The sequence below is a fragment of the Quercus lobata genome, chromosome 5 (genome assembly GCF_001633185.2).
Source record: "Quercus lobata isolate SW786 chromosome 5, ValleyOak3.0 Primary Assembly, whole genome shotgun sequence".
In the NCBI taxonomy this organism is placed as follows: domain Eukaryota; kingdom Viridiplantae; phylum Streptophyta; class Magnoliopsida; order Fagales; family Fagaceae; genus Quercus; species Quercus lobata.
In genome coordinates, this window is record NC_044908.1 from 89307931 (window position 1) to 89380019 (window position 72089).

Genomic DNA, 72089 nt, shown 5'->3' on the forward strand with positions numbered 1-72089 from the left:
CAAGGTGCAGTACTCATAATAATTGATGCTTATTACATTATAATAATTGATGCTTTTTTATTTATAAATGGTTATTGTGTAAAGTGACTGGTCCGGTATTCATAATAATTGATGCTTATTACATTATTGAAACGTTTTTGAACAGGCAAAGGGCTGTCTTCTTCGGTGGGACTTTGAGACACAGGAGGAATGGGCAACTTACAATGAGCACAAAGAAGCAATGCCAAAAGCTGCATTTCAGTTTGGTGTGAAGATGCAAGATGGTCAAAACACACAGAAACAAAACAGGGACCAGAAGCTCAATAATGAGCTGCACCAGATTAACAAGATACTTACCAGAAAGAGATGAATTTTGGTGAGGGTGCCAACCACTATGAAGATGACCTGCAACCTGGAAGGAAAGAAGCTTCGAATATGAAATTTGATAGTTGTTCTAGTGTTTAAGAGAAGTTTTCTTTTGTAATCTGAAATTGGTGATACTCTTAATTTAATTTAATTTTTTAATACAAATACAATGGGCTTTTATAGTTCTTTCTTGTAGAATCTTCATGTGTTTTGTTTTGTTTTGGTTCATAAGACAAAATACTGAAGTAATTGGAGTTTAGGAACATCGGTGTAAAGATGAAAATTTGAATTGATTATTGTCATGGGAATTTAGGAAGGAGCCATCGAGGAATCGACTAAACATTTTCGCTACCTTAATCTTGATGGGGTCAGCCATTGAGAAGTGGGGGACATAATGCATATAATGTAATAAGAAAAGAATGCATTTTTTATGTTTTTGGTAGAAAAGGGGAGTTTTATTTATTTATATATATAGGGAGTACAAAAACAAAAGGCATAGTTTTATTTATTTATTACCAGGATTGGCTAGGACACTACCATAAGTGTTAAGAGTAATCTAAGGGCTTGATGATGCGAGGAGGTTTGAGTCCAGTTTTGCTGACTAGTTTGAACATGGTAAACTAAAACTGGAGTTGGAGAAAAGGTCATGGAGCTAGGAAAATATAACTCGGTTAATAATTGCTTTTACTTGATCACTCAAATCTAAAATGCAGTTTTTTTTTTTTTTTGTTTGTTTTGTGGTTTTACGTGTCCTCCCTGCATTGTCTTGTATGTTTCCAATCAAGGCTCATCTTGCAGTTCATGCAAGAGATTTAATAGGGGCGATCCTTGTCTTAATGGTTCAATCTCATGAGCCATCATCCCGTGTCAAGAAACTTATATAATAAACATTGACTAGTCGTGTTGTGTTTGCAGATTATGTTAAAGGTTGTCAATCATCAATCATTCATGTACCATTATAAGGGTGCATGAACAAGACAAGATGTCATTGAGTTGCCTTTGGAGATCCCCTTATTTTTACGCAATCTAAATATATGAAAAATGAATAAAGAAACAGACAGCATAGGGACACAATAAAATCTAGTAACATTTTCACAACAATTTTGTTTTGAGTTGTAATGAGTTCTGATATAATCTTATTTTATTTCGACATATGTTGAGCTGATAACTCAAGTTCCTTGTAAAATTTTGATGTATCAATAGAAGTACTCACAAAGAAGGGAGACAAAGCATTAAAAAAAAAAATTTGAAAATAAGAATGGCAAGTGTTTGCGATGTGTTAGCATAAGACCCAAAATTTTCCTAATGAACCCCAAAAGACACCTACATCAGCTAATGTATCTATAGGGCAAATCGAATTTTAACTACCGTGCTTGTGTAAATTTACAAGTTATTGTATTTATGCAAAAATAATTTTTTATTATTTCTATGCTTATCCTTAGAAAAAGAAAAAGAGTGAATGATGATTGTTGTGGGTGAAGAGAGAGAAATATTAAAAAAAAAAAAATTAGTATTTTAATGAAATAAAGTATCCAAATAGATAATTTGATGTGAGTTTTTGACAAGTGGTCAAGTAAATTTTTTTTAAAAAACAGGATTTTTATACTAAGAGTCCGTTTGGAAACAGCTTATTAGCTGAAACTAAAAACTTTTTTGCTGAAAGTATTATAAATTGAATTAAAAGGTAGCTGAAATGGTACATTGAGATCCATGAATAGTACAAAAAGGTACAATAAAATCTATGAATAGTAGCAAAAAAAAATTAAATAGTAGCAAAATAAGCTAAATAGTGAAAAAATCTAAATTTTTAAGCCAATACCAAACGCAACCTAAAATAGAGTAATAGTCTAATATACTGAGATGTGAATGCTCAAAAAAATGTAAAAGTAACATAACTGAGAAAGATAAACAAACGACCCCTCCCTAGACTTATTTACCACATATGTACAAAAATATAAATATTTTAATCATCAACTAAGCCAGACTACCATTTAACACGTTAATTCCATCTAAAGAATTGTATGGCTATGATGAGGAATGTGGAATTGTGGATAGCAGAATATATGAGAGAATTAAGAGTTAAGGGTTTAAGTGCAACGTCAAAGACTACCCCCTCACCATATTTCACGTTTAAATAGAGATAACAACCATGTCTAGATAATTGAAGGTACAATAATTGAATTAGCAGTCTCCCAAACATGGAACGAAACTCTACACATTAGTAAAAACAAGGTGAACAAGTATATTTCATCCAAAATATTGCACCCTGCAAACATATTTAGTTTTACTAACCTCTAAATAAAAATAGCTTTCTACTTGTAACCTTACATCACTTGATAATTTACAAAGCTTTTAAATATAGGCAAAATACAATAGAAAAGTCAAAATAAACCCAAAAGCTTAGATAATGATGATCTATACAACCTATGCAGAAACAACTCTTCTCATCCCTGTTGTCGATAAAAAAAACATTATTAGAGAAACAAAAAAATTGAGCTTTCTGTTTTGCCATTTAATTTCTCTAATCTTACAACATAATGAACAAATATTTGTTTCAAATTCATTAAAACAAAAGATAAATCAACCAAGGAACCCACTCACAATAATGAAGATAAATAATATGTCACAAATTGTTACAGTATAAAAGCTCAAAATCAAGACCTACTTTCAATTAAAAATGAAATAATCCCAATTACAGGAAACAAATCTATGTGTGTCTCAACTCTTTGCAAGCAACAAATCCCAGCAAAGAAAAACCCATTAAACTCAATATAACTCACTTTTAATTTATTATTTCTTTAGCTTTTCATTTAAATATTATTTCTTTATTAATTTTTTATTATTTCTTACACAACTCACTTTATTTGTCTCTCCCTCTCTCATATGAAGATTTTGAAGAACAATTAGCAAACCCAAAACCCACAACCACCTTTACTGCCCACCAGCCCTCATTACCACAACCCAAATCCACCAAATTCGCAACAAAATCATCTCAAGAACCAACCAAAATCACACATAAAACAATCAAAATTTAACAAACCCACAAATGGATTTGGGAAAGAAAGATTGGTTACTTCGAGGGTAACCACCTCCTTAGCAAAGGAAAGACTTAAAGAAAGGAAAAGAGAGACTTAGAGAGAAATAGGAAGAGCAAGTGGTTATTTCTTTATTAATTTTTTATTATTTCTTACACAACTCACTTTATCTGTCTCTCCCTCTCTCATATGAAGATTTTGAAGAACAACTAGCAAACCCACAACCCACAGTCACCTCTACTGCCCACCAACCCCCATTACCACAACTCAAATCCACCAAATTTGCAACAAAATCATCTCAAGAACCAACCAAAATCACACATAAAACAACCAAAACTTAACAAAACCCACAAATGGATTTAGGAAAGAAAGATTGGTTTCTTCGAGGGTAACCACCTCCTTAGCAAAGGAAAGACTTAAAGAAAGGAAAAGAGAGACTTAGAGAGAAATAGGAAGAGCAAGTGGTTATTTCTTTATTAATTTTTTATTATTTCTTACACAACTCACTTTATTTGTCTCTCCCTCTCTCATATGAAGATTTTGAAGAACAACTAGCAAACCCACAACCCACAGCCACCTCTACTGCCCACCGGCCCCCATTACCACAACTCAAATCCACCAAATTTGCAACAAAATCATCTCAAGAACCAACCAAAATCACACATAAAACAACCAAAACTTAACAAACCCACAAATGGATTTAGGAAAGAAAGATTGGTTACTTCGAGGGTAACCACCTCCTTAGCAAAGGAAAGACTTAAAGAAAGGAAAAGAGAGACTTAGAGAGAAATAGGAAGAGCAAGTGGTTATTTTTTTATTAATTTTTTATTATTTCTTACACAACTCACTTTATCTGTCTCTCCCTCTCTCATATGAAGATTTTGAAGAACAACTAGCAAACCCACAACCCACAGCCACCTCTATTGCCCACCGGCTCCCATTACCACAACTCAAATCCACCAAATTTGCAACAAAATCATCTCAAGAACCAACCAAAATCACACATAAAACAACCAAAACTTAACAAACCCACAAATGGATTTGGGAAAGAAAGATTGGTTACTTCGAGGGTAAACACCTCTTTAGCAATTTTCTGGATAATCCCCATTCAACATCTGAAATCTCCTCTTATACAATTCAATCCCATTTTCTCGCCTAAACTAATCGACCAATGCAACTAACTAACTGAGCACAGCAACTACTAACTAACTAACAGAATTCAACTAACTAATTGAATACAACTTAGCACAGCCACTACTCAATTAACAATGCTAATCATACAATGCTTATCAAATGGCTATTAGCAATGCTTATCAAATGGATAGCTCCCTAACACCTCATGAGGCATGGTTTTTGGTGTTTGATATGCCAAATGCCAAATATTTTGGCACACATGATGCCAATGCTCTAATGGCATCTAAATAACATTCAAATTAATCTAATGTGTCAATGGTAATAATTAGTTTGTAATTACAGTATGAACAGAACTATTAGAAGTTTCAATCTAGGTGAATAATATGGATAATGTTGTTATATTTTAAACAGTAAAAGGTCTATTTCACTTTGTTGTGGATTAATGTCAAAATGCCCAAGAGCATGTGCTCTATAAGTTGTATCAGAATATGTTATGGAAGTATGCCTTAATATGAGCCAAACCGAGAGCAACTTCAGCCTTCACCTCTACAATTGAACTCTGCATGGCAATTGGATCAAAGTGATAACTATAAACTGTACATGACTTCTAGGATATGGCTTCCAATAGACAGGTTTGGACCTGAAAATGCTCTAGCAGCTGATTAAGCAAGCAATAACAAATTGATTGATTTATACACCAATATAGCCCTTAGTATTTTCCACACTAGTGGAGAAATAAATAAGGAGAATGCATGTGAAAGTTATGATAACTCGATAAAGTCTGTTGATATCATATCAGATACATATCAAATTGTTATCATGATCAAGTTACACAAATTTAGCAAAGTTCTAAGTTACATGAAAATGAAATCTAAAATGTGATAGAACTGTCGTTGCTAAGACTAAACAGCGGGTTGTATTATATAGGCAATATACTTAGTCCAATAGGGAAAAATGATTTGTAACAATGGGGAATACACCTTAACACAAGGGAAATTATTTGACTGTTTCAATATCATACAGCTATAGAACTATGTTATTGAATTAATTTGTTTAAATTGACAACTACAATTCTATTTTGAGACTGCTCCTTCTGTAAGGTACAGAGGAACAATGGAAAAATTTAAGGGGCTTGTGTTGAGCATAAGCTATCTATAATTAAAAACAATGGGAATATAAAATGATAATTACATTCCTATACGGCTACACCCACCTTCCCTCAGATCATATTTGGGAGAGGCTTGGAGGGATTTTCTAGAGCAAAAAGAGCATGGGGAGGGCATGCAGGTTGTGGGCTAAGGCTCATCAATGTTCACTAGTAGTTTCCTGAGATGTCTTCCTGACATCTATTAATATCCATTAGTTATTTTCTGAGATTTTTTCTTGAAATTTGCGATGCTGCAGTGCGGACAAATGTACTCCAGCCCATCCGTTTTAGCATAGTCCTGCCAATCATCATAACAATGCCAAGACATCAAATATACATTTTCGAATCTACTCATGATGTCTGTATCTTCATGCAGATGGATCAAATAAGAAAAGCCAAATGGAAGGAAACCAAAAGCTAAGGTAAATTTGCAATTCATGACACCACTGAATTAAAAGAAATCTTACTAAGGGTTCATGTAAATTACCACAACATTCACCCACATTTCGTATAAGAACTCAAATAAGGCAACCATACCTTAAAAGCACCAAGCCCCTGCCACCTATCACAGCCAAAGTGAGCCCACTCGCCACATATTCCGCAGTTCACCCAATCATCAGTTGCACTACTGTTATATCATGCAAACTCAAATTATTTAGTAAGGCTTTCAGTTTTGTGTGCATGCAAACAGTAAACAACAACATGGAGAGAGAGAGAGAGAGAGAGAGAGAGAGACCTGTGACACAACAAGAAGCATTCTCTATCTACATCATCATGAGCCAGTTCATATTCTAGAAGATAAGTTTCGTAATGCCTTTTTAGTGTATTCCCTACACCCTAATTATCAGCAAAATTACAACTTGAGTCCTCCAAAAGTTTTCCAAAATCCTTGTAAGTTACAGCAGGTTATTGAAATTTGAAGTATGAAAAAATAACATCATATAAACCAATCCCAAGAGAAAATTACAATTTTAAAATTAAAAAAAATATATAAAAAAAAATGCCAGAGTTACTTTCAGCCTATCTAGCCCCCTTAAGCTAAGTCATAAAGCTCAACAGAAAATATTAAAAATAAATTTGTGTCAAGAATATTTTGAAAACAAATAGTAAAAAATCATCATTAGCAAACACCATCTCCTAGATACTTCAAATTTTCCAAACTAGATAAGCTTGCAATCACAAAAGGCATTTACTACGCAATGTGACATAATAGTAATTTTGTAATTAAGGTCATGCAACATAAAGCATCTCAAGAATAAAAGAGGAAAACAATGAAAGTTGAAAAACCATACAGTCATTCTATTGGTCAATTTTGTGATTATGCATCTTTGTGAAAACTTGTCCTTTCCAATTGATGCCATTCCCAACATGAAAGCCTCCTCGTGAAACCACCTAACCTGAGGGACCAACTTTTTAAAAGCTAGTTCTTGGCATATTTTCAATAACCTTTAATTAGGTAAAGAACTTACTTCTCTATACAAGTTGAAAAGGTCAAGGCGCTTAGCATTGAGAACGGCATCAGGGAACTCAGCTAACCCACCTTGAGGAATGAGACGAGTATGTCCACGGAGGAGGGTCAGAAATTGCATTACATCCCTAAAAAATTCCTCTTGCCAGGATAAGAAAGTTGACATATAAGTATTTCAACTCCTTGCACATAAATTGCATCAAGTATATCGAGAGATCCAACAAGGTAGAACATTCATTTGCATAAACAGTTAATTCATCTACAAGATCTTATTGCCAAAATCTATTCAAACTCAGCTAATTTATCTAACTTGGATAGACTTCTAATAGCGTTTGGTTGGCAATTATCTTCTCTAAAAGTAGAGGAAGAAAAAAAAAAAAAAAAAAAAAGGATTTGTGACAACAACGTGGTCAACATAATTGAAATCTTAAAATCCTTCTCCCTTTCCCCCAACTGCGAGAAAACCCCACAGGGTCTAGTCTAGGCAAAGGTGTAAGGCTCTAATCTAATATTAAATTTGCTGTAGCTGGCTGGCCTTAACCAAATCATTCAGGTACTTCCTCTTTATTTTCACAAAATATCTATTTGATTCCGATTTTGTTGTCTCTGTTCGCTCGTTCGTTCGTATTTTCTAATTTCTCATTCTTATTCGGCGGATCTTCTATTCTATATATGTTCATTCAGCATTAGATCTTAGATCTGAATTTATTGGATCCTTCTTGATTATATATATATATATATATATATATATTTCTATTTGTGTTTTTCTTTTGCAATGAGAATTAGAAAACGGATATTCATCGAAGAATTCGAATTCCAAGTCTAATAATAAGGTATTGTATTTTTAATTTTCTTGAAATTAAGGAAATTATGAAAAGGCAATACATATATATATATATATATATATACTAGCCTCAGCACGTGCCCAGAGGCTCTTCTATTTTTTCAGTAAAGATTAATAATTTGCATTTTTTGGGTAAAGAAATAAATACATCGTGATGAAGTAAAAAAAAAAAAAAAAAAAAATGAATACATGGAGTGAGTTTTGTAGATTGGAGAAGTTTTAAAACTAACAAAAGAGTAATCATATTTTGTGAGGAGTTAGTGAGTAGAAGTAGGAATTTAAATCAACGTAAAAGTAGGAGTTTTTAGAAGTAAAAAAGCATTTCAACGTAGAAGTAGAAATTTATTATTTTTGTCAATTTACTATTTTAACCCCATTTTTAAGTTTTAGGTAGGGATATTTTTGTCGGTAAAAAAAACAATAACTAATTTTCTGAATCCTCTTAATATAGACATATATATATATATATATATGACAAATATGTATATTTATCCAATAATTATGAGAGGAAATTATGATGTAGGAATCTGATGACATAGATCTGCCACAAGATATAAAGAAGCTCAAAGGAAGAAAAAATATATATCTTCCAAATACGTTTGAGTAGATATAATATCAAGGATGAGCTTGAAAAATTTGTGACAAAGATTTATTTAGTGCCCGTTTGGTTTGAGAGTTTTTCTGCATTCAGAGTTTGCGTTTTAGGCATAGGACCCATGCTACAGTAAACACGTTCTTCTCCTCTTTTTTTTTTTTTTTTTCACGCGTTTCAAAGTGATGCGGCTACTGTTCATGCACTGTTGCATGAACAGTAACCGCAAATGTTGACTTTCCATTGTGAATAGTGATCTGTGCACTATTCACAGACCCACAAATTCCACTTTTCAGCAACTTTTTCATTAAAAATGGGTCCCGCGATATTATTCACACATTTAAAAAATATTTTGTTACAGTATTTTCAGTTTCAGTTTTCAATTTTAACAATAATAAGCTCAATTCAAACGGACCCTTATTGTATGAGACAACATATTAAAACCTTTCATTAAAATATCTATTACCTCTAAAATGAAGAATAATTAACATATCAGCTAAATAATGCAGGGGTACAAACATGACTGTATGGACATGACTGTATGGTGTACAAACATGACTGTATGGGGCACAAAACCCTCAACGCACTGCACTTTCATAGACTGCTCAACCAGTAAGTCAGACACAACATAATACGACAGTGTAAATTGGTCACTAAAGAGAAGCTGGAAGCTGATGAGTTGTGGTGAAACAAATCAATGAAAGAAGAAAAAACAAAACATAGAAATGCCTCCTCACCTTCAGCCCCCAATTCCCAAACCCCAAAACCAAAAAAATAAGTTCTACTTCTTCTACGGCCACCGTAAACCCTCCCAACACCGCCCCAGTCCGCGGCGGCCTCTTCTCCAACCGCCAATCCATCTCCCTCCACAAACCCTCTCCTCCCCACAATCCTCAACCCTTCAATCTCCACCACTGGGACCCACAACATTCCCCCACCACCACTGAAACCCGCAACACCAACACACCTCTCTCATCCGCCTCTCCCCTATCGCCCGATACATCATCGACTCATTCTGCAAGAACCAAAACCACTGGGGCCCTCCCATCGTCTCTGACCTCAACAAACTCCGCCGTGTCACTCCGGACCTCGTTGCCCAAGTCCTCAAATCCCAACCCGACCCGAATCTCGCCTCCAAGTTCTTCCACTGGGCCTCCAAGCAAAAAGGCTTCCACCACACTTTTGCTTCCTACAATGCCTTCGCCTATGCCCTCAACCGCTCTAACCGTTTCCGCTCCGCCGATCAACTGCCCGAACTCATGATCTCCCAAAACAAACCCCCCACCGAAAAGCAGTTCGAAATCCTTATCCGATTCCACTCCGACGCCAATCGGCCCCTTCGGGTTTTCTACGTGTATCAAAAGATGAAGAAATTCAATTTCAAGCCTAGGGTTTTTTTGTATAATATGATTATTGATGCTTTGACGAAGAATGGGTATGTGGATTTGGCGGTTTCAGTTTATGATGATTTTAGGAATGATGGTTTGGTTGAAGAGAGTGTTACTTTTATGGTTTTGATTAAAGGGTTGTGTAAAGTTGGGAGAATTGATGAAATGTTGAAGGTTTTGAGTAAAATGAGGGAGAATTTGTGTACGCCAGACGTGTTTGCGTACACGGCGATGGTGAGGGTGTTGGTTGAAGCAGGAAATTTGGATGGGTGTTTGAGGGTTTGGGAGGAAATGAGGAGGGATAAGGTGGAGCCGGACGCAATGGCATATACAACTTTGGTTACCGCATTGTGTAAAGGTGGGAGGGTGGAGAAAGGGTATGAGTTGTTTAGGGAGATGAAGGAGAAAAGATGTTTGATTGATAGGGCAATATATGGATCATTGGTTGATGCGTTTGTGGTAGATGGGAAAGTGGGGTTTGCTTGTGGTTTGTTGAAGGATTTAGTGGATTCTGGGTATAGAGCTGATTTGGGGATTTATAATTTGATTATCGAAGGTTTGTGTGGTGTGAAGCGAGTCGATAAGGCTTATAAGGTTTTTCAGGTCACGGTTCAGGAGGGTCTTGAGCCGGAGTTTGTGACTGTGAATCCAATTTTGGTTTTGTATGCAGAGATGAGAAGGATGGATGAGTTTTGTAAATTGTTAACCCAAATGGAGAAATTGGGATTTTGTGTCATTGATGATCTTTCGAAGTTCTTTGCTTTTGTGGTTGGGAAGGAGGAGAGGACACTGATGGCTGTGGAAGTGTTTGAGGACTTGAAAAAAAGAGGTTATTGTAGTGTTTCCATATACAATATTCTTATGGGGGCACTTCACAAGAAGGGGGAGTTCAAAAAGGTGATATCACTCTTTGATGAAGTAAAGGAATCAGATTTTGAACCTTACTCATTGACTTATAGTATTGCAATTGAATGTTTTGTTGAGATTGGTGATATTGAAAAAGCATGTCTGTATTATAATAAAATCATGGAGATGTCTTTGGTTCCTTCTGTTGCTGCTTATTGTGCTCTTGCTAAAGGGCTCTGCAAGACTGGAGACATTGATGCAACTATGATGCTTGTTCGCGATTGCTTAGCCAATGTTACGAGTGGCCCTATGGAGTTTAAGTTTACACTTTCTGTTGTCCATGCCTGTAAATCTGGTGGTGCTGAGAAGGTGATTGAGGTACTGAATGAAATGATGCAACAGGGTTGTCCTCCTGATGAGGTTATATACGCTGCTATCATCTCTGGCATGTGTAACTATGGGACAATAGAGGAGGCAAGGAAGGTTTTTTCGAATTTGAGAGACCGCAAACTTTTAACAGAAGTCAATATGATTGTCTACAATGAAATGCTAATTGAGCATATGAAGAAGAAGACTGCGGACTTGGTGGTGTCTGGATTGAAGTTTTTTGGTCTAGAGTCCAAGTTGAAAGCAAAGGGTAGTACACTGCTGTCAAGTTGAGCATATGCTGTTAGGTTCAAGTTTCATTGATTTGATTTTTTTTTTTTTTTTTGGGGTGGGGGGGGGGGTGGGTGGTGTGTGGAGATGAGAGATGAGAAGGAAAGATAATGATACAGAGAAGAATTTATTGAGTTGCATTTTAGATTGGTCTAGATTATATTAAATGTTGAGCAGAGGAAAAAAAAATGTCAAAAAGGAATTGTACCAAATCGTTGAATTGAAAGCAAATAAGAACTCCATTCACAATCTTATGCGAACATATCTGAGGAGTATATTATAACTTTTAGTTCTCAAAAATAATGATTGGAGATTTTATTATTGTGGAAAAATGAAATGTACATTCTGCAGAAGCTTCTTTGAATAAAATTTCATCAAAATTCATATATGCCTATCCATTTGAGTCTACAAGAAAAGTAGTCTGTACTGTTTGATATGTAATTTTGGCATCATTTCTCCATGAATCTGTTTAGTTGTGGATTGAATTTTTTTAATACTGAATTATTCACTTTGGATAAGCAGACCTCTAGAAGTGCAAGTGAAGTGCTGGGGAGTATTATGACAGGCAAGTATGCCTATGCCATCCACCAAATTCTTTAGCATTATTAGATAAATTTCTTACTTATGTTCTGTATAAATGGGTGATATTAAGTGCTAGCAAACTCTTTTTTATTTTTAGGTTTTCTTCAATCAAGTCACAATAATTGGAAACCTCCAAGTAGAGGAAGAAGAGTCATTTTGTTTCAGGGCTCTATAAAGTCTGTTAAAACTTCATGCCGGATCTCATTTCCTGGGACATCATCAGGGAGAGGAGAAAGAGCACCTTCAAACTTTTTGAGGGACAAGAAGTTGGTTCCTGATTCAGATCCTCCTAGCACTAGTGATGTCAACCTTTTATATCAATTCTTTGATCAAAGGTCAATCTTAGATGTTCTCATATATAGTTATATTTTAAAATTCTAGGTTTCTTATGAAATTTATCTTATGAATCCTAGTGCTTAGTTGTTAGCTCTTTTTTTAACAGTTTTCTTGCCAGATTCTGTTTCATTGGTTATTTGCTATTATGCAGTACAAGCTTATGGTATTAATGGGGGCTGGAATCAGTACAGAATGTGGAATTCCTGATTATAGAAGGTTCTACCTCCTCTTTGGTTCTTGTAAGCTTATAAGATCCACAAATTTCTTGAAACTTTTCCCAAATTACTATTTCACATAAGCACACAGAACTAAAGGATGTTTCTACCTTTGTGTTTTATATGTTTCTCATAAAGACCTTTTAATATTGCTGATGCAGCACCTAATATTGATCACATGATTCACCTTAAGCATGTGCTCTTTGTTCCTTGGCATATATAGACTCTACCCAAAACATTTTCAATTATTTTGCATAATTGTTTGTAATAGTTGATACTTCTTCTCAATTGTCTCATTGATCCAGTCAATCCTCATTTTCTTTTGACCATTGCTGTACCTTTCAAATCATGTTAATTATCCATATGAATATCAAAGGTTTTATAGGCTTCCAATACTGTTTAATATGTGTACTCTTATATGATGTTTGTGGCCTATGCTGCATTTTGTTAGCTGGTTGTCATCAGCAAAGAAAATGAATAAATCTAGCTATCTCAGTTTTATAGAAATTTGTTCAGCAAGCTCCTGTTAGAGGTAGACTCACCTATTATCTCAATATTTTTTTTTTTTCTCATTTGTGATTTTATCACAGGACAAAAAAAATCACCCTTCTGTTAAATTGAATATACATAACTGCATTAGCCTCTGGTTCATCTAATTATGCGGTTTAGCATTAACCCAAGAAACACCTTATTGTTATTTTTTTTTTTGGAGTGGGCTTTGAGTTGATTAAAGTGTTCTTGCTCTCAATATGTCACACTAAATATATTTTTAAGGCTTTGTGGTGGAATTTATCATACCTGTAAAGTGATGCTTCCTTTTAAAGTTTATCAAATGCCAAATCTTTTTTTTTTCCTTATTTTCCCTAAATGGTAATATTTTTCTACTTTTTAAATAATATTGGCTTTATTTTTTTTTTTATCATGTTGCAGCCCCAATGGTGCTTATAGTTCTGGTTTCAAACCAATTACCCATCAGGTGATCTGAAGGCATGTGCTGTGATATTTATCCCCTATAGCAGTATGTTTTTATATGTATTACGATTACCCCACACAAGTATTTAGATATATTAGGAAAATGTTTTAGTGATTTTTGTAATATTTATATTTTTAAATATTCTTCAATGCTTGAAGTAGGAGATGTAGGTCTGATGTATCTTTGTATGAGGACAATTTATAGATCTAGAGTATATTTCCCTGTTCCCCAAGTACTGCAAAGCTTTAGAAGGCATCTTTCTGATTCAGTAAAGGAGTAAAATAGATGAGTACTTTTTTTTTTTTTTTTTTTTTTTTTTTTTTTTTTTTTTATGTTTAGTTTTTTTTTTGGTCTCCCCTCTTGCCTTGCTATGTCATTTCTTCTTTTCTGGTGCACTGCTCCCTTATTCATCTTGCTCTCTTTTTCTTGGTATGATATTTCTCTATATCTCATCGCTTTCTATACCCCTAATCCTCTCGGATATACTCTCCTCTCTACTTTCTTGCTTTTCTTATATTCTGATCCGTTCCATCCCTCCAACCTGTTTCATCTTCTCTCTTAAATCTTCCCTTTTTATTTATTTTTGATAAATCAATAGTTGGGAGGAGAAGGGATTTGAGCCTTGGATGTTTGCATTGGAAACACCAAAAAGTGCCAGTTGAGCTACAATGTTCTTGGCATTAAATCTTCTTCTCCTTAATTTCTTTCCCTCTATATATTCAGCCACAAGTTGTCACACCCTAAATCAATTTTTAATAAGGAGGGGTCACACATCTAATTTTGAAGGCTTATTGAAAAGAGCAAGACTAAATAGGGAGGTTTAGTAGCATATAAGTTATATTTGGATAAATTTAATATTATTCCAAACTCAACGAACATGCTAAGAACTTGAACATAATCATCTATTCAAACCAATGGCTCCAATAATTTGGCATATTTTCATTAGTTACCACTTCCTCCATTCCATAATGAGTGCTCAATTTGCATTTTTTTCTTGTCCCATAATGTATTTCCATTCCAACTATCAAGGAATTTCTTTCCCTCAATACATCTAATGCATGTTTGGAAAGTTATACAAAAGGATTGTTTTTTTTTTCTTCTGTTTTTTATTAAATTTGTACATGTTCCAACTGGGTCACTCATTATGTGACAAAGGGAGTATTAATTTGGATTATGATACTGGTATCTTATGTTTTATAGTGACTATTTCCAATTCCTTTCTAAAGACATGTCGTTGTCTTTAAGATTGACTGGAGGAGAAGAAGAGTTAAAATTAATTCACAAAACATTGACGCAGTTGATCAAATCTCTGAATGATCATCTTGTAAATTACTGATGTTTGTGTTTCTAAATATCAAGTTTTCTTAAGTTAGTATTGTGGGTTTTTCAACAGGAGTTTCTCCAATCAAGTCGGGCCCACAGGCGGTATTGGGCAAGGAGTTATGCTGGAGGGAGACGGTTTACTGCAGCACAGCCTGGTGCGACTCATATTGCTTTAGCATCTCTAGAGAAAGCTGGCCGGATAAATTTTATGATTACACAAAACATTGACAGGTAAGTAGCAGTTGTATGTCCTTTTCTTTCAAATGTGTAACTCTACTTGTGTCAGGAGCAAAGCCAATGGGATTAATTTTATCATTTATTCTGTTTCAGGCTGCACCATCATGCTGGTAGCAACCCACTTGAACTACATGGGACTGTGTATACTGTAGTTTGTCTAGATTGTGGATTTTCTTTTTGTCGGAATTCATTTCAAGATCAAGTGAAGGAGCTCAATCCAAAGGTTAATTTTGAGTAATTTATTCTTCCTGGAGTCGCAACAATCTAGGCTTCTCATATCACATCATTGGTTACTTTCACATTATCACCTTTTTTGGCTCAGAACATTGTCATCTTCTCTTTATGCTTAAGAAGGGAGATTTATGAGTGAGCCTTAATCTATGTCCAATGGAAGGCTGTGTTCTTCTAAGAAGAATTCAATGCTATATTCACGATCTAAAAATATAATTGTAGGCAAGATCTATCCTTTTGCATTGTAAATTTAGATTTTCTGGCCTTCTAATTTATGTATCCTTTAACTGTCTGTCTATGCGTGGAAAATAAAATCTAATGTTTCATCTGGCCTCAAACCCTTGTTTTCTTTCTCTTCTATTATTTGGGATGCATGACTGATTAGCAAGATTGCAATTTTTACTGCAGTGGGCAGCAGCAATTGAAAGTTTTGATTATGGAAACCCTGGTTCGGACAAGAGTTTTGGCATGAAGCAAAGACCTGATGGTGATATTGAAATTGACGAAAAGTTTTGGGAAGAGGATTTTCATATCCATACTCGCCAAAAATGCAATGGTGTTCTCAAACCTGATGTAAGAATTTTTTTTTTTGCTTTTATATAATTAAAAGTTTTCAATCTACATTTTCTGAAAGCACTCATAATTTAACAGAAGTAGGATCATGAATGTGGCCCTCAGGTGCATATCCATGTGACAAGCTGGCAAAGGCACCATCACACAACTAAAATGGAATTGACTGGGTCTGGTCATTATAGTTATTGTTAGTTAAAAAAAAATGAATTAAGAAGTATAGAAAGATCCGAAAGCAGTTTTCCAACTTCAGAAAAATGGCCTAGATCTTCATGCTAGAAAATAAGTATTTGATACTGTTTATACCCTTCAAATGAACACATTGTCCCCTTTAAGCTATGGAAAAGTTCTTGTATATTTTGATGTACAAATAAAGGGGAGATTGCATCTTGAGTATGCAGTGTAGGTCTATAAATTTATTTAAATTGTTTGAAAGCTGGGTGATTACATTACATGCAATAAAATGAGGGCCATTTTTTCCATTTTTCTTTTTTGTGTTGTTCAATTTTTTTTTTTTTTTTTTTTTTTTTGGCCCTTTTGGGTACTGCTCATTTGCACCCAGCAGTTTTACACGCATTTCATAACTTTTCTTAAGTACATTGGAAACACAATTAAGGTGGTCTTTTTGATACTTTCGTTTTACATGGTAACTTTGAAGGTTATTCTCTTTGGTGATAATGTTCCCAAGGATAGAGCTGATAAGGCAATGGAAGCTGCAAAAGGATGTGACGCATTTCTTGTGTTAGGATCATCTCTGATGACCATGTCTGCTTTCCGGCTTCTCAGGTACATATTTATTTTGTACACATGTTTCACATTGAAGTGAGCGAAAAGTTTAATATTACATGGGCAATGCTTGCTGCATACCTCTACAGAAGGAAATATATTCTCTCTATTGTGCTTGGTCTATCCTAATTAGTATGCAAAACCTGCAGCATATAAAGAGAGTGAGCTACGATATATGAATTAACAGCACATAATCATAGTTCAGCAGTTTCAAATGTATTTTTGCAAGAATTAAATACGCTAAATTTATGATTATTTTCTATTCGAATTCAATGTTTATTTGGGCTAGAGTAAATATACAGTTTGATGTCCGAATAAGTCATTTCCATCTACGTATATGTTATAATCACTTCTTGATATCCTGTGAAGCTCAGATTAATTAAGTACTAGAAGACTGTTTGATTTTAGTATCAAGATTCTGATTTAGAAAGCAATAAAGCTGATAGAGAAGGAGCCACCCACACATTTTTCTCTTAGTATTTTATTCTTTAGCTGAAAGGCTTTTAACATTGAATTCCACAGAGCTGCTCATGAGGCAGGTGTAGCTACTGCGATTGTGAACGTGGGTGTAACCCGGGCTGATGATATTGTGCCCTTGAAGATCAATGCCCGATTAGGATAGGTATAGTTTCTTGAGATCATCTTGGCCACTAGTTCTACACACCATTATTGGCTTTATCAGTGCTTACTTTCCTTGTATTGTTACAGATCTTGCCAAGAGTGCTTGACAAGCAATCAACAAACAAAAAACCACAATTTTCTTCAGTAAGAACACTACCCCAAGTGTTAAGGAGGAAATTCAGAATTTGTTCGGTGCACAAGTCATGACAAATTGTGAAAAATACCTTGGCCACCTCCTTATGGTTGGGGGAAAATCTAAGGTGGATACATTTAAGGATCTGCAGGAGCGGATAACAAAAAGGGTGATGGGGTGGAAGGAAAAAACAATTTCTAAGGCAGGAAGGGAGGTGTTGATAAAGACGGTGGCCCAAGCAATACCCACTTATTCTATGAGTATTTTTAAGCTCCCTAAGAAGGTGTGTGATGATATTAATTCGGTGTTGGCTTAAGTATTGGTGGGGCCAAACTCGTAATGAGAAAAAGATACATTGTATAAACTGGAGTAAATTGTGTAATCCAAAGAATAAGGGAGGTATGGGTTTCCGAAATATCCACGCCTTCAATCTAGCTATGTTAGCCAAGCAGGCATGGTGTTTGGTCACAGGTGCACAATCTCTATTTTATGGAGTATATAAAGCTAGATATTTTCCCCGGTATTTATAAACTGGAGTATATAAAGCTAGATGCAAGATGGTTGAAACACACAGAAACAAAACAGGGACCAGAAGCTCAATAATGAGTTGCACCAGATTAACAAGATACTTACCAGAAAGAGATGAATTTTGGTGAGGGTGCCAACCACTATGAAGATGACCTGCAACCTGGAAGGAAAGAAGCTTCGAATCTGAAATTTGATAGTTGTTCTAGTGTTTAAGAGAAGTTTTCGTTTGTAATCTGAAATTGGTGATACTCTAAATTTAATTTAATTTTTTAATACAAATACAATGGGCTTTTATAGTTCTTTCTTGCAGAATTTTCATGTGTTTTGTTTTGTTTTGGTTCATAAGACAAAATACTGAAGTAATTGGAGTTTAGGAACGTCAATGTAAAGATGAAAATTTGAATTGATTATCGTCATGGGAATTTAGGAAGGAGCCATCGAGGAATCGACTAAACATTTTCGCTACCTTAATCTTGATGGGGTCAGCCATTGAGAAGTGGGGGACATATTGCATATAATGTAATAAGAAAAGAATGCATTTTTATGTTTTTGGTAGAAAAGGGGAGTTTTATTTATTTATATAGGGAGTACAAAAATGAAAGGCATAGTTTTATTTATTTATTACCAGGATTGGCTAGGACACTACCATCAGTGTTAAGAGTAATCTAAGGGCTTGATGATGCGAGGAGGTTTGAGTCCAGTTTTGCTGACTAGTTTGAACATGGTAAACTAAAACTGGAGTTGGAGAAAAGGTCATGGAGCAAGGAAAATATGACTCGGGTAATAATTGCTTTTACTTGATCATTCAGATCTAACATGCAGTTTTTTTTGTTTGTTTTGTGGTTTTACGTGTCCTCCCTGCATTGTCTTGTATGTTTCCAATCAGGGCTCATCTTGCAGTTCATGCAAGAGATTTAATAGGGGCGATCCTTGTCTTAATGGTTCAATCTCATGAGCCATCATCCTGTGTCAAGAAACTTATATAATAAACATTGACTAGTCGTGTTGTGTTTGCAGATTATGTTAAAGGTTGTCAATCATCAATCATTCATGTACCATTATAAGGGTGCATGAACAAGACAAGATGCCATTGAGTTGCCTTTGGAGATCCCCTTATTTTTACGCAATCCAAATATGTGAAAAATGAATAAAGAAACAGACAGCATAGGGACACAATAAAATCTAGTAACATTTTCACAACAATCTTGTTTTGAGTTGTAATGAGTTCTGATATAATCTTATTTTATTTTGACATATGATGAGCTGATAACTCAAGTTTCTTGTAAAATTTTGATGTATCAGTAAAAGTACTCACAAAGAAGAGAGACAAAGCATTAAAAAAAATGAAAATAAGAATGGCGAGTAATGAACCCCAAAAGACACCTATATCAACTTATGTATCTATAGGGCAAATCAGATTTTAACTACCGTGCTTGTGTAAATTTACAAGTTATTTTATTTATGCAAAAATAATTTTTTATTATTTCTTTGCTTATCCTTGGAAAAAGAAAAAGAGTGAATGATGATTGTTGTGGGTGAAGAGAGAGAAATAATTAAAATAAATAAAGAAAATTAGTATTTTAAAGAAATAAAGTATCCAAATAGATAATTTGATGTGAGTCTTTGACAAGTGGTCAGGTAGATTTTTTTTAAAAAACAGGATTTTTATACTAAGAGTCCATTTGGGAACAGCTTATTTAGTTGAAATTGATTTTTTTTTTTTTTTTTTGCTAAAAGTATTATAAGGTAGCTGAAATAGTACATTAAGATCCATGAATAGTACTAAAAAGTGCAATGGAATCTATGAATAGTAACAAAAAAAATTAAATAGTAACAAAATAAGCTAAATAGATCCCAATCAAATATCACCATGAATAAATCATTAGCGGGTGAGATAGAAAATTGATCATCCTGGGTCTTGGGACAAGATGGTACTGGATGGCTATTTGATATATAATAGCATTTTGGTGCTAAGATTTGGGAGTGAGTTTTTTGGGCTTTTTTCACTTTTCACTTGGGAGTATTGGCAGAGTATGTGCTTCCCATGATTTTGTTGTCGTACCATATGCTTTAGCTAATTTAATTGGACAAGAAAGCGTATATTCTTTTATAGGAAGGCAAATGTCAAAACACATGTAGTTGTTGATGAACCAAATGATAATATTTGTAAAGTTGTTGGGAATCAGCTTTAGCAAGTGGATTTACTTGTGATGGGGTTAATAGTCTATTGTTGGAGACTAATGCATAAGGTTGTTACTTATATTGGCAATCTATTTACACTTTAGAAAGTATTAGAATTGGAAGTTACTAGGTGTTTCTTCTATAATTTCAATCAAATTGGTGGCACCTAATAGGTTCTATTTTATAATTGAATTTAGTTCATAGTGTTTATCAAAGTGCTATTATTTATGAATTAGCTATATTTATCTTGATCTTGCTGTTTATGCCCTTTTAAGATATGTTTATCTCACTGAGAAATAGTAGGTGCTTTGAAGATAAAGAGAGATCAAGATCAGATTTGAAGTTATTTTTCTTTAGAACTTTAATGGATTGGTTGGCTGCATTGCAGAACCAATCATTTTTATCTTTTCTTGATTTCCTACATTCTTGTAATTTTTGTTCTTGATTGTTTGCCCCCTTGTACACTCCCTGTGTACTAGGGTGCTCCCCTTTTTGATATCAATAAACTTATTACTTATATATATAAAAAAAAAAAAAAAAAAAGATATGTTTATCTCACTTAGATTTAGCTTCTTCATAATGGGTTCATCTTTTCTTTTTTCTTTTTGGACAGAAAGATAAGAAAATGTGGATTATTACTTTCTTTCTGTCTGATATGTTTTAATTCCTTACATAGTCATGTTATATATATATATATATATATCTATATATATGGTTTTTTTTTTTTTTTCATCCTGATAGAATTTGTTGGTGACTCATTAATCAAGCTTATATGTCATTTGTTTCTTCTCCTTCTTTATTTCCTTCTTTTTTTCATTAAAAAAATGTTGTCTTATTCTTTCGTCTAGGGGGACTTCTCAAATATCTAAGCAGAAATAAATCAAGGTCTCTAAAACCCTAAGAACATCAATGAACAAGATGCATGGTTGAAAGAAAATTAGGGCAATTACAAATCTAAATTTTTTTACATCCAAAATTTAAAAGACTTTATAGAGTAGGTTAACAACACCTTCCACTTATACGACATACATACATACATACATACATACATACATACATACATACATACATATATATATATATATTTTTCAATTTTCTTTTAGATGATGAGGTTTAAACTTTGGACGACTCTTTCATTCGGTTATAGATTAATGGCTCTTCATAGGAAGAACACTTTGATTGTTTGTACATGTGAACTTTTTAGTAATTATCCCAAGCAACAAAATTCATTATAATGTATTTGTATCAAATAATGTCTTGCATGTTCTAATTAGGATGTTGAAATTATTAATGTGCTCTGTATAATATACCTTCTTCTGACAAAAATGTGGACTTTACATGTGAATCTCACATATAGCATCCATCTTTATGTGTAGAAAGGTTAGTAAATCATATATATAGAATAATTTCTTTTTTTTTTTTTTGAGGAACTATAGAATAATTTCTTGATTGGGTGTTAGATTAAATTAGAGTTGGTTGAAAAATTAAAATCTGATTTGGACTTGGTACTCAGCTAACACCCCTTAATTAATAATTTTTGTCTAATTTTTTAGCAGGTAGTTGTGATAGCAGGGAAAAAATAAATAAAAGTGCAAAAAAAAAAAAAAAAACCTATAAAACGCGGCTATAGGTTGTTCAAATGTAGCTGAAAACGAATCTATAGCCGCGTTTTTGGTACAAACGCAGCTATAGGTCTGACATATGGTGACGGTTAGAAAGGTGGCTCAAAGTCCTATAGCCGCGTTCCTGAAAAATCCGACGCCTTAGTTGTAACATTATAAGTTGATACTTATTATGAGCTCTCCTCCAATCTGGGAACACGTAATAAATACAATTATTAGCTGTAACATAAATTGAGGAAGTCTTGATAAACAATTAGAATTTCTCAAATAGTTAAAAGGAACTCTTGCCAAATTTGTGCATATCCTAGATTTTTTTCTTTTTTCTTTTTTTTCAGGCCTTCTATCTAAGATTGACACTTACAAACATTATAGTAGTAATAATAACAAAAAGAAATGAACACTAGAAGTAACATGACAATTTTGTTGCTACCTGAGCACCCCATCCTAAACCAACAGAGAATATAGCCGATGGGGCAGACCATGATCCATCTGACCTTCGAGAAATGACCAAGCCTGTGCCAAGTTTGAAAGCAAGAAGAACACCAGCTTTAGCTACAGTTAAAATTGCCAGGCCTTTTGCCCCTTTCAAAATTGCTAAGGGTATTGACTTGTCAGGATTCAACCTAGCAACCTGTCAATTCCAATCAAAACTATAAAGTCAGGAAAAAAAAAAAAGAAAAAAGAAAAGAAAAGAAGGAAAACCACTTTACAAAGGACTGCATATTTAGAATGTTGATGCAAAGTACGAATTTCTAAAATACCATTATAGTCCAGTTGACAAGTAGGTGAAAAGAAGCAAAGAGTAAACATAGAAACAAAGCTCCAAAATAGAATCTATGACCTAGCAAGCACTACCCACTAGAATTTTACAATCCTATCTCTTTGACATTACAAAGCAGGAAAGAGATGTTAGTTTTACAAAGATAAAACAAGTTGACATGTAAAATTAAGCTGAGATGCAAATGAAAATCAAACCTGGCAATAGCTTCTCAAAGTATTGGAGGCCTTGTATATCTCATGTTCCAGAGACAAACCAAGTAGATTCAACCATCCTCTTGTGCAAGTCCAATCTATCACATCATGCTTTGCTACTTGCACGGCATTGCTGATGCTGTTAATAAGAACACCCTGTAATGGATCAAGCCTATCATAGCAGGCATCACAGACCCTCTGGGGATCCCTCTCCCTGAACTTAACAGGTAACAAACACCTCCCCTTGGTACATACTCTGCAGAAAACTCCTCCACAAAACCGACAATGATGTCTGCCACGAGTAAGTGCAGTGAAAGGAGCAGTGCACTGCATGCAAACTGTAGTAGAACTATCCGGCAGCCAGTCAGGAGGCTCAGCCTCCAATACATCCTTGTAAACACTATAATTAACCCCACTTGATCCACTGGGCTCAAGGAGTGGTGGGGCTCTAGGTATGTAAACGGAGGAGTTCAAGAAGGTATCACCATCCTTTGCAGACCCAAGAAATGAAACATTTGAAGTAGGGAGTAGCGACTGCTGATTTGAAATGAAACTCGGAAGTTTGCTCCGGCCAGTCACAATGGCAAATATACCATTGAGCACATTCTTCAAGTTAACCTCAGGATGATGCATGCTATTATTATTATAAGGTTGCACCAAATTACGAGTGTCATCGCTTGAATCATATCCTTCTTCTCCATCAACAGCAAAATCATCCTTGTAAAACGCGTGATCCGGTGGAGAGGACTTTGAGTTTGAGTCCCATGGAGAGTCAGTGTAGTCATCAACATAGTGGAACTGGGCATTATTATTATTATTATTATCCTTTTCAACAACCTTAGAAAGTGAAGAATAAGAAACCCTGGTTGAATCAAAGTTTGCCATGGCCCATACACACGCTTTTCTTTCTTTTTCTACAATAAAAAGAAAAGCCAACCCCACCAGACAGAGATCAGCAAAGGCCTAAGCAAAGCACTGAAATTTGAACATAGATGCCCCTTTCAGCTCAGCAACAAAAATTATACAACAATTAACAATAAAACAAAGCAAACCCATTAAATTCATAAACCCAATTATCCACTTCAGATGGGGTCCTAGCCTAGGATTGGAATTATAAATTAAAATAAATTTCCACAACATTGGTGCCCATCTCATCTACAAATACAAGACAGATTCAATAATAAACAAACCCCCCCCCCCATTTTTAGATAGAATCAAGCAAGCAAGCATGCCTGTCAATACAATTCATAATAAAGCTTAGTATTGTATTCAATTCAAATGAGCTTGGCAATCATGTTAAGGTCCTAGAACAAGAAGAACATAGAAAGAATTAGAGTTTTGAAAACGGTAGAGACATCACATCATGTTCTATAGACTGACTGGGGTTACCTTAATTTCAAGGAAATTAAAAAAACGATACCTTATTATTAGACTTGGAATTCGAATTCGAATGCGATGAATATCCGTTTTCTAATTCTCACTGCAAAAGCAAAACACAAATAGAAATATATATATATATATATATATAATCAAGAAGGATCAAATAAAATAAATTCAGATCTAAGATCCGAATAAGAATGAGAAATTAGAAAATACGAACGAAGGGAGAGGAGACAGCAAAGCAAAATCGGAATCAAACAGATAGTTTGTTTATTTCATGTTAATTGGCTTTGCTTCTTTTTGTTGATTCTAGGACTGAATTACTGTTGTTGCACAAGTAATATTTTTCTTTTTTCTTTTCGGTTCTTTTGCTAATACTATTGTTGGGTATTGTTAGTGCTACTTTTTGATATATATATATATATATATATTTTTGGATTGAATTTTGTGAATTCTTTTTTGAGTTCTTGTGAATTTATGTTTGGACATAGACAAAGAGTGTGTGTTATCCCTATTGTGACTTGTAAAACTAATTGGCAAACATGTCTGAGTTCTTGGGACTACCATCATAGTATCAGCAATTAAATATATATATATATACAAAACAAGCATGCTATATGACCAAATTGTGCTTGTAATTGCAAAAACAAAGCCATATGATTCTTAGCTGATGATTTAATCAATAGTTTCACTGTCAATTTCTTGTGTAGTTCCAATCAGCTTCGATTTTATATTTTTGCACAATGTTTTTGAGAGCCAAAACCTACTAGTTTTAATAGATTTTGGCAGTAAGATCTTGTAGATGAATTAGTTGTTTATGCAAATGAATGTTCTACCTTGGATCAAAATGTTGGATCTCTCGATATACTTGATGCAATTTATGTGCAAGGAGTTGTAATACTTATATGTCAACTTTCTTATCCTGGCAGGCAGGAGGAATTTTTGAGGAATGTGATGCAGTTTCTGACCCTCTGTGGACATACTCGTCTCATTCCTCAAGGTGGGTTAGCTGAGTTCCCTGATGCTATTCTCAATGCTAAGCGCGCCTTGACCTTTTCAACTTGTATAGAGAAGTAAGTTCTTTACCTTATTAAAGGTTATTGAAAATATGCCAAGAATTAGCTTTAAAAAAGTTGGTCCCTCAGGTGGTTTCACAAGGAGGCTTTCATGTCGGGAATGGCATCAATTGGAAAGGACAAGTTTTCTCAAAAGTGCTTTATCACACATTGACCAATAGAATGACTGTACGGTTTTTCAACTTTCATTCTTGAGATGCTTTATGTTGCATGATATGCAATTGAAGGTTAGACCTTAATTACAAAATTAATATTATGTCACATTCCGTAGTAAATGCCTTTTGTGATTGCAAGCTTATCTAATTGGGAAAATTTGAAGTATCTGGGAGATGGTGTTTGCTAATGATGATTTTTTACTATTTGTTTTCAAAATATTCTTGACACAAATTTATTTTCAATATTTTCTGTTGAGCTTTATGACTTAACTTGAGGGGGCTAGATAGGCTAAAAGTAACTCTGGCATTTTTTTTTTTTTTAAATTGCGATTTTCTCTTGGGATTGGTTTCATATGATGTTATTCTTTCATACTTCAAATTTCATTAACCTGTTGTAACTTACAAGGATTTTGGAAAACTTTTAGAGGACTCAAGTTGTATTTCTAATAATTAGGGTGTGGGGAATACAATAAAAAGGCATTACAAAACTTATCTTCTAGAATATGAACTGGCTCATGATGATGTAGATGGAAAATGCTGCTTGTTGTGTCACAGGTCTCTCTCTCTCTCTCTCTCTCCATGTTGCTATTTACTATATGCATGCACACAAAACTAAATGCCTTACTAAATAATTTGAGTCTGCATGATATAACAGTAGTGCAGCTAGTGATTGGGTGAACTGCGGAATATGTGGCGAGTGGGCTCACTTTGGCAGTGATAGGCGGCAGGGGCTTGGTGCTTTTAAGGTATGGTTGCCTTATTTGAGTTCTTATACAAAATGTAGGTGAATGTTGTGGCAATTTACATGAACCCTTAGTAAGATTTCTTTTAATTCAGTGGTGTCATGAATTGCAAATTTACCTTAGCTTTTGGTTTCCTTCCATTTGGCTTTCACTATTTGATCCATCTGCAAAAAGATACAGACAGCATAAGTAGATTCGAAAATGTATATTTGATGTCTTAACGTCTTTATGATGATTGGCAGGACTATGCTAAAACGGATGGGCTGGAGTACATTTGTCCGCACTGCAGCATCGCAAATTTCAAGAAAAAATCTCAGAAAATAACTAATGGATATTAATAGATGTCAAGAAGACATCTCAGGAAACTGCTAGTGAATATTGATGAGCCTTAGCCCACAACCTGCATGCCCTCCCCGTGCTCTTTTTGCTCTAGAAAATCCCCCCAACCCTCTCCCAAATATAATCGGAGGGAAGGTGGGTGTAGTTGTGTAGGAATGTAATTATCATTTTATATTCCCATTGTTTTTAATTATAGATAGATTATGCTCAACACAAGCCCCTTAAATTTTCCCATTGTTCCTCTGTACCCTGCAGAAGGAGAAGTCTCAAAATAGAATTGTAGATGTTAGTTTATGCAAATTAATTCAATAACATAGTTCTGTAGCTGTATGATATTGAAATAGTCAAATAATTTCCCTTGTGTTAAGGTGTATTCCCCATTGTTACAAATCATTTTTCCCCATTGGACTAAGTATGCTGTCTATATAATACAGCCCGCTGTTGAGTCTTAGCAACGACAGTTCTATCACATTTTAGATTTCATTTTCATGTAACTTATAACTTTGCTAAATTCATGTAACTTGATCGTGATAACAATTTGATATGTATCTGATATGACATCAAGAGACTTTATTGAGTTATCATAACTTTCACATGCATTCTCCTTATTTATTTCTCCACTAGTGTGGAAAATACTGAAGGCTATATTGGTGTATAAATTAATCAAGTTGTTATTGCTTGCTTAATCAGCTGCTAGAGGATTTCAAGTCCAAACCTGTCTATTGGAAGCCATATCCTTGAAGTCACATACAAAGTTTATAGTTATCACTTTGATCCAATTGCCATGCAGAGTTCAATTGTAGAGGTGATGGCTGAAGTTGCTCTCGGTTTGGTTCATATTAAGGCATACTTCCATAACATATTCTAATACAACTTATAGAGCACATGCTCTTGGGCATTTTGACATTAATCCACAGCAAAGTGAAATAGACCTTTTACTGTTTAAAATATAACAACATTATCCATATTACAAACTAATTATTACCATTGACACATTAGATTAATTAGAATGTTATTTAGATGCCATTAGAGCATTGGCATCATGTGTGCCAAAATATTTGGCATTTGGCACACTAAACACCAAAAACTATGCCTCAGAGGTGTTAGGGAGCTACCCATTTGATAAGTATTGCTAATAGCCATTTGATAAGGATTGTATGATTAGCATTGTTAATTGAGTAGTGGTTGTGCTGAGTTGTATTCAGTTAGTTAGTTGAATTCTGTTAGTCAGTTAGTAGTTGCTGTGCTCAGTTAGTTAGTTGCATTGGTTGGGTAGTTTAGGCTAGAAAATGGGATTGAATTGTATAAAAGGAGATTTCAGATGTTGAATGGGGATTATCCAGAAAATTAACCACTTGCTCTTCCTATTTCTCTCTAAGTCTCTCTTTTCCTTTCTTTAAGTCTTTCCTTTGCTAAGAAGGTGGTTACCCTCGAAGTAACCAATCTTTCTTTCCCAAATCTATTTTTGGGTTTGTTAAATTTTGGTTGTTTTATGTGTGATTTTGGTTGGTTATTGAGATGATTTTGTTGCAAATTTGGTGGATTTGGGTTGTGGTAATGGGGGCCAGTGGGCAGTGGAGGTGGCTGTGGGTTGTGGGTTTGCTAGTTGTTCTTCAAAAACTTCATATGAGAGAGGGAGAGATAGGTAAAGTGAGTTGTGTAAGAAATAATAAAAAATTAATAAAGAAATAATATTTAAATGAAAAGCGAAAGAAATAATAAATTAAAAGTGAGATGTATTGATTTTAATGGGTTTTTCTTTGTTGGGATTTGTTGCTTGCAAAAAGTTGAAACACACACAGATTTGTTTCCTGTAATTGGGTTTATTTCATTTTTAATTGAAATTGGGTCTTGATTTTGAGCTTTTATACTGTAAAAATTTGTGAGTGGGTTCCTTAATTAACTGGGTTGATTTATCTTTTTTTTTTTATGAATTCCAAACAAATATTTGTTCATTATGTTGTAAGAGTAGAGAAATTAAATGGCAAAACAGAAAGCTCAATTTTTTTGTTTCTCTAATAATGTTTTTTTTTTCGACAACATGGATGAGACGAGTTGTTTTTGCAGAGGTTGCATAGATCATCATTATCTGAGCTTTGGGGGTTTTTTTTTACTTTTCTATTGTATTTTGCCTATATTTAAAAGCTTTGTAAATTATCAAGTGATGTAAGGTTACAAGTAGAAAGCTATTTTTATTTAGAGGTTAGTAAAACTAAATATGTTTGAACGGTGTAGTATTTTGGATGAAATATACTTGTTCACCTTGTTTTTACTAATGTATAGATTTTCGTTCCACGTTTGGGAGACTGCTGATTCAATTATTGTACTTTCAATTATCTAGACAGGGTTGTTATCTCTATTTAAACGTGAAATATGGTGAGGGGTAGTCTTTGATGTTGCACTTAGACCCTTTACTCTTAATTCACAATGGCCGACTACAAGATAATACAAGATAGAAGTATATCCCTTTCCTCCATCTCCACGCCAAGAGGAGGACCACCAAAACAATATTTGTGGACACGACAAAACATTGCTCTACTGATATGTAAAGAAAACCTTAAGTGGACGATATTTCATAGCTCTTTTCTCGGTGTAATACATTTCTATTCTACAAAAGCCTACCTTGACTAAATGATTAATTAAGAAAAATCTCACACACAGTCCCACACAGGGGCCTCTATATATCCACTCCCCTATCAAACCCCATCAACCATATTTCAAAACTATTCTCTTATAGACTATAGTCTCTTACTGCTGTCTCTCTTTCTCTCTGTAAACATGGGTTCAGAAGGAGGAGGAGGAGAGTTGAATGTGAAAGTGAGCAAGAGGGAGGTTGTGGCAGCAGTGCTGCCACTGCAAGAGCATTGGCTACCACTATCCAACCTAGACTTGCTTCTACCCCAGTTGATGTGGGTGTGTTTTTCTGTTACAAGAAGAACACCAGCTTATTGGGAAAGGACCTCTCTAATAATTTTGGCTCCATGGTTGGGGTTCTTAAGAAGGCCTTGGCCCAAGCTCTCGTGACATACTATGCTTTTGCTGGTGAGGAGGTGTCAAACCCTGTTGGTGAACCTGAGATTCTTTGCAATAACCGTGGTGTGGACTTTGTCGAAGCTTTTGCTGAGGCAGAGCTTAAAGACCTGACTTATATAACCCTGATGACACCATTGAAGGCAAACTTGTGCCCAAGAAGAAGCATGGTGTGCTCGCTGTCCAGGTTCGTCACGTGTTTCTTATTCCCAATGTATTCACGTACACCCCACACGCACACGCACATAGCGGTAATATTTTTGGCTCCTGCTAGAGCGAAAATTATCTTAGCGTATAAAACGTCCCTATCACGTTATAACGTCAAATTTTCTCCAACCCCTAATACATCTCAAATGAACCTTCTTCTTGACCTTTCAAGAGGTGCACGTACACAACCCAGTCACCGTTGCAACTTGGACTTGGCATTGGCATCACATACCCTAAGTCACCTCCCCATGGAAAATGGTATGACCCAAATATTGGCTTACCCCATCCAAAATCCACCTTTGACTCCGGGAACCTTTGCCCTGATGATACCACAAAAGCTGGTCCATCTTCACTCCCACTACAATATATCTTAGCCAACCCTGGCACTGGACGATGAGACTCCACCCAATCTATGAGCCCCAAGAAATGTTCCTTGGTCACTGCACCATCCAAGAAATCATGAACTTCTTTGGCCACATAACTCAATGGATTTTCATCAATCTCATTTACTTCCTTGCCTCCATAAGGTATGGATAGCACATTTCCAAAGTAAGACCCCATGAGTGAAGCTTTGTCTATATCTCCATCACTTAACCTTGTCCTACCATCCACAACAACGCCCATTTTAAGAATAGCATGTTTAGCAACCATCTTCCACAAGAAGGCACTAAAGGACTCTAGTTTAGTCCTACTGCAACCATTGGTTGTGGTAGCTAGTGATTGGAGCAGGTTGAGTTGGTCAGCCTTAATGCGGCTAATAAGATAATCATCACCAGGTTGTGGGTCTTTGGGTGGAGGCAATGAGGTCACTGGAACATACATGTCGTTCAAGGATGGATGAATTGAACCAGGGCGTCTAGGATTGAGCAAAGAACGACGAAAACATGGCACCGTAGAGATGGGTTTAGACTGAGCCATCTCAGCCCATGACACAAGAAATAGGTTGGCCGAGTAGGCGTCTGCAATTCTATGGTCAAACGTGCACGCCACAACCAACCCACCACACTTGAGCTCGGTTACCTGCATATTCCAAATACAAAACCAAAAATGTCAGTATTAGTATTTTTTTTTTTTTACTACGTGCCTTGTCAAACATTTAATATTTGACTAATTCGTCCTCACCAAATTTATTTACTTGTTGCGTTTATTTGGATTGGTTGCTGTTTTAATTTTAACAAGTTATTGGGTTAGTAGGTTATGACTTTTGGTATAAAATAATTAATATCAAAAGGAGCCCGTCTTTTTTAATTAATTTTATTCTTTTTTTTCTCTCCGAAATATGATTAATTTATGAAGTTTGTTAGTCCTACATATATAATAGATTCCATTTTTTTATTACAAAAAAAAATATCCATTTTTTACAGCTTGTTTTTCTAAATAGTTAATAATAATTAACTATAGCAATATCACGTGTGTGAAAATAATGTCTTACTTTTGACAAATTCAATTAAAGTGAGTAAAAAAAAAAATATATATATATATATATATTAATAATAATTTGAAATTTAATTCCTTTTACCCAAAAAAAAACAATATTAAATTCCATCTTTAGAGTGCGTTTGGATTGCGCTGAAAACCAGCGCGTTTACGTTTTCCTGCTTTTTTTTTTTTTTTTTTTTTTTTTTCACGCGTTTTCTAACTTTGTGAGGGCTGCGGTTACTGTTCATTGAACAGTACATGAACAGTAACCGCAAATTTTGACTTTTTCCATTTCTTTCAGCCAATCACAGCACATCGTGTACTGTTCATGGACCCACAAATTTCACTTTTCAGCAACTTTTTCATTAAAAATGGGTCCCACGATACTATTCACACATTTAAAAATTATTTTGCTACAGTGTTTTTCAGTTTTCAGTTTCAGTTTTCAGTTTTCAGCTGTATCCAAACGGACCCTTAGACTTGATTTTTCCTCGATTTCAAAATATTGAGTCTATGCTTGCCTATTTTGGCTTCTGACTTCTCTACACTTGTATATACCAGAAAGCTCCAGTAGATGTTTGTAAAAGTAGGAGGATTCGTTTTGGCCTGTTTACTTTACCTATATACAAAAAAAGAATATATATATATATATATATATATATATATATTTATAATTTATTAAACTTATCTAACAGTTTTTATTTTTACCTAAGGCTTTTGCTTTATTTTCCTATGGCTACTAAAATGTTTTGGTTGCTAGGCGAAGCGGTGGAGTGCTGCACCTTAGATGGCGAGAGTCCAATAGCTGAAAGCATCACTAGCTTACGCTAATACAATAAGCCAACAAATTATGACTTAATTATTCCATCTGTAAGTTCTATACAATCAAAGGAACTAAGAACTCGGAGTTAAAGTAATAATATTATTATTGAATCATTAGAACATCTTTGATATTTCTTTTAGTTTAATGTTTCTATTAAGTGGATATGGTTATTGGCAAGAACTTATTGAATCCATTGTTTGGGCTCATAATAAATTAAAGTTGCTCCTCTTTTTAATATAGATATAATTTTAATAATATCAAATTATTCTTATATTTATTTTCGTTCTCATTACTTAGAAAAAATAAGCAACCGGTTCAAATACAATGGTTTTCATTTTAGGAACTCCCAGTTCTGATGTGAGAATGCAGAAGTGTCAAGAAGCATAACACGTCTACTTTTAGAAAATAAGAAACAAAACATTTTTTTTTTCTTGAAAATATTCTCGAATTTACAAGGGTTCCTTAAATCCACAAGAGTCCTTGAATTCATAAGGAGAAATGGTCTGGAATCCAACAGAAAATAGAAAGAAAAAAAACTGAATTTTTATTAATATCAATAATACTGAAAAACGTTTACAGACTTAGGGATCTATTTAAGAGTTTCTTAAAACTTGACAAACAAGAAAATATATTCTAAAATTACTCTTAATTAATACCTAACCATAACATGAATCAAATTTGACCTGAAAAAGGATTAAAAACACCTAAAAACAAATAAATAATAACCCTAAACTTAAATAATGAAAATTACAAATTAAATACCAAAATTAAAAAATTACAATAATTAAATACTAAATTGTGTCCTACGGTCAAGTTTTCTGGCAAATATAGCCCTTTTTATCATTTCTTTGGTTGTACACTTGGGCATCCTTTTCCTTGTAGTTAAGGTAATGACTTCGGGTATGACCAGCTCCCATACAACCCTCTGAGCGAAATGTGGCAAAAGGAAGGAAAATCCATGGGCAATTGTTCACAGAGCAAGTTTAGCGGTTTCTTTACTGTTCCTAGGCTTCTTCGATCCAATTACTTTTCTTAGAGCACCAAGACCATTACCCAATTACCATCATAAGCAAATCCATGTGTAAGTTTGTCCCTGTACTATACAGAGTGCACAAAAAGAACCATAGCTCTGTACTATAGGATCGATGCACAAAAAGATCCAATGCATCAGACGCAAATCCATGTTGAAGACTTGAAGTGATTGGAGCATTTAAAAAAAAAAGGGGATGGTGTTATGCAATGTTAACATAAAATAAATAATACTGTATGTATTTACTGCTGCATCGTTAATCTGTAATGATGTACTCTTAAGCTTGTTAAAAAGGAAAAAGCTAAAATTTGAAACGGCAATTATTATTTTCTTTTTCTTTTGAGGCCCAAACCAACATCTCAAAATTTTTTTTTTTTAATATCATTTTTGGTAAATTAAACATGCATCCAATGAGTCTTAAACCCTATGTTGCACGGACACGGACACGGGGATACGGCAATTTTTGAAAAATAAAGACATGACATGGCGGGGACACGGCGGTTAAATAATTAATTAAATTTTATATTTAGACATATTTTTAAATATTTTTAGACATAAAAAGTGGCCCTTTCTCTGATGTAGCCGTAAAATTGATAAGTGGCCTTTTATGTACATCTATCCACCCATCACTTACAATGCTTAAACCCTTTTCTTTCCAAGTGTCTTTAATTCACCTCAACAACTTCTTAATATGTGCCCTCTCTTTTTGCAACAGAGTTGTTCTTAATTTATTGTAACTTGGAGGAATATAGCCTGCTAAATTATTATTAGCTTCAAATTTGATCATCTCAATCCAATACGGGTTCTTAACAAAGTGAAAGTGTAAACTAGCAGAATAAAATGTCCTAGTAATAAGAGAATCTAATTGCTCTCGACATTGATTGTTAAAAGCCCTCTCCAAAGGCGAATTCCCAACCCCTTTTTTTTTTTGAAAAAAATGGATGACTTGTAGCTGTACTACTCTCTCTACTGCCCAAATTAGGACTAGTAGGAGAATCAGTTGGTAAAGACACTAGCTTAAGCTTCTTCAATCTATGCGAAGATTCCTCATACGCATCTTCTAATTTCTGCATTTCATTTTGATACTCATCTCCAACCTTGGCACATGGTTGTATTCCAAACTTAGATAGTTTTAACAAGTGTGCCTTCACCCTTGAATAAGACCCCTTGAAAGTTTTTTCACAATAATTACATCTGAAAGCAACATTTTCACCACCAACACTTGCTTTTTCTAACTTAGGAACATATTTCCATAAAGGAGCAGCAGCTATCTCAGCTGATGATTTTTCACTTTCACTTTCAGTATTCATTTTAGTAAAATCACCTACAATATTTAACTTTAATAAATAAATAAAACTATAGTAGGAAACACAAAAACAAATTTATAAGTTATAACTTATATAAAAAAAAAAAAAAGGACAGAGGGCACCCACAGCAGCAGTGAAAAAAAAAAAAAACGCGTTATAACTTATATAAATAAGTGAGTAACAGTACACCCATCCATTCACCAAAATTAATATCTGAAAGAAAGAAAGAAAGAAAAAAAAAAAAACGGAGAGAGAAGAGAATCAAGAGATCGGAGCTGTTGTCCACGCCGAGAGAGAGAGAGAGAGAGATCAGAAGGGACAGAGGACAGAGGGCACAACGTCGATGTCGGAGCTCACCGATCGGCTCGATCTAAATCCGGCGAGGGACAGAGGGCAGCGGCAGTGACAGAGGGAGGGTGGGTTGAGAAGAACTTGAGATGTGGTTTCAACTTTTAGTCTAAGAGACTCTAAACTTGCTTTATTGTTTTAGGGTTATCACAAAATCAATGGTATTGGTAAGTCCACCTGTCAAAATCTGTGATTTTTTTTTTCATTGCTGGCGTGTTGGAGCCGCGTTAGCGCCGTGTCGGAGAAGCAAAAAAAAAAAAAGAGACACCATCGGACACCGGAATCCGGCACGTCGTACCCGTTCCGGTGTCCGACACGTGTTGGATACCGACACGACGCCAAAAATGACGTGTCTGTACAACCTAGCTTAAACCTATATCCTATATCGTACCTCTACAGTCAACTCTGACCACTCTTCAAATATGAAACTCATACTCAAAACTCACTAAAGTGGGTGAGGAGTGAGGACATCTTCAAATAATCTACATATATATAAGAATTTTGCATATATAGTTTGAAAAATTCAATGAACCTACATTCTTTTTTTAATATATTTTGAGCAGGGACAATGAACCATACTATAGTTACGTTGATAGCCACAATTCAAAAGGGTTTTGTTGAATTCCCATGATAGATCTCTCTCAGTTGCCCATCCTGCAAAGACTTCTATTAACATACACAGGTTTATTAAACAAATATGGAGCGCTGATTTCTGGCATTTATGGTTGTAATAAGATATATGAAAAATGGTTCTATACGTTGAGAAATTTAATGAACTATTTAGATTCTTCTCCATTATTCCCAACTCTTTTGGTACTTTTTGAGCTAGAAAGCTCAAAGCCCATTCTGCAAATTTATACAAGTAAACAAATTTTTGGTAGCATGGAGGAGCAGCCGTTATTTTGTGAAAAAAGTTAAAGCAGTACGGCATTTGAAACTGAAATGTGCACGCACACTCTTACGTACAACATCGTGGTCGGCTAGCTATTACGTTTGAGCTTCGTTATTCTTATCTTCTCCGAGTTCAACATTTGACATTTTCCTTCCCACACGCTTCTCTTTTTTGCCATATAGCTTGATAAGGATAGGAGGTCACACAACTAGGATTTCAAGAATGGGAAGGCCAAAAATAAAATTTTAACTAATGTACATAATAAAATTATTATATAAAGAAAGAGAAAAGTTAATGGATATCTTATAGACATTCATTTAGGAAATATTTTTAAAATTTTTTTAATGAGAAAAAGTAATTAATTATTTTTAATAAATTTTTATATTTTTCCAATAAAAGTGATGTTAATTTTTTATAGAATTTCAACTTATGGTGTCAGTTTATGATGATTGTCCTTTTTATCATTAAATCAACTACTAATTAGTTTTTGGTATATTCAAGGATTGAACTACAGATTTCTTATTCAATCATCAGAAATTTTATCAGTTGAGCTCTACGTAAAGTCTATCCTACAAAGTATTTTCGGATTCTCCAAAGTTGAATAAGATTGGACATCTTATTCAACCATCAGATGTTCAATCTTGTCCCATCAAAAAAAAAAAAAAAAAAAAAAAAAAAAGTTCAATATTTCTTTCTTGTATCCTTGGGTCAATTCTCATTCGGGCACAATTATCGGTTATCAATTTCCATTCTAATCCCTCCAATAGTATTCCTAGGATTTTCACCTAATATCCTATTGTTATTCTAATTCTACAATATTTATGACTGTCGAAAATTAGGTAATAGTAAACTGATTAATTGAGTATTCATGAATTCTACAACCTATTTCCAAAAAGTGAGATTTTCTTGAACTTAAGCATAAGAGACACTTTAAGTCAACATCTAACCATCCTTTTGTCTATTGCAAATGTCCATGTTAGCCACCCAATTAGCTGCATAATAAGTTTTCGCTGTTTATGGATTAGTTTTTTCTCTTGTGACAAAGATTGTATGGATAACTAGTTGATTTATTTATTTACTTTTTATTTTATAACATCTTATAAAATCATATGAAGATCAAAATATGTATGTTACAAAATTTGAATATAATAATAAGAAATACTCAACATATATGGTCTTTTTTTAAGGAAAAGCCTAGGAATATAAATTTTTTCACAACTTCTTACCACAACTATGATGAAGAAAAAATGGTGGATCCATGTGTAAATGATGGTAAATTACTCACAATTTGCAACGTTAGAGTTGTGACAAAAAAAGTTGTGGAATAATTTGTAGTCTTAGAGCTACTCTTCTTTTAATCTCCAAGTTATCTTTCATGGTTGACACTTGACACAAAAGCTTTCAAAGTTCTTCTTGACTTCTTCTAATATTAACTCAAAAGTTTTTAAAGCCCACATTTTTCACATCGTTACTCTTGATGGTGTTATAAGATATGCCAAATCCTAAACTCGTCCATATGACTCGTCCTAAGGAAATGTTGGATGGCATACAGCATATTCGTCCAAGGTAAGCCCGTTCGACCGTAAAGTCGGTTGGATGAGCGCCTTGCGTCCTGAACATGTTGAAACTACTTTTGTTTTCCTGTCAGGCTACAAACCGTTCCCCTAATAAACGGTTGTGGAAAAAAGACCCCAAATAATGTAACTTCCATGGTGGTTATGGAAGTTACCTCTGAATCCTCCGAACTCCACAACGGTAGGAGAAGTAACTACCTCAAACAAGCACTATATAAGGGCTCTTCTACGGGAAGGTAAGGCATTCAGACACTTCCACACAAATTGGAATTCCAAAAATACTGACTTTACCATCAGAGGATTCTTGACTGGTCCTCCCCGGTCTCCTCTGATTTTGTGTTTATCTTTTCAGGACATTCCAAGTAACATTGAGATCATCAACGCTCGAGACATTCAGTCTACTAATTTCCTTGTGTTCATCAGTTGGCGCTGTCTGTGGGGAAGAGTTTTGTTAGATTTTATCTGAGTTCTACAATTCCTTTCTCTGACAAAAAGGCTGCAATGGTTAGGATTAGATCAAAGGCTACCAGCCTAGGCCATTAAGAAAGTAGGGATGCTTCTAGCAATCCCTATCGCGATCGTCAATCTGCACCTGCCATGCAACCATCCTCTGTTCAACATGTGCAATCCATGGCAGCCGCTATGGCAAAGTTAACTCGCCAGAACCAAGAACTGACAAGGGAGATTAATCTCAGGAGGCAATGAGGCATATGGAGAAGAACAAGGCCAGAGCCAGGGAGATGGAAGAAATGCTGTGCCTAAAAGTCAATCAAGGGGCACCACATCAAGAAGGGTGCCACACTTGGAGAGAGAGATCGACTTGATGAGGAAGGTTATGGATGAGATGAGGGAGAACATGAGAAGAACAAATCCTGTAAAGGATCTAGTTCACTGAACAGATTCCCCTTTCACGGCTTCCATCAATGGTCACTCCTTGCCTCCAAAATTCAAGATGCCTTCCTTGGATTCGTATGATGGAGTGTGTGACCCTTTTGATCACATTGCTACTTTTAAGACTACAATGCACCTTCAGGGGGTCCTGGATGAAATTATGTGTAGAGCCTTCCCTACCACCCTCAAAGGTCTGGCACGAGTGTGGTTCAGTAAAATTCCCCCAAATTCGGTAACTTCTTTCAAGAGTTGAGCACGTTGTTCGTTAATAACTTCATTGGGGGACAGAGACACAAGCGTTCTTCGTCCAGCCTGTTGACCATAGAACAGGGGGAGAATGAAAGCCTGCGATCCTTTATCACTTGTTTCAACAAGGAAGCCCTGATGGTGGATGAGGTGGAAGATAAGCTACTATTGGCGGCCTTTCACAATGGGGATAATTCTGATTTGTTCATCCACAAACTTTATGAGAAGGAGCCTCAGTCTATGGCTAAACTAGTCCATTCAGCCTAAAACTTTATGAATGCAGAAGATGCGATCATAGCCAAGAAGAGGGAGAGAGCTGAGAGAATGGAAGCAAACCCCATGTGCCACTCCGAGCAGACCTCTCGTCTAAAAAAGGGACGGACGGAAGATAAAAAAGACCGAGATGGCAAAAAGGCTGGTCCTTCAGCACGGAGTTAATAATACATGCCATTGAACACGCCGCTCGAGCAAGTCCTTATGCAAATCAAGGACAATCCTTCCTTAAAATGGTCGGAGAAAATGAAGGGAGACCCCAAAACACAATAGGAACAAGTATTGCCGCTTCCATAAAGACTATGGGCATGACACAAACGAATGTTACGATCTGAAACAGCAGATTGAAAATCTTATAAGACAAGAAAAGTTGAGAAATTTTCTTGGACGAGAACATAAGGATGAAAAGTTGAAAGGGAAGGTAGAAGAGTCGTCGCAACCCTTGCTTGGAGAGATAAGAGTTATTATAGGAGGAAGCTCAGTAGGTCAGTCATCCAAGTCCAGGAAGACGTATTTGAAAGTAGTGCAGAATGTTCAACTCTCTGGACGATCTCCAAGGATGAGGACCACGGACGAGCAAGCAATCACATTCATGGACGCAGATGCTGAAAGAGTTCACCACCCCCATGACGATGCCATTGTTATTACTTTGCTTATTGTCGATTATACAACTAGAAGGGTATTGGTGGACAATGGAAGTTCAACAGATATTTTATATTACCTTGCCTTTCAGCAAATAAGGCACGGATGAGACCAACTTCATCCAGTAAACTCACCCTTGGTAGGATTCGGTGGAATGAAGGTGCAGCCTGTAGGCACTGTCACATTATCTGTCGTGGTGGGGGCATACCCACAACAGGTAGCCAGGGACGTGAATTTCTTGGTAGTAGATTGTTCATCCTCCTACAATGCCATAATTGGAAGACCAACTTTAAATAGTTGGAAAGCAGTTTCGTCTACTTACCACCTATCAGTCAAATTTCCAACGGAGCATGGGATAGGACAAGTGCAGGGAGATCAACTGGCAGCAAGAGAATGCTACCTGGCCATGTTGGCCATGGACGAGCAAGTTCAGATGATAAATATTAAGGAAAGGAGAGTTGTGACAGAGCCCATCAAAGCATTAGAGAATATTTCCTTGGACTAGAATAACCCCGAGAGGTGTACCAGGGTTGGAGCAGATTTAAAAGAGAAGATTAAGAAGGACCTCGTCCGTTTCTTGAGGAAGAGTATTGATGTGTTTGCTTGGAGTCATGAAGATATGCTGGGTATAGACCCTAGTGTCATTACCCACCGTCTAAATGTCTATCCTTCCTTTAAGCCTGTATGACAGAAGAAAATGGTGTTGCTCCTGAGAGAGACAATGCTATTAAAGAAGAAGTGTAGAAGTTGACCGTAGCAAAGTTCATTCGAGAAGTTTATTATCTAGATTGGTTGGCCAATGTAGTAATGGTCAAGAAGGCAAACGGTAAGTGGAGAATGTGTATAGATCTCACCGATCTAAATAGGGCTTGCCTTAAGGATAGCTACTCGTTGCCACGCATTGACCAATTGATAGATTCCACTGCGGGTCACAAACTGCTTAGCTTTATGGATGCTTTCTTTGGATACAATTAGATAAGGATGGATGAGGCAGACAAAGAGAAGACATCCTTCGTCACAAGTCAATGATTATTTTGTTATAAGGTGATACCCTTCGATTTGAAGAGCGCTGGGGCAACATATCAGAGGTTGGTTAACCACATGTTTCATCCACAGATTGGGCGGAATGTAGAAGTCTATGTAGATGACATGCAGGTGAAAAGTCAGGACGAGGGAAAGCATCCGGATGATTTGTAGGAAACATTTGACACACTTAGGCAGTACAACATGAGGTTGAACTGCGGGTCACAAACTGCTTAGCTTTATGGATGCTTTCTTTGGATACAATTAGATAAGGATGGATGAGGCAGACAAAGAGAAGACATCCTTCGTCACAAGTCAATGATTATTTTGTTATAAGGTGATACCCTTCGATTTGAAGAGTGCTGGGGCAACATATCAGAGGTTGGTTAACCACATGTTTCATCCACAGATTAGGCGGAATGTAGAAGTCTATGTAGATGACATGCAGGTGAAAAGTCAGGACGAGGGAAATCATCCGGATGATTTGTAGGAAACATTTGACACACTTAGGCAGTACAACATGAGGTTGAAACCCAGTAAGTGTGCTTTCGGAGTGTCATCAGGGAAATTCCTGGGGTTTATGGTTTCACATAGGGGGATTGAAGCAAATCTAGACAAGATCCAAGCAATACTGAACATGGAAGCTCCACAAAATATCAAAGAAGTTCAGTCTCTTACCGGACAAGTTGCTGCCCTCAACAGGTTTGTCTCTAAAACTACTGATAAATGTTTACCATTTTTTAAGGTTCTTAGAAAGACATTTGAATGGATGGACGAGTGTCAGAAAACTTTTCAAGACCTGAAGATATATCTCACCATGGCCTGCTTGCTGAGTCCATCTATGTTGGGAGAGGAATTGTACTTGTACTTAGCAGTGACTCCACATGCTGTAAGTTCAGCGTTAATCAGAGAAGAAGGAAGGGTGCAGAAGCTAGTCTACTACACAAGCAGAGCGTTCAGAGGAGTGGAAGGACGGTATCCATTGATAGAGAAATTGGCCTTTGCACTAATAATAGCTTCCAGGAAGTTGAGACATTACTTCCAAGCTCATGTCATCAATGTCATGACGGCTCATCCACTCAAGAAGGCAATGAACAAGTTGGAAGCCACAGGATGACTGATCCAATGGGCTGTCGAGCTCAGTGAATTTGACATTAGGTACCAACCCAGAAATGCAATAAAAGCTCAAGCCCTAGCTGACTTCATTGCAGAGTTCACTCCGAGTTATGATGACTTAAGCAAGGTGGAGAATAGTAAGAAGTGGATCGTCTGTGTGGATGGATCATCTACACAGCATGCAGGAGGAATAGAAGTTATGATACATAGTAGTATCAAACAACCAACAATGAAGTTGAGTACAAATCCCTTCTTAAAGGGTTGGAGTTGGCTAAATCTGTGGAAGCAGAATCGATACTCGTACTGGGAGACTCTCAACTAGTCATAGGCCAAGTAAATGGGACATGTGAAGTCAAAGAAGAACGAATGAAGAAGTACCTTAATAAGGTGGTACGCCTTGTAAAGAAGTTTAAGGAAGCTGATTTCGTTCAAATCCTGAGAGAAGAAAACATGGAAGTAGATACTTTAGTAAAGGAAGCCTTAGTGAGCGAAGTAATGGATGAGTTAGATGAAATTCAATACCTGCCCAGCATAGACTTTCCAGAAGTACAGCAGATAGAAGGTGAAGAAAATTGGATGACTCCAATAGTATCATACTTGAAGGACGGAAAGCTTCTAGAAGGAAAAGACGAGGCCAGGAAGCTCAGAGTTAGATCAGCCAGATACGTCCTTATGGACGAGGTACTATACAAAAGGGGTTTTTTGCAACCTTATCTGAGGTGTTTAGCTCTGGATGAGGCCAATTATGTATTGAGGGAGATTCATAAAAGAGCATGTGGCAACCACTCAAGAGCCAGATCACTTGTCCACAAAGTCGTCCGCATAGGCTACTACTGGCCAAATATGCAAGCTGATGTCAAGGCATATGTCAAGGTCTGTGATCAATGCCAATGGTTTAGTAATGTCCCCAGACAACTATCAGAACATCTCACCCCGATAATGGCCCCATGGTCTTTTGCATAATGGGAGCTAGACATCTTGGGTCCCTTTCCACTTGGGACGAGGCAGATGAAGTTTCTGGTGGTGGGTATTGATTATTTCACAAAGTGGGTAGAAGCAGAACCCTTAGCAAGTATCACATAACAAAATGTCAAGAATTTCGTCTGGAAGAACATTGTGTGCAAGTTTGGAGTGCCCAGAGTATTAGTGTCTGACAATGGACGACAATTTGACAATGCACTTTTCAGGGACTTCTGTGAACATTTCAGAATTCAAAATCATTATTCCTCGCCCACCCACCCCCAAGCAAACGGTAAGGCCGAAGTTGCAAACTGATTCTTGTTGAAAATCATCAAGACTCGGCTTGAGGGGGCAAAGGGAGTATGGCTAGATGAGCTACCAGGTGTTCTATGGGTGTATAGGATGACGGTGAGAACCCCTACAGGGGAAACTCCTTTCAAGCTTGCCTATGGAAGTGAAGTAGTCATACTTGCAAAAGTGCACATAGCCAACCACAGGGTGACGATGTATCAGGATAAGGACAACGAGGAACAACTCCATTTAAACCTCGATCTAATAGACGAGGTAAGGACGGAAGCTAAACATAGGACGGTGAGGTACAAAAACCTTGTGGCTAGGCAGTATGATGCAATGGTGAAGCGAAGACAGTTCAACATAGGAGACCTCGTCCTGAAAAAAGATTTCTTTGGTAACTAAGAACCCAGCTCATGGGAAACTGAGACCTAATTGGGAGGGACCCTACAAAGTTATCAATTGCAAAAGACAAGGATCCTACTACTTGGAAACTTTGGACGGGAGGAAGTTGGAGCACCCTTGGCATGTTGAACACCTGAAAAGGTATTACCAGTAAAGTCCCAGCCTGGACGAGCATTTCCTAGGATGAGCAGCTAAAAGTTTGTTTCGAAGTCTATTTAAATATAAGCTTTGTGCATGTGTTAATTTCCTAAAACTATATTTAGTCTTTAAAGTTGTGTGTCGTGAGCTATGTATGAGATTATGGAGTTTGTATTTATTAAATTCCCTAATGGCATTAGCTTCGAAGCACATGCCTCACCTATGAACAATGTTTATGCTATATACATAATGTTGTGTGAATTTTTAGTATTTATATTGTTTTTATTCAAAATAATCAACAAGAAGGCTAAAAGCCCAAGACAACTAAAATCTCTGGACGCGGAGATGTAACGTCTATAAGCTTCCCCAAGGGTAAAGCAAGGAAAAACAAGGCATATTCGTCCGGATAATGGATGAAGTAAAGCCCTTAATACATTAGTCCTACCCATGGATGAGGAAATGCATACATGAATATTTCATGTCAAGCAGGACGCCAACTATAACAATCCAATTATTTGGACGAGGAAAAGTTAGGCTTATGGATGGAATGTAAAACCAGTTACCAAGTCTAAGGACGAATAAAGCTGAGGAAAAAAGTGTTGTCATCCCCAAAGACGAGCTATACTTAAAAAATAACTCGCAAAATTGAAAAGGATGAATGAATACAACTTCTATCATGGACGAGTCAAGAGTGAAACCAATTGTTAAAAAAAAAAAAAAAAATTTGTCCACACAATGATAGAAAGGAAACAAACATTCATAAAGTCCAAAAAACCCTTGTTAAAATAAAAAGCCCAAAAAGCAATTGTTTAGAAGCCCGTCCTAAAACCATGGACGAGATAAAATGTACTTGGGTTACAATAAAAAGATCCAAAACAATGGATCAAACCAAAAAAAAGAAAAAGAAATACTAAGGATAACCTAAATGTAAAGGTTTCATCTTTAAGAAGGCATTGGGGTCATCTTGAGGTGGCTGAGTGGTAGCCTCGTCTTCCACATTGACGTCTTCGGAGCTAGTTTGAAGAAGAGAGCTAGTAGCAGTAGCTAGGTTAAGCTTAATGGAGCTAAAGTCCACTTCAGGGAAATTTTCCATAGCATCCATTCTAAAATCCTCAAAGCCTGCTACATAATTGGCGTCCAGAAGATCAATGTATTGCTTGGATACCTTGAATTAAGTCACTGCATCTTCCTTTGCCTTGGAAAGAAGAGTACTCAGCTCGTTGTTCTTCTTCTGTAGATGATCAAGACGAGTATCTTTTTCCACCACATCAGTTTTCAGCTCCTCAATCAAGTTTTGTAGCTCAGTTGCCTTTTCCTTAGCCTTGGCAGCTACCTCAGCCCACTTCTTGGATTCTTCTTTTCACCTCTTGAATCCTTGTCTCTAACAAGACCCTCGTCTTGTCTAATCCTGTGGCTTGCCTAGATGCTGCAATAAATTTTGATATAGCCTAAAAAAAAAAAATGATGAAAATGAAAGTTAGATGAAAATATATATAAATATATATTTTTCAAAGAAAAAAAAAAAAAAAGGAAGAAACGATTACATACCTTAAAAAGATCATGAACACCGGAATGTTCAAAATTCTTTAAAGACATGTCATAGCAAGTGTTTATGTCCTCATCTGAAACAGCTTTCTAAAAATGTTCCCAAGCCAGGTCTTCATTTTCAGTAATTTTTGAAGGGAGCCATTGTGAAAGCTGGGATGTGGATGGCATAATCGTCTTGGGTGGAGGAGTCTTAGACGGAGTGGTCTCAATTGGAGTGGACAAGTCCACATCATATATTTTGACGGGCGGTTAAGACATAGGAAGGTTGGGCTTGACTGTTTGGGACAACCCGTGCTTAGCCTTTTTGCCTCGTCGGTTGGGGAGATTTCCCAAATCAAGGTTTTTAGATAAAGACCTCTTTTTGTCCCCAGCCAACGAACGAGCTTGAGACTGAGCCTCAGGACGACTCTCCTCACCTATAACTTCTTTCTCTTTATTTTCTTTCATTGTTGACATTCCTAAAGCAAAAAGCAATAACAATAAGTGACAAATTATAAATAGATCAGGAAATATGACAAGATGTTCAAACGACCATTAGATGGAAACTTACTTCTTCGCACTATAACCTCGTGAGCAATAGCCTCATCTAATGGTTCAGGACCAAGTCCCCACTTGGCAAGACGTCGTAGGGTAACTAAAGAATGAAAATCCCTATCGACGTAAAGACGAACCTTGTGGACATGGTCACGGTGAAATTTACTTAAGGAAGGTCGTTTAACACCTGTAAAACAAATAATAAACAAAGGTTAGAAGCAAATAAAAAATAAGATAAAAGAAAGAGAAAGGTGAAAAAGGGGAGGGACGTACCTTCAGGACGAAGGTTCCCTAAGTCCCTAGAGTAAGGGGCAAAAGGGTCCTTGCTAACGTCCACAGGGTTCCCTGCCCAAAAACCAGAGACAAAGATAAACTTTGTCTTCCAATTCCTGTCAGACGAGGCTAGGTACTTGATTAATTTACAATCTTTACCCCTAGCTATGAATTGGTAAAAGCCTAGGGATTGATTTATCTTTGAAGGTTTGTAACAAAAGAGGAACTCATTCACAGTAAGAGGACAGTCCCTTCCAAAGACTTCCCTCCACAAAATTTGCATAGAGATAACTAATCTCCGCGCGTTAAGGTTGAATTGACATATACCTAAACCTAACCTAACTAATAACTCTCTAGCAAATGCATTCAAAGGAAACCTAAAACCCCCTAAGAAATAAGCCTTATAGACGCCTACTCCAAAACAAGGATTGCAGCACCATTCTCCACAGACGGGCAACCTAGGGTTAAGCTTATCCGAGATTTGGTACCATGTCCTAAGATTGTTAAGCCTTTGCTCATTCGTTTTGGAATGAATACCTACTGCACAACTATAGACGGTCTCCTTTTCGTCCAAAGGACTAGATGGAGGGACATTGGACGGGGTACCAACTTGGGAACTAGAGGCTTTCCTAAGTTGTTCTTGAATTACTTCTAAAGGAAGCCCAGGGACACCAGAGGTATATCCCTCGTCTGTAGAACTCTCCTTACTACTATGGCTACTATTACTAGAACCACTATCACTTGTTGTATCATAATACTCGTCTATAACTTTCTCTGTACTGTTGCTAGACGAAGAAATAATAGTTTCAAACATTTTTTGGAAACCAAAAACCTAAAGACGAGAAGGAAGAGAATACCTGGCTCTAGACGAGAGAGGACTGTGGACGCAGAGAGACTTCTAGACGAGGCTCTAGATGAAGGAAAATTTCAGAAATGTAAAGGGTAGAGGAGGAATTCCACTATTTATAGGCAGTTGGCTTGGGTATTTAAAACGACACAACCAACCAGGATATGACACGTGGCTTACCCCTCGAAAAAATAAACCGACGAGATTGATCACCGATAAAATTATAACACGTGGCACATCTAATTGTAGACATTAAATACACACGTCCAGGGAAATGATGCCAAGCTACACATTCCTTTAGACGATCCATGTGGACAAGGGGGCAACTGATGGTGTTATAAAATATGCCAACTCCTAAACTTGTCCCTATGGCTCGTCCTAAGGAAATGTTGGATGGCATATGACATATTCGTCCAAGGTAAGCCCGTCCGTCCACAAAGTCAGTTGGACGAGTGCCTTGCGTCCTGAACATGTTGAAGCTACTTCTGTTTTCCTGTCAGGCTACAAACCGTTCCCCCAATAAATGGTTGTGGAAGACAGACCCCAAATAATGTAACTTCCATGGTGGTTATGGAAATTACCTCCGAATCCTCCGAACTCCATAACAGTAGGAGAAGTAACTGCCTCAGACAAGCACTATATAAGGGCTCTTCTACGGGAAGGTAAGGCATTTATATACTTCTACACAAATTGGAATTCCAAAAATACTGACTTTATCATCGGAGGATTCTTGACCGGTCCTCTTCGGTCTTCTCTGATTTTGTGTCTATCTTTTCAGGACATTCCAAGTAACATTGAGATTATCAACGCTCGAGACATTCAGCCTACTGATTTCCTTGTGTTCATCAACTCTAATATATAATTTTTTTTATTTGATTGAAAATTCTATAAGGATTGCTTATAAAACCTCATATATTTTACCATGCATAAAATATTGCCACATCATATTATTTTTAAATATTAGACTAAATATTCCATATACAAATTCTACATTTATAAAATATCTATAATATATATAAAACTGAAGTAGGTTGACTCCTTAATATTGTTCTAAATAAGTGTGTTGGGCCTTTTTGTAATGTTGGGCTAGGCTGCCTCCTGTTGTTCTGGGCCTAAGTATTCTGGATTAGGGAGTTGAGATTGGTCCAATTACAACTCACTTTGGTCTAGTTTGTGCACAAACTATGCCTCGTTTGCCAAGAACATGCCCATGGCAGGAAGAGCTACTTCGGATGGGTTATATAGCAAGCAGACATGATAATAATAATAAATGAAAATACTTTTGCCTTTAGATAAAGTGAACAAATAATCCCTAATTAAAATGATAATCACAATAATAAGGAACACCTTGTAAAGAAAATAGTGGGAATAAATGGGTGAGGCACGAGTTAGCAAAAAAAGGAAAAAGATTAATCTGATGTGCCGAGTTATGTCACAGGACCAAGACCAAAAAGGAAAACCGTTTTTCCTCAATGCAAATAATCTCTCAAGGGAAAATCCTGCCGTGGAAATTAATTACTTTGAGGGAAATGGGCCTGAATGGCTTGTGCCCAAAAGAATCCTTTACTTTTGGCAAAGAGTAGGACTGTTAGAGGGAGAGAGAGGATAACCTATTGGTGCATGCCTACCATTCTATACTCCCCGTTTTTCTATTCTTCCTAGTTTTTCCTTTCTCTCTTTTCTCTTTCTTTTCTTTCTCAGTGTTTACTTGTTTTGTTACGATTCTCTCCTAGAGGTCGCTATTACCGTATTCGTGATTGTGATTCTAATGCCCCCTTTTGCTATGCATGGTAAAGGTCCTTTATATAGTGTCTGCCATGACTGGATTTTACCATTTTAGCCTTTAATAATCTTTGTCTAGTCTGGGTGTCCTTGCCGACCACTCACTGGTTTGCTAGTCGCTCAGCCACCATCACTTACTTGTGTTGGCCGTGCCACCAGACAAAGAAGACTATTTTGTTTGTTTGTTTGCTGTGGCACTCTTATTTGCTACGGTGTGGGTGCTCTCTCTCTTCCTATCCCTCATGGCATGCACCTAGTGGTCCTAACTCATCCTTACTTCCTTTGGGTGGTATGTTATCCTAGTAAGACATTTCCCCCAAAAGAGCCTGAGTAGGAACCCTAGAATAGGTTTTCCCCTCTCCCTACTACTAGACCATGCCCTCTCACCTCTGACCCATGATCTCACCACCTCCTGTATTGGCTGGGTACATGCTGGTGATATCCGAATCTTGTGTGTGCTTCACTTCCATGTATGTCCAAAATCTACTTATTGCTTATGCGTTTGCCATGGTCTGGAGGCTTGTCTGCACATTCTGCCACCCATCCTTGGCTTCTTTTGGTGTGAGCCATTTTCTGGCTTCTCATTCTTTAGGGGCTGCTCCTTTCGGGGGCTGGGCTTTTGCTTGATTGTGGGCTTTTCCTCCTTAAGCCCATTCTCTTGCTCTTTTCTGTAGTCTTTGCATTTCCTGCCGTACCGTTCTGCTACTCCTGCTGTGGTGTTATTTGACCCAAGCCTGTTGGGCCTTTTTGGACTTGTGCTTGTTCTTTTCTTAATGACTCAATATTGTCATTGGGCTTCTTATTACATTACTTGTGGGCTCCTGTGTCCCATTTGTTTCTTCTTGGGCATCCTTGACCTATTTACTTTCCTTGGGCTTCTTTGGCCATTTTCCTAACTCTGCATTCTCATGGGCTTTTACTAACTCCTTTGGGCTTCTCCAGCCCAATTGATAGGCCAAAAACGAATTGACCCCTTGTGGTAATTAACCAATGAATTTAGCCAAGTGAATTAATTAAGTTAATTAACATGCAAACACGTGGTAGCACAAACAAATCACCAATAAACTAATTATGTAACAGAAAATAAATAACACGGTGATTTGTTTACGAATGGGGAAAACCTAACGGCAAAAACCCCATTGGGTAATTTTTAGGTCACCACTCCCGAAATTCCACTATTATCAAAACAAGAGGTTACAAGTAAAGGAATCCCAATACCTTATACCAACTTGCAGTTGAACCCTTACCCTAATACCCAATTGGACTTGTTCTGTAGTGACAATTTCCCCTTTCGATGCATAGCTCCCAAGTACATGACTAACTAATGCGCGGATCCCAGTACGCAACTTCAATCATCAATTAGAGAAGGTTGTTGGCTGCAAAGTTCTTCAGTTCATCCCAACGATGAAGATCAAGAAGATACTTGGTCACAAAACCCTACGGTGCACATATACAACAACTTCTTCACAAGAATGATGAACTAGGGCAAAACTTTGTCTCCGGTTACAAATTGTTTGAACAAACTTTGCTCAACATTTGTGCAACTTGTATACACTTTAACTGCCCTTAAAATAATCCTTTCATATGTTTAGGGTTAGAAGAAAAGAAAACCCAAACACATAATCACGAATTAGAGTCAAAACAGAACTGGAATTCTGGTTTTCATAAAGCTCGACAGATAGCTGTCTGTAGAGATGTTGTCGAGCAGCTGTTGAGCCACGGGGCTGGTACAGCTTCTTAAGCTCGATGTCGAGCTAGTTGTCGAGTTTTAATGAACAACACTTCTTCAGCTTGAATCTTGGACAGACTTGCATGTCTTCAACACTTGATCTTGAAACACAGTTTCTTGAAATATTAAACATATCCTAGATCTACCCAAATACAAGTAAAGTACGTTTTGTCAAAGGATAAGCCAATTACATAAAATAGTGACATATGTTCCTAACAAATGAATCACATATGTCCTAACACCAATTACCTTGTCCCTCATCCTTAGGGTTCATGGACTTGCCATCAACCCCTTGCTTTCTTTGCTTGTATTACTTTGAGTTTACTGTGACCCATTCTTACTTTTCTGCATCACATACTGTCCATGGGTTTGCCACTTCTCTCTCTTGGGCTCCTTTAGGTCCATTTGCTTCCTCAAGGCCCATTTGTTTATTTCATGAGCTTGCGATCTATTATTCTTGTTGCTTGGGCTTAATGATTTTTCTATCCACTTACTAACTCTTTTCTGCCCATGTTGCTGGGCTTCTTCTTTCATTGGGTTTCCCAAAATGATCATAAACAATAAGTTTAGAAAGTCTCACAATTTTACAAGTAATTATTATAATATATATATATATATTTATATATTTTAACTAATTATAAATTTTATAATATATTTAAACCCTATATTAAAATCTTACCATGTCATATATATATATATATTTATTTATTTATTTAAAGGGTAGAATAGATAGTTTCATATTCAAATAAAATTTAATAAATACATACTAATAAATAATTACTATAGTTGTCAAATTTCTTATTTAAAAAATTATGTAAAAAAATAAAAAATTACTAGTGCTTTACGTGGATTACTGACTAGCTATTATTATATCTATTTATTTATTTATATATCTATTCCAATATATTTTTTTAATACCTTATTTTTATAACACCATTTAAAATCTTGAAGGGGAGCTAGCTAGAAAAGGCACACACCAATCCTGGTGTCTAAAAGAAGATTATGAGGGGCACATGTATATATATGGACAATTATTGGTTATATTATAATGTCATTATAAAATTTACATTGTAGACTAAATAAATGTACATGTAAAACATTGTATACATTTATAAAAAGGATACAACAATATTATACACATTTGTTTTAGTCTACAAAAACAAACCTTGCATTAATAGTTCTAATTTTTCTATATTTATAATTGTAAGGACTTGATTTTGCGACGAACCTAAACAGTATTGGGTTCGTACGTACAAAGGCCCAAACAATATCATTTGTAGAGCGTGGGTTTGAAAGGTTAGGCCTTGGTCACCTGACGGTGGGTTTTTCGTGATGTTCCCACATGGTTAAGTTTTCTTCACCCCTGGAGTCTTTCTCCTGGAGGTGGGCTGGGAGGCTCCGGTTTCTGGCCATTTTTCCCAGCCCCTTCCCTAGGTCACTTATTTTCCCTTTTATACTGGCCTATGTTCGCTGTCCTTCGTCCACGTGTAGGGTCAAACTTTCCAAGACTGATACTTGTCCCATCAGCCCATACCCAAAGTCGTTGGGGGTGGTTGTAAAAGCCAAAGAATGCGGCTCTGTCAGGTGCAGAGCATTGAATGGCAGTGAGGGCAGCTTTCCCCGGATATTTTAGATTTTTCTTCCTAGTTTTAATCCTATACCATTTTTACCCCTCTTTTTGGTGGGACTTTGAGTCTGCCGAGGATTGAACTGTCCTCGGCTGAATCCCAAGGCTATCCTGCCGAGCTTGGGCCATAGCCTTCCTCGGCTTGGTCCTCTGGCCTCCTCACGGGTAAATGGGCCCAGCCCATAAATTATTTGGGCCCCACAATAGCCCCTCAAAACCCTGCTATCCAACTTTTTAGTTGGAAATGGGGGTTTTGGTAATACCGAGCTTTTATTATGGCTCATTTAATTCGGCCTTTCACTAATGCTGGCTATTCTCCATCTGCCCAGGAAACGCACCGGTCTGCGAGACAGTCTTTTGATTTTATTCCTGATGCGTTCTTGTCGTTTGGTTATCCAAAACGCGTTTTTAATGACCTCTATTTACGAGACTACTTTAATTCGACGGTTTTTTGATGAGGTGGAGAAGTGGAACCGGCATATTTGTGTTTGCAGATTCCTTTGGAGATCTGAACCTATTAAATGCCTCCCGCTCCACCCTCCGTATAAGAGGGAAGGTAGGAGGTTACTGTTTTTGTTAAGAGTCCCTTTCCATCCTTCTGAGATTTGAAATACTTGGCCTCCCCTAGAGTTTATTTTACCCACCAGTTTATACACTAAATCGTGATACGCTTTACCATAACAACGAGTAATGAAGGAACCATACCCCTCCCGTAAACGCCACGTTCCCATAAAGCTCGTAATGGCTCGGTCAGGACAGGGATGACGAAGACTCAAAATCAACCTCACCTTTCTTTCAGCCAAAATTCGAAGCAGGGACTCGTCACGTCAAACTTCCAGCGTGACTGAGTCGAGGACACCCATTATCAGTACCAACCGCTCTCTTATGAGAATACCTAACATGGCACCAGTGTGCTAGGAGTCAGGACTGAGGCAGGGACCAAGTGCCCCTGCTTCTTCCTCTCTTCGTTCACTAGTGTCTCCTTTTGCCTCTCTTTCTTCTTCTTTCCACCACTAGATCCATCCTGGTGCTTTTCTTTCTCCCTCTTTTGCTTCTTTTTCTTTCTTTTCATCTCTTTTCTCTTCTTCTCCTCCTTCTTTTCATTCATCTCCTCCATCTTCTTCATTCATCTCCTCCATCTTCTTCTGAAGAAGGTCCTTCTCTCAATATGGGCGCTACTGAGGCAGAGTTTGGAAGGACTTCGGAGACGAGTTTAAAAAGAGACCTGACCGTTTACTTAATGTATTGTTTTTTTTGTTTTTATTGTTTCAGCAATCTACCTTTTGTATAGGCTTGTTTAAGCCTTTCTTTGTACGTTGTAATACATCTTTGTATTAATGAAAATTGTTATCACTTTATTTCACATACTCTATCTCTATATTTCCGGAATGATAAAGCAATGAATAGACATAAAATCTTGTGAATGAATTTTTTTTTTTTTAAACTGTGGCCGATGTCTAGGAACAAAGTCCCAGTTAATAGAAAGATCTTGCTCTGCGCTTATAAAAACAATCCGGATTAATAATATTGAATCAAACAAAAGATACTTAGGGTTGAAACTCCCATTAGGCAGGAAAAGAAAGGACATTATGATGGGTCTACTGAGTCGGTCTGGCGCCATACCGCCGACCTTAGAGTAAAATACTTGGGGCCATAATCCCTTATCTAAGAGAAAGGCGCTATTATGTATTGATAAGTGCTGTTTGGCATAGTAATATAGCATTTGAATCAACGACACTTAGGGCCAATATGCTTGCTAAGAAAAAGATATCAACATAACCTTAATAGAGTTGTTTGGCACAACAATGCCGACCTGTAAAAAACGATACTTACCCCAAAACTGGCCGAGATGATAGCTCAATGCACGATGCAGTGTAGGAAGTAACCATCCGAGGACATATCACCCGCAAAATGAACAGCCCCCCTAGGCTACTAAATAGTGATGCGTTTCAACATTTTCTTAACACTCCTATTGGCATTAACCTTTTACAGTTTCTGAGCCGAGGACTGAACAACTTAGAATTGTTATTAAGTAGCCAACCTTACAAAAACTCAATCTTCTTCTCATCCAAGAAATTGGTTGCCCAAGTAGTTGGTTTCCCCATAGGCTTGAGTTCGAGGACCATGCAATGCCTTGGTTCTGTCCAAAAACCTAGTTTTCTCATCCAGGTAGTTGGTTTCCCCATAGGTTTGAGTCTGAGGACTATGCAATGCCTTGGTTCTGTCCAAAACCTAGTTTTCCTCATCCAGGTAGTTGGTTTCCCCATAGGATTGAGTCCGAGGACTATGCAATGCCTTGGTTCTGTCCAAAAACCTAGTTTTCTCATCCAGGTAGTTGGTTTCCCCATAGGCTTGAGTCCGAGGACTATGCAATGCCTTGGTTCTGTCCAAAACCTAGTTTTCCTCATCCAGGTAGTTGGTTTCCCCATAGGCTTGAGTCCGAGGACTATGCAATGCCTTGGTTCTGTCCAAAACCTAGTTTTCCTCATCCAAGTAGTTGGTTTCTCGATAGGCTTGAGTCCGAAGGACTATGCAATGCTTTTGGTTCTGTCCAAAACCTGTTTTCCTCATCCAAGTTAAGGCTTCTTTCCCAGTAGTTGGAGACCACTAATGCAATGCCTTGGTTCTGTCCAAACCTAGTTTTCTCATTCAGGTAGTTGGTTTCCCCATAGGCTTGAGTCCGAGGACTATGCAATGCCTTGGTTCTGTCCAAAACCTAGTTTTCCTCATCCAAGTAGTTGGTTTCCCCATAGGCTTGAGTCCGAGGACTATGCAATGCCTTGGTTCTGTCCAAAACCTAGTTTTCCTCATCTAGGTAGTTGGTTTCCCCATAGGCTTGAGTCCGAGGACTATGCAATGCCTTGGTTCTGTCCAAAACCTAGTTTTCCTCATCCAGGTAGTTGGTTTCCCCATAGGCTTGAGTCCGAGGACTATGCCATGCCTTGGTTCTGTCCAAAACCTAGTTTTCCTCATCCAGGTAGTTGGTTTCCCCATAGGCTTGAGTCCGAGGACTATGCAATACCTTGGTTCTGTCCAAAACCTAGTTTTCTCATCCAGGTAGTTGGTTTCCCCATAGGCTTGAGTCCGAGGACTATGCAATGCCTTGGTTCTGTCCAAAACCTAGTTTTTGGCGTGGGACCTTGGCTTTAGGGGAGTTAGCTCCTCAGCCAAGCCCCTAGAGTTATCTAAGCGATTGACGCTAGCAAACGTAGCCCCTAGTCAAGAATCATAGCCCCTAGCGGAACTTTACACTAGAACTCTATAACCAACGGTTAGAAACGGCAACGGAACTCTCTCAACCTACCGTCTATGCCAACACACAAGCCCCTCCCACAGACGGCGCCAATTGTAAGGACTCGATTTTGCGACGAACCTAAACAGTATTGAGTTCGTACGTACAAAGGCCCAAACAATATCATTTGTAGAGCGTGGGTTTGAAAGGCTAGGCCTTGGTCACCTGACGGTGGGTTTTTCATGATGTTCCCACATGGTTAAGTTTTCTTCACCCCTGGAGTCTTTCTCCTGGAGGTGGGCTGGGAGGCTCCGGTTTCTGGCCATTTTTCCCAACCCCTTCCCTAGGTCACTTATTTTCCCTTTTATATTGGCCTGTGTTCGCTGTCCTTCGTCCACGTGTAGGGTCAAACTTTCCAAGACTGATACTTGTCCCATCAGCCCATACCCAAAGTCGTTGGGGGTGGTTGTAAAAGCCAAAGAATGCGGCTCTGTCAGGTGCAGAGCATTGAATGGCAGTGAGGGCAGCTTTCCCCGGATATTTTAGATTTTTCTTCCTAGTTTTAATCCTATACCGTTTTTACCCCTCTTTCTGGTGGGACTTTGGGTCTGCCGAGGACTGAACTGTCCTCGGCTGAATCCCAAGGCTATCCTGCCGAGCTTGGGCCATAGCCTTCCTCGGCTTGAGCCTCTGTCCTCCTCACGGGTAAATGGGCCCGGCCCATAAATTATTTGGGCCCCACAATAATAATATACGGTTGGTATGTCATATGGACATACCAACCATCTACTGATATACTGAATTAATTAGATGGACATACCAACCATATACTGATATACTGACTTAATTAGATAGCAATATAAATAAATATAAAAGAAGGGATTCATTTCATAGTGTTGGGCGAATTGCTTGGAACGCGTTTCAGGGTGAATATGTTACTATCCAACGATAACCACTCCTTTAATGCTTTTAATTGCTTCATTTGCTTGCTTCCACGTAAAAGATTTGCTGGCAGTTTATGGATAAACAAGAACAGCTGACTATCTCAGTTTCTGGATAAACAAGAACATCACTTTTTCTTTTGAGAGAAAAAAAGTGTTAATTCTTGGTGTACAAGTACAAACGACGCACATGTTAAGGGCCCGCCCTATGTTTTAAGGACTCCAACTGGAACAAAATAATGGTGGTATTGCAACTTTAGGTCCTCATAATGTTATCACTAATTTCATTTCATAATACTATATATAAAACTGTAACTGGTAAATACCATCGACCTGTAATATATTCCTCCATTGAATTCTCCAATAATTAAATTAATTATAAAATTCCTTCAAAATATTGTACCTTTTGTTTTTTTTTTGAGGGGGGAAAATATTGTACCTTAAATAGTTCTAACAGCAAAATTCTAATTAAAGTATTTTAGCATTGGAGTAGTATTATTACTTTATTAGTACCTTATCTCTTATGGGTCCAATGCCAGGAAAAAAAAATGTGGATATTTCAGATACGTACCAGGTTTGTATTCTATGAAACATTAATTAGTAAATATCATATTAAGAGTTTTGTACATCTCCTTTTGTTATTTTTAATAGAGATATTGAGAGTTCAAATTATCTTCCCTCGTTATAAACTTGTAACTATCCATTACTTATAGAGCCGCCACTAAACTATTGAATTATTAAAATAAAATATATTAATAAAGCTCATTAATGCACAAACACGTACTCTTATTAAAGGGGATGCAACGTCATGCTCATGATTTTTCTTTGCATTTAGAAACCCCATATGATCCCCCCCCTCCCCCAAAAAAAAAGATCTATTATTGTTACTTAATTTGAATTAAGAGAAAATGAGTGTTTGCTTTTCAAATAAACTAAATAATATCCTAGAAAAATATGAAAATTATACAAATTGTTGAACATAGTCCTGCATATGTGAAGAAGAAGCCCAAACCCAATGTGTCTGTGAAGAAGAAGCCCAAACATGAAGAAGAAGAAGAATAGTAAACGCAACGTTTTGTTTTTAAGTAAAACGGTGCGTTTGGTTCTGTTAAACGGGATGTTGGATTAAGCACAAGTTTTAGCTGGTGGTTTAGCTTAACCTATTTAACAAACTTCCCCCTTTTCCAGGAGTTAGATCCGTATAATGTGGGAGGTTTAACTTAATTAATCTTGTGTATATAAAGTGCTCTGTGAGCCTTACTGATCATTATGTAATTCAGAACTGTCAATACAAGTTTCTAGACTCATATTATCTCTCTCTTTCTTCTTCTCTCTCTTTGACTTTCTCTCCCTTTCTCACGCTTTCTCTCAGTTTCTTAGATATTTTCTTTTCTGTGCATAGCCGTGATTGTTGACTAGTATTCACTATTACTTAGTTTGTGATACTGAGTTTTTCATCATGGTATCAGAGCCCGGTACTGCCGCTGCTAATCAAGCTTCATCAATGGTGAATTCAAGCTCAACAATGGCTTCGTCTTCATCAACCTCAATCTCTTCAATGTCAGTAGGTTTAGCTGCTAATCTGGTAAATCAGCCTCTTTTACTCCTGTCTAATATGTCAAACATGATGACAGTGAAGCTAGATAATAGCAATTATATCGTTTGGAAACATCAAATCACCATGGTTCTTGAAACCTATTCTTTGTATGAGTTGCTTGAAGAGCCTCAACTAATTCCTAAGAAATTTCTCAAGGATTTATCTGGTTCATATACTACAATTGTGAATCTAGATTTTTAGATTTGGAAGTCTAAGGAAAAGGCTTTGCTTACCTTTATAAGTTCATCATTATCACCCACTGTTCTTGCACTCACTGTTGGATGTGGTTCTGTTGTGGAAGTTTGGAAGGTACTTGAGAACAGGTTTTCCTCAGTTTCAAGATCTCATATCTTGAATCTTAAGAGTGAGCTGCATAACTTGAAGAAGGGAAGTGATACTGTTGATGTGTATCTTCAGAAAATTAAAGTTGTAAGAGACAAGTTGCTAGTAGTTGGAGTAATTGTTGATGATGAAGAATTGCTCCATATTGCAATTAAGGGACTACCAAAAGAGTATAATGCATTTAGATCAGCAATTAGAACAAGAAGTACTCAGCTTAGTTTTGATGAGCTCTCAACTATGCTAAATGCAGAAGAAGAGTCTCTTAATGAAGGTATAGAGGTTAAAGATTCTATCTTTGCCTTGGCTGCATCAACTAATCAGAAACCTAATAGTAATGGTTTTAATTAGAATCACAATAGAGGAAGAGGCAGAGGAAATTTTAACAATAGAGGAGGCAGAGGTGGTAGAGGCTTCAGTGGTCAACCTTCACAATTTCATTCTTTCAATCATTTTCAACAAGGTCAATCTAGTTCTGGTGGAATAAGATCTGATAGGCCTATGTGTCAAATTTTTGGAAAGCTTGGTCATATGGCTGTGGATTGCTATCACAGGATGGACTATGTTTATCAAGGCAAGCATCCACCTGCAAAGCTTGCAGCAATGGCTACAGCTTCTAATGCCAGTCTCATTCAAGATTAGCCCTGGCTTGCTGACAGTGCAACCACTGATCATGTAACAGCTAGTCTTCACCATTTAAGCTTCCTAAAGCCCTACACCACACAAGATCTACTTACAGTTGGTAATGGTCAAACCTTGCCTATCACACATATTGGTTCAGCCTTCATTCCTTCCTTTTTCTCTGATCTTCAACTTAATAATGTCCTTAGAGTGCCATCCACTGCATCTAATCTTGCATCTGTTCATAAATTGTGTCATGACAATAATTGCTGGTGCTATTTTGATGAAAATATCTTTTCAATCCAGGCCTTGGACACGGGGAGAATTCTCTACCAAGACAAGAGTGAAGATGGTGTCTATCCCATCTATCCTCATCAAGCATCTCAACTTTCCTTGTCTCCAAAAGCTTGTCATAAGGCTTCTAAGTCATCTGTTTTCAATAAAACTCTGTGGCATGTGAGACTTGGTCATCCTAATGAGCAAGCTCTCCACTGTTTGTTTCCTAAGACCAATTTTGTATAGAATAATATCAATGATATTGATCAATCTTGTGTTCATTGCTTAGATGGTAAAATGCACAATGTTCCTTTTACAAATTCTCAGTTTAAGGCTTCTTTACCCTTTGAACTTGTGCATTCTGACTTGTAGGGTCCTGCTCCTGTTGTTTTTGTCAATGGCTTTAGATATTATATACTGTTTGTTGATCATTATTCTAGATTTAGTTGGTTTTATCCACTGAAATCTAAATCTGAAGCCTTTACTAAATTTGTTCAATTTAATGCTATGGTGACAAATCAATTTTCATTGAACATCAAGACTTTTAGATCTGATGGAGGAGGTGAGTTTACTTCCAATGAATTCAAATCTTATTTGTCAAACCATGGTATTAATCATCAATTGTCCTGTCCTCATACACCTCAACAAAATGGGATTGTTGAGAGAAAACATAGGCACATCATTGAGATTGTCATTACTCTTTTGACTCAAGCTTCCTTGGACTATTCCTTTTGGACCTTTGCAACACAGACAGCTGTTACTTTAATTAATCTAATGCCTACAGCTGTTCTGAACTGGCAATCTCCTTGGTCTAGGCTTTATTCCACTCCACCTGATTTGACTCATCTCAAAATTTTTGGTTGTGCTTGTTACCCCAATATTAGACCATATACTACTCATAAACTAGAATCTAGAACTAGGGAATGTATCTTTCTTGGTTATCCTACTCATTGTAAAGGATATCTTTGTCTTGATCCTCATACTAAACGGGTTTACACTTCTAGACATGTGTTTTTCAATGAGTCAAAATTTCCTAGCCCTTTACCTGTTACACCTGGTCCTACCACTTCTCATAACATTGTTACACCAACTTGGTTGTCCAATCAGCTTTTCTCCACTCTACCAATCACTCTTCCTTGCTTGGTTCTTATCCATCTTCTATTTCCCAGTCAACTCTTCCTACTGTGTCTCATCAGTCAAGTCATATTCCTGTGTCTTCATCTATTACAACTACTTCTTCATTATCAAATATTCTTTCTAATTCGACTATTCCTGTGTCTTCCTCCTTGTCTAGTTCTTTATCTGATCCCACACCTGCTTCAATACCAAATCCCCTACCTGATTCCTTACCTATCTCCTTACCTGATCCCATACCAACTCCTTTACCTGTTACTACTTCAAATGGTCATCCTATGCAAACCAGGTCCAAAAGTGGGATTACCAAGCCTATCTCCAAATTGTGTTATAAAGCCACTATTGACTACACATATACTGAACCACCTTCCTATAGGATTACTGCTAAATATCCTATGTGGTGTGAGGCTATGAATGCTGAATTTCAGGCTCTCCAAAGACAACAGACCTGGTCCCTTGTTCCTACTCCTCCTCATGTTAATTTGGTTGGATGTAAATGGGTGTTTAAGCTAAAGTTGGATAGTGATGGTACTATTTCTAGATACAAGGCCAGGCTGGTTGCTAAGGGCTTTCATCAGCAGGTAGGTGTGGATTTTCATGAGACATTTAGTCCTGTTATTAAACCTGCTACAGTGAGATTAGTTCTAGCTATTGCTGTGAGCTGTAAATGGGAATTGAGACAACTTGATGTGTCAAATGCTTTTCTTCATGGCTATCTCAAAGAAGAAGTCTATACGCATCAACTCCCATGATATATTGACTCTGCTCATCCAGATTATGTTTGTAAGTTACATAAGTCCCTTTATGGTCTTAAACAGGCACCCAGGGCATGGTTTGAATGGTTTGCATTTCATTTGCTTCATCTAGGCTTCATTGCTTCTATGGCAGATAGTTCCTTATTTGTTTACAGCTCAGCTCATACCATCATTTATCTTCTCTTGTATGTGGATGATATCATTGTTACTGACAATGATTCCACTCAAATTCACAATTTGATTATAGCTCTTGGTCAAGTGTTTGAGTTTAAGGATTTGGGGCCTCTTAATTACTTCTTGGGCATTCAAATTACTAGGACATCTCATGGTCTCACCTTCACACAGTCCAAGTATGCCTCTGATGTGCTTCACAGATTCAATATGGAAAATTCCAAGCCTACTAAAACACCCTCATGCCCTTCCACAAGGCTAGTTCCTCATGATGGAGTCACACTTTCTGATCCTACTCAGTACAGGAGCATGGTTGGTGCTCTACAATATCTAACCTTCACTCGTCCAAATATAGCTTTCAGTGTGCATCAATTATGTCAGTTCATGAGTCATCCTACCACTACACATTTTGAGGCTGCTAAATGTGTTCTCCGTTATATTAGAGGCACCTTAAATTTTGAGATTCTTTTACTCCAGGCCCATTAACTCTCACTGCATTTTCAGATTCAGATAGGGCTGGGGATCCTACAGATAGGCACTCTACTACAGGCTTGGTTGTTTTTCTTGGGCCTAATTCTATATCCTAGTCTGCTAAGAAGTAGAGTACTGTTTCTTGTTCATCAACAGAAGTTGGATATCGTGCTTTGGCTACCACAGCAGCTAAATTGTCTTGGTTACGTGCTTTATTTAAGGAGCTTCATATTTACCTCTCTCATATTCCAGTCATTTGGTGCGATAATGTTTCAGCCATTGCATTGTCTGCTAATCCAGTCTTCCATTCTCGCACCAAACATCTTGAGGTAGATTATCACTACACTCGTGAGAAGGTTCTTCGCAAACAATTACAAATTGGATTTTGTCAGTTTTTAGACCTCTTAAACAATTGATTAAACCTAAGTAATTAGCCAAGTTGTTACTTAGTCCAATTAAACAAGTCTAGGTTATCACAATAATAAAGATCAAATCATGCAAAGCAGCGGAAAATAAATAACACACGATATGATCACCCAGGAAACCAAACCGGTAAAAACTTGGGGAGGATTTGACCTAGCTATCCTCAAGGTAAACCTGAATCCACTATCTTGAAAGAATCGAAGTTCATACAAAAGGACTTACAAGCACCCCCGCTTGACTTCCTAATGCTACCAACCAGTAGAACTTACTGACATGACCACGTGCAAACTCCGAATCCACGGACTCCTTCTTTCTTGGATTCCCACCAACTACAAGCACCCCCGCTTGTGTATTCTTTAAGCTTTAATGGCAGCAATTGAATTGATCATCAAGGTGTAGAAAATATCTCCTCCTTGAAAACCCTAAATTTGTGTAAAGGAAAGCTCCTCTAGATCTCACAAGAGATTTACACAAACCGCAATATGAGCAACCTTTAAAGAGCCTTTGGGTACAAAACCCTAAAAATAAAAAGAGGCACAAGAGGCACTCTAATCTCTCTAAAAACAACTTCAAAAAACGTTCTAGGGTTTCCCTTATATATAGGAGAGTTTTACTTGAACCCTAATACATTTAAGTAGAGTTTGGGCTGAACTGGAACTCTGCAGAAAAATAAATCTGCACGTGGTTCGATTGATCGAGTCTAATTTTCAATCGATCGAGCCTTGCAGATTTAGTCCAATAAATTCTGCAATCACTCGATTCCAATTTCACAAATAAACATACTTTGAGCAAGCCTAAACCTAGACTCTATGTTTTGATCATGGTTTGCCAACGTAATACAAATTGAAGTTCTAATACATTAGTTCCTAATTTCTTAGAACCTAACAGATTTGTTTCAGGTCGAGATAATTTTGCAGATATTTTTACTAACTCCCTTTTTGCTCCTCTGTTTCATGTTATTCGTTCCAAACTTCTGGTTGACTCCTCCCCCATCAGTTTGAGAGGGGATGTTGAACACAGTCCTGCATATGTGAAGAAGAAGCCCAAGCCCAATGTTTCTGTGAAGAAGAAGCCCAAACATGAAGAAGAAGAATAGTAAACGCAACGTTTTGTTTTTAAGTAAAACGGTGCGTTTGGTTTTGTTAAATGGGATGTTGGATTAAGCACAAGTTTTAGCTGGTGGTTTAGCTTAACCGATTTAACAAACTTCCCCTTTTTCGAGGAGTTAGATCCGTATAATGTGGGAGGTTTAACTTAATTAATCTTGTGTACATAAAGTGCTCTGTGAGCCTTACTGATCATTATGTAATTCAGAATTGTCAATACAAGTTTCTAGACTCATCTTTTCTCTCTCTTTCTTCTTCTCTCTTTGACTTTCTCTCCCTTTCTCATGCTTTCTCTCAGTTTCTTAGATATTTTCTTTTCTGTGCATAGCCGTGATTGTTGACTAGTATTCACTATTACTTAGTTTGTGATACTGAGTTTTTCATCACAAATTAGCTTTTTAAATTGGATAACATTGTGAGACAACCCAAAATGTAATGCCTTTGATATAAATGAACAAAAATAATTTAACCCCCTCCGAATTTGTTGTAGAGAAAACAAAAACAAAAGAAAGAAGAAGGGAAAATCTATCTCTCTTATGTCATTTTAAATTTAAAATGCTCTCAAGGCATGTTAATAAACCATATTAAAAAAGTTTTGACATAATTTTTATGGAAAATATAAAGAACTGTTTGCTTTATCATTTTTTTATAAAATATTTTTAAAAATAGTTTCTAAATCAATACCTTTAAAATATTCTTTAACATTTCTCATTTAAGATTATCTTAAGTAATTTATGAAAAATTATGACTTTTATGCTTGCAAAAGCTACGACCGACGTACGTGATGGGGAAAAAAAATAGGACCAACATGGGCCATTCAAAAACACTTTTTAATTATAAAGCTGGATCTCATAGCAGACACAATGTGCCATTGTTGTAATAATATTGTAGACTAAGGGTTTTATTACATTTGCACTTCTATAAATTCATACTTTTGTTCTTATTACGACTCCATGTCCAAGTTACACCTACTAGTACTGTCACCAGACTCACCACTATGTCTAAGGCCTTTTTCTTCAAAACCCTTTTCTTATTTTTCAATCGCATTCTCTTTGGAAAAGTTAGTTTCCATAGAAATCTTAGCAACAACCATGCAACAACACAGCTTTTAAAATATCAAAAGTATCCTTCTCTTGCTCTTAGATCAGACCTCTCAAGCAAAACTTTGATCTTCAATGTGGAAGAAGTTTTGCTAAAATCCCCATCCTTGTTCCCATACTTCATGCTTGTGGCATTTGAAGCTGGGGGCTCCTTAAGGGCTATTGTTCTCTTTCTTTTATACCCTTTGATTTGTTTGGTAAGTAAAGAGATGGGCTTAAAAATTATGGTCATGGTTTGCTTCTTTGGGATCAAGAAAGAGAGATTTAAAGTTGGAAGAGCGGTTTTGCCAAAGTTTTACCTAGAAGATGTGGGCTTGGAGATCTTTGAGGTGTTGAAAAGAGGTGGGAAAAAAGTAGCTGTGAGTAAGTTGCCTCAAGTAATGGTTGAGGACTTCTTAAGAGAATATTTGGAGATTGATGTTGTTGTTGGGAGAGAGCTAAAGGTGTTTCATGGGTATTTTGTGGGACTAATCGAAGAGAAGAAGAAAGATATGATTTGGTTGGAGGAAATTCTTGTAAAGAATGTAGTGGACAGTAACATGATAGGCATAAGTGGCTTCAACATTTCACTTGATGATCACCAATTGTTCTCCCGATGCAAGGTATTTTTTCTTTTTTTTGAGTCAAAATGCATTTTTGGTCACTAAAAATGCATGAACAATTTTAGTACTTGAATTTTAAAACTATCGTGTTATTATTACAATAAATCAAACTTAAAGTGATAGTTTTTAATCACTAATACATCTTACAAAGTGGTGACATGTTAGTTTAGTTTGGTCATGTTATGTAAAGGAGTAAAAACCATCACTTCAGACTTTAAAATTTAAAGACAAAAATCAATCAGGACAAAAATCTTTCAATATCGATCCATTAAATATCAGAGTTATTTAGGGATACTAAAAATTGTACTACATAATTTTTACAAATTGATGTGTCACTAATTTAAAATTAAAAAAAGAAGAAAATTATACATTGATTTATTATAGAAATCCATTGTCCCATTCATTATATACCATGTCAAATTGTGAATCTTATTATATAGAATGTATATGGTGTCTTTAGTAAGTATTGTCCTAAGTATTAGAGCCAAACATTTTCTTTCAGAAGTAATGTTAGAGATATTATAATATTTTACATAATATATATTTACAATGAGATGTGTAATTGTCCCCAATAAAAAAAAAAAAAAAAAGCATTTATTTACTATATTATGGAAATCTACCAATCATATTGTCATGCTTGTTTATAAACTTTATATGATAAATTTATAATATTTTAAGAATTTGTCTTCCGTCCATATATACTGATTTAGCTACTTAAAATTGTTGCGATGATCAGGAAATTTATTTGGTTGGCAAAGCTGATAAGAGGAGCTGGCAAAGGCTACCAAAACAGAAATACCCCAAGCCACTAATCTTCCACGATGGTAGGTTGGCTATGAGACCAACCCCGCTGGATGCTGTAGCAATATTCATGTGGGCACCATTTGGGTTTATCTTAGCCATTTTCAGAATTCTTATCAGTAAATCACTGCCCACCAACATATCTACTCCTCTCAATGCCTTTACTGGGATGTACCTTACAACTACACTGCCCAAAAACTCTTATTCACTTTCAAATACAGAGAAAGGTAAAAAATCCAAAGGCCTTCTTTATGTTTGCAATCACAAAACACTTTTGGACCCAGTTTACTTGAATGTGATTCTAAACAAAAGTGTTACTGGGGTCACATATAGTGTAAGCAGAATTTCAGAGACGTTATCACCCATCAAAACCGTTCGATTATCGAGGAATCGCGATCAAGATGGTAGAATGGTTGAGAGTTTGTTGAATCAAGGGGATGTAGTTGTTTGCCCAGAAGGGACCACTTGTAGGGAACCCTATCTGTTAAGATTTAGTCCATTGTTTGCTGAATTGGGTGATGTTATAGTCCCAGTTGCAATTGACTCCCATGTCACCATGTTCTATGGTACAACTGCAAGTGGGCTTAAGTGTTTGGACCCACTCTTCTGCCTCATGAACCCTACACCAATGTACACCGTTCAGTTTCTTGAGAAGGTGTCTGGGTTATCCAAGTCTTGTAGTACTAGTAGTAATGGTGTGGTATCCAAGTTTGATGTGGCTAACCACGTGCAAAGTGAGATTGGGAAAGCTCTAGGGTTTGAGTGCACCAACCTTACAAGGAGAGACAAGTACTTGATTTTGGTAGGTAACGAAGGGAAAGTTTGAAAACTAGTTGATCACCAACTTAATAAATATGCATCCATTAATTTGGATGGGTCTGGATAAAATTATTAAAATCCCTACGTCTTCCTATCAGTGTTCAATTTTATGCTTTATATTGTTTTCATTTTTTTTTTCTTTAAAAAAAATATATATATATATATATATATATAAATATAAAATAAAATGACACATTGTATATTGTAATTAATGAAATATAAAATGAAACCCTAAGAGTGAGATTGACGATTTTTATTCTGCATTTGAAAAATTTTCTCACCTAAAAAGGTTCATTTGAAATAAGTGTAAGTTTTGGGATTTAAGGTTGATTGTGTACTCAACAGGCAGGCACATATGCATGCCTCCCGGCTCCCCCTCTTTAATTACAAAATGGTGGATTATCAAGCAACAAGTCAAGGCAGAAGTATATACAGTCTTCTTTATTGTTACTTTTTGTTTGTGTAATTTGTTGGTTTGTAACATTATGCAGCAATATTAAGGAAGCCACAACTATTATACCTACTGGTTCATTAGAGTGTTATTAATGTTGATGTTGATTTACTGGCTTAATTGATGCGACTTCTTCCATTAATTGTTTTTGTTGGTGGACATAAATATCATTAGCTGTATTAATAGGTCTTATATATGTCTTATGTTAGTTTAGGTCGATTTTCTTTCATCAAATTAGGAGTTTTTTTTAGTGTTCAACAATATTGATGTTGTAAATTCTATTTTTTTTTTTTTGAAAAAGTTGTAAATTCTAATTATTCAACTAGTAAAGATTTTGGCCATCAAATAAGAGATTTAAGATTCGTATCTCACTTATACAAAAAAAAAAAAAAAACAATTTATATCATCACCTTTTAATAAAGAATTAAAGAGTGTAATTAAGAAAGTATGTGTGTGTTTAGCAATTAGTTTGTTTCTAAAAAGAAAATGATAAAAAATTATACTAATTATATAGCGAATAATATAGATTCAAATCCTATATATCAATCTATTAAAAAATACTTTCTCAAAAAAAAAAAAAAATCTTTTAAAAAATACCTATTTTCTCTTAAACTACAAGCAGCTACATCTTATTTTGTGGATATGTTTTACTTTATCTAATATACTTTTACTATTTTTTATAATTAATTATGAGAAAAGATGAGGATGATAATTTTTTTTTTTTTTTGTTATCAGAAGATGACGAGGATGATATTATTTCAAGAGAAAAATGTTTTTGTTATTAGTGACTATACCTAGATCTCCATTTGGCCAGCTTGATCCAGCAATGCCAAGAAAAAGTTTAGGAAAAAAAAAATCAATGGTTTGGAATGGTTGATTGTATATAAATTTAATAATTTTGGACTATATTAACCGGTATTTTTAAGGTAATTATTAATAAATTAAAATATAAAAAATTTTAATATCACTTTTATAAAAAATATAAAATATTATAAAAAAATTAATTGTTTTATTGCCTCCTAATAGAATGTTTCAAAATATGGACTTCGGCGGAGGTAAGAAGTTCTGAAACGTATAAGATAAGCTACACCAGATAAGATAAGCTACACCAAATAAAGGCCAGCAAATTCTTTTAGATCGGAGTAGGACCCTCTATTTAAGTTCTGAAACTTCGAAATTTTCAGTAGATTGGTCCCCTCAAAAGTTCACATATCGTGGCATTTTGCTTTATTGTGAACGCGTACAATTGGAATTAATGAGCCATAATTACTTGCTTTTTTTTTTTTTTTTTTTTTTTTTGAGAGCCCCCCAAAGGGAAGAGGAGGAAAGTTAAATAACTGAGTTCAAATCAAAGTGGTACACATCAAGAATGTCATGAGGGACGTCCTCCATTCAAACAAGAAAATGGTTACAAATAGCACGTTTGGCTAATCTATGCGCTAAAAATTTCCTTGATGTCTAATATGATTAATAGAAACATTCCGAACAGAGGAGCTCAATAACTTTATGTCCTAAAGAATATGCCCATATTCAGAATTGAGCATAGAGTCACCATTTATAGCATGGATAATACCTTCTGCATCGCCTTCAACCACCAAGCTCTCAAAACCCAACTCTTTAGCAAATAAGAGAGCTCGGCGCACCGCTAACACTTCCACCATCTCGACCGAAGCCGGCAGTGGAATTTGTTATGAAAGAGCAGCCATAACAAGTCCGTGGTCATCACGGATTATAATGCCGAGACCTGCGGTATTCTTCTCAGAGAACAGAGCACCATCAAAATTAACTTTCACTGAGCCAATAGGAGGAGGGCGCCACCTGACTGATCTGGCAGTCCTTGGGATTGTTGCATGAGTGGGGCGAAGGATTTGGAATTCTCTAAGGGATTCGCTTGCCATTGTGTTGATCTTGGACAGTGGGGGAGTATCCTCACCGGCTCTTACTTTGTTTCTTCGCATCCATGACAGATAAGCCATCATAGCAAATAATTCAAAGCAGGAGTGATCCTGCTAAACTAGGTGGAGGATGTCAAGGAAATTTCTGTAGCTCTTGGAGGCGACCTGTAGTGCTTCGAATTGGTTTCTCCAAACCTCAGTTAGCAATGGGCAGGACCAGAGAGCGTGAACAGTATCCTCAGCCTCTTGATTGCATTGAGGGCAGAGAGTGTTAGTCAAAATCTTTCTTTTTGCCAGGTTCACCCGCGTTGGAAGGGAGTCGGATCTAGCACGCCATAAGAGATTTCTTATACGAGGAGGAACTTTCAACTTCCAAATTCCCTTCCAAACGGCTTTCATGGGGCTGGGATTCGAGGCGCTAGGCAGGTCAACTACTTCTTCTTCAAGCAGCATTTTATATCCTGATTTAACTGAATAATTCCCGTTATGATTTCTCGGCCAGAAAATAGAGTCTTTATTCCTGATAAAGCTTAAAGGGATACCTTGGATAACCTTGGCTTCAAAAGGCAGGAACAACCCTTCAATCTCCATGTCCCTCCAGTAGCGGAGGTTTTGGTCAATTAGAATATCCACTGTAGCATCCATGTTGATGTCCAACCTTGGAGAGAGCACTTTTCCAAAGTTTGACCCGGGAAACCAGTGGTCTTGGTAGATCTTGACACAGGAATCGTCACCAATCCTCCATCTCATGCCTTGCTTAATGACCTCACGACCTTTGAGGATGCTCTTCCAAGCAAAAGAGCCCTTACAATCCTTTACATCAAAAATAGACCCATGAGGAAAGAATTTAGATTTAAAATATCTAAAAAAGAGAGTATCTTGGCTGACCATTAATCTCCACACTTGTTTTGCCAACAATGCGTCATTGAATTTCTGCAGCTCACGAAAACCCATACCTCCTTCATGTTTAGGTCTGCACATTTTACTCCACTTGACCCAATCGATTTTCCTCCTTTCCCCACGATGACCCCACCAAAACTTGCGGATCGTAATCTCAATATCATGGCAAAGGGATTGAGAAAGTTTGAAACAACTCATTGAATATGCTAGAATGGCTTGGATTATTGCTTTTAAGAGAACCTCTCTTCTAGCTTGTGATAGGAGCTTTCCTTTCCAACCCCTAAATTTTTCCCAAACTCTCTCTTATATAAACATCAGGCTGGCCTTTTTGCCTCTCCCAATAAATGAGGGAAGGCCTAAGTATTTCGTACTGTTTAATCTCTGGAACTCCGAGCATATCAGTGATAGAAGTTTGAACCTCATGAAGGGTGACCTTGCTAAAGAACAAGGTTGTTTTGTCTTTATTAAGCTTTTGCCTCGAAGCTTCCTCAAAGATTCTAAGAAGGTCTTGGACATATTGGCATTCCTGAGTAGTAGCTTTGCAGAACAAAAGGCTATCGTCTGCAAAGAATAAATGAGTTAGCCTTGGACCACTTCTACAAATAGAAATGCCCCTAATGTGACCCTCAGAAGCCGCATGGCTAATCAGCCCATGAAGCCCCTCGGTGCAAAGGAGGAAGAGGTAGGGTGACAGGGGGTCACCTTGCCTAATGCCTCTGTTGGGGTGAATGGTTTCTGAAGGCTCACCGTTTATCAAAATCGAGTATGAAACGGTAGATATGCACTCCATCATTAGAGCTACCCATTTTTCATGAAAACCCATCTTTTTTAGAACACCCTCCAAAAAACCCCATTCGACTCTGTCATAGGCCTTGCTCATATCAAGCTTAAGGGCCATGAAACCTGATTTACCAGTTTGCTGATGTTTCATGTAATGTAACGTTTCAAAGGCCATAAGAATCTTGTCCGTAATAACTCTTCCAGCTTGGAATGCGCTTGGTTTTCAGAGTTGACAATAGGAAGCAATTTCTTCATTCTATTAGCAAGCACTTTAGAGAGCAATTTGTAAATAACGTTACAAAGGCTAATAGGCCTAAATTCTGAAATTTTTTCCGGGCTTTTAATCTTTGGAATAAGGGTCACATATGTATGGTTAAGATCAGATGGGATATGACAATTATTGAGAAAATCAAGAACAGCTTGAGAAATATCATCACCTACCACAGACTAGAAAGATTGAAAGAAAATAGGGAGCATACCGTCAGGGCCGGGCGCCGAGAGAGGCTTCATGTCCTTGAGAGCAGCTTCAACCTCTTCCCTTGTGAAGTTTTTTAGCAGCTCTGAATTCATCTTAGATGTAATTGATGGGGAAATAGTGTCCAAAATCGGCTATGTGGTTGGAGGTGTATGAGATGTGAACAAGTCTCTGTAGAAGTTAATAGCAATCTCAGTAATTTCTTCTTGGGACTTACACTAGACCCCCGCATTGTTTTTTAGACCCGTGATTCTATTTCTTCTAAACCTGTGGGAAGCTCTGTTGTGGAAGAAGCTAGTATTGCTGTCTCCAGATTTTAGGTACAAAGCCCTTGACCTTTGCTGCCACATCAAGTTTTCCTTATCAAGTAGATCGTTAATTTCACCTTTCAACACTTTGACAATCTCAAAATCTGCCCATAAAGCAGCCGCATATTCAGCCTGAGTCAGAAGTTTGTTCTTGTCTTCCAATTGCTTTCGGATACAGCCAAAAGTTTGTTTACTCCATTCCGTCAAATGATCCGCACACCGTTTTAATTTTTCTGAAACCAGCGACATGGATGCCAGATTTTCGGAAGCTCCCTATGCTGACTTAATGGAATCTCCACACCCTTGTTCTTTCATCCACATTTGCTCAAAGCGGAAAGGTTTGTTCTTACCCGAAGGTATACCTTCTGGTTTGATAAAAATTGGGTTGTGGTTATAAGAATTGGCTCTGATATGATTAACCCGAGTTGCTGGGTTTAAGGAAAGCCACGAAGCTGGGGAAAATGCACGGTCTAGCCTTTCAAGTACTAATCCACCCTGTCTTTTGCCTCTCCAGGTAAACTTGTGACCCACATAGCCTAAGTTGATAAGACCGCATTCGTCTACCACATCTTGAAAGGCAACCATCTTAGATTCTCTTCTAGGCACCCCACCTAGCTTTTCATGACCTCTCAATATTTCATTAAAGTCTCCAGCACAGACCCATGGGAGATCATACTACTGGTTAAGCCTTTGTAGTAGCTCCCAAGTTTGATGTTTGCCACCTGCTTCAGGGAAGCCATATATACCAGTGAACCTCAATGTGTCTTCCTTACCATTGTTAACAATGGCGTCAATGTGATTCAGAGAAGATGACACCACTTCAATATCTACTGAATTTTTCCAAAATAAGGCTAAATCGCCCGCCCTCGTGACCCGCTGAACTATCCATTTATCATCAAGATTTAGCTCATCACACAGATTCTCTAGCCTAGTTTCGTCTGCCCATGTTTCGGCTAAGAACACGATGGAGGGATCTTGTGCCTGCACTAATTTAGCAAGCTCCCGAACTGTACGCTGGTTCCTAAGCCCTCGTACGTTCCAACATAACCAACTCATGGCTCTTGGCGGGGCTAAGATTCAGCCACCGCCATTGGAGGAATCTTGTTGGTATCATACTGTATTATGACCAACCTGGGCTTTTGGATAGGACGATCATCCGTTGGAGAAGGTAGACTTCTTTTTCCACGAGTCATATAACAAATAGGTTCATTTCCTAGGCCTGCAAGCCGTGCCACCCTGGTCCACTTGGCTTGTTTCTCTATGTTGTGTGTTAGGCTTAATTTAGGTGTGCTAAGGGATGGGCCCTTACTAATGGGCTTTTGAGAGGCATCATAGGTCCGAATGGAACCAGAATTTTCTTTGGTTGAATTTTGACTAGAAGTCGTGGGAGCATTCTTATTCGTGTAGGGAAGGTCAAATCTCTGGATATCACGATCAATCTCATTTAATGTTTCCTCAAAACCCTCCTTACCTTTCTG

General features: G+C 36.8%; 5 protein-coding genes, 2 long non-coding RNA genes and 2 pseudogenes across 7 annotated transcripts in view; 5 read left to right on the plus strand and 4 right to left on the minus strand.

Moving 5' to 3' along the window:
• LOC115992702 overlaps positions 1 to 472 on the plus strand; it is a 1130-nt gene extending 658 nt beyond the window's left edge. Inside the window, exons 2-3 of the long non-coding RNA XR_004092622.1 lie at positions 1 to 4; positions 146 to 472. The exon at positions 1 to 4 is cut by the window's left edge and continues 105 nt beyond it. This is a non-coding gene — a long non-coding RNA (uncharacterized LOC115992702). The remainder of the gene's footprint in view (positions 5 to 145) is intronic.
• Positions 473 to 9109: 8637 nt separating this feature from the next.
• On the plus strand, positions 9110 to 11500 carry LOC115991467 (annotated as a pseudogene).
• A 34-nt stretch (positions 11501 to 11534) lies between these two features.
• LOC115991468 lies at positions 11535 to 18274 on the plus strand (annotated as a pseudogene).
• A 3673-nt stretch (positions 18275 to 21947) lies between these two features.
• Positions 21948 to 23651, minus strand: LOC115991441 (1-phosphatidylinositol 3-phosphate 5-kinase-like). Its single transcript, XM_031115132.1, has 3 exons — positions 22770 to 23651; positions 22225 to 22425; positions 21948 to 21983 (listed from the first exon to the last, which is right to left on the minus strand). The coding sequence occupies exons 1-3, from the start codon at positions 23649 to 23651 to the stop codon at positions 21948 to 21950; spliced, it is 1119 nt and encodes a 372-aa protein (XP_030970992.1).
• Positions 23652 to 26043: 2392 nt separating this feature from the next.
• On the plus strand, positions 26044 to 26413 carry LOC115989519. Its single transcript, XR_004091975.1, has 2 exons — positions 26044 to 26123; positions 26363 to 26413. It is a non-coding gene; the product is annotated as an uncharacterized LOC115989519 (long non-coding RNA).
• A 3415-nt stretch (positions 26414 to 29828) lies between these two features.
• On the minus strand, positions 29829 to 30743 carry LOC115991442 (shikimate O-hydroxycinnamoyltransferase-like). The gene has a single exon (XM_031115133.1). The coding sequence runs from the start codon at positions 30720 to 30722 to the stop codon at positions 29829 to 29831; it is 894 nt and encodes a 297-aa protein (XP_030970993.1). The 5' UTR covers positions 30723 to 30743.
• A 32704-nt stretch (positions 30744 to 63447) lies between these two features.
• On the plus strand, positions 63448 to 66432 carry LOC115988538 (probable glycerol-3-phosphate acyltransferase 3). Its single transcript, XM_031112110.1, has 2 exons — positions 63448 to 64182; positions 64919 to 66432. Exons 1-2 carry the CDS (start codon positions 63478 to 63480, stop codon positions 65807 to 65809), a joined length of 1596 nt encoding a protein of 531 aa, XP_030967970.1. The 5' UTR covers positions 63448 to 63477; the 3' UTR covers positions 65810 to 66432.
• A 1830-nt stretch (positions 66433 to 68262) lies between these two features.
• LOC115991444 lies at positions 68263 to 70398 on the minus strand. The gene is made up of 3 exons (XM_031115134.1): positions 70308 to 70398; positions 69362 to 69951; positions 68263 to 68961 (listed from the first exon to the last, which is right to left on the minus strand). Exons 1-3 carry the CDS (start codon positions 70396 to 70398, stop codon positions 68263 to 68265), a joined length of 1380 nt encoding a protein of 459 aa, XP_030970994.1.
• A 1283-nt stretch (positions 70399 to 71681) lies between these two features.
• The window catches only part of LOC115991445 (uncharacterized protein At4g02000-like), a 1206-nt gene continuing 798 nt past the window's right edge, over positions 71682 to 72089 (minus strand). The window contains exon 1 of the mRNA XM_031115135.1: positions 71682 to 72089. This exon is cut by the window's right edge and continues 798 nt beyond it. Coding sequence (XP_030970995.1) covers positions 71682 to 72089 — 408 coding nt within the window.

Bases quoted from the DNA above. Each gene is read 5' to 3' on its own strand.
- LOC115991441 (XM_031115132.1), bottom strand. From the start codon at position 23,651: ATGGCAAACTTTGATTCAACCAGGGTTTCTTATTCTTCACTTTCTAAG. The intron at 22,426-22,769 runs GTTTGATTTTCA...TGGAATTGACAG, and splicing joins CTTTGAGAAGCTATTGCCAG to GTTGCTAGGTTGAATCCTGA. The intron at 21,984-22,224 runs GTAGCAACAAAA...ACGTGTTCCCAG, and splicing joins GTTTAGGATGGGGTGCTCAG to ATTGGAGGAGAGCTCATAAT.
- LOC115991442 (XM_031115133.1), bottom strand. From the start codon at position 30,722: ATGCAGGTAACCGAGCTCAAGTGTGGTGGGTTGGTTGTGGCGTGCACG.
- LOC115988538 (XM_031112110.1), top strand. From the start codon at position 63,478: ATGTCTAAGGCCTTTTTCTTCAAAACCCTTTTCTTATTTTTCAATCGC. The intron at 64,183-64,918 runs GTATTTTTTCTT...TGCGATGATCAG, and splicing joins AATTGTTCTCCCGATGCAAG to GAAATTTATTTGGTTGGCAA.
- LOC115991444 (XM_031115134.1), bottom strand. From the start codon at position 70,398: ATGAATTCAGAGCTGCTAAAAAACTTCACAAGGGAAGAGGTTGAAGCT. The intron at 69,952-70,307 runs GTATGCTCCCTA...CTGGTAAATCAG, and splicing joins CTCGGCGCCCGGCCCTGACG to GTTTCATGGCCCTTAAGCTT. The intron at 68,962-69,361 runs GTTTATATAAGA...TTTGATGTAAAG, and splicing joins GGCAAAAAGGCCAGCCTGAT to GATTGTAAGGGCTCTTTTGC.